The sequence below is a fragment of the Suncus etruscus genome, chromosome 13 (assembly GCF_024139225.1).
Source record: "Suncus etruscus isolate mSunEtr1 chromosome 13, mSunEtr1.pri.cur, whole genome shotgun sequence".
Lineage (NCBI taxonomy): Eukaryota > Metazoa > Chordata > Mammalia > Eulipotyphla > Soricidae > Suncus > Suncus etruscus.
Genome location: NC_064860.1, coordinates 33,557,079 through 33,629,167, shown reverse-complemented (window position 1 = coordinate 33,629,167; position 72,089 = coordinate 33,557,079).

The window sequence follows — 72,089 nt, the reverse complement described above, 5'->3', positions numbered from 1 at the left end:
AAATTCTTCTTATTAATACAGTATACAGGCAAAAATATTTGGTGATTTCTCCCTTTTCCAATAGGCAATCATCATATTTATATAGTTCATTATATACAAAGGATTTTTAACTTTTTTCTTCTTACACATAGTAGCTGAATAAAAGCATAAAAATATATTTTAATGGTATTAAATATTAAAAGCAGATAAAATATTCAGATGCACAAACAGGAAAATGAGTTGCTTTGCACTAATAAAATAAATAACATTCAGAATTAGTCTCAAAATTTTAGTACCAAATGATAAATTTTACCAAAAAGAGTATTGAGTTCAGTTAGAGAAATTACTACACTAACAATTTCATGACAATGGTAGTGAGTGAGAGAAATAGAATGCTTTTCTTGAATACAGGAATGGGGTAAGGGAGGAGGGAGATGAGGAACATTGGTTGTGGGAATGTTGTACTGGGGGGCGGTTTTTTTTTATAACTGAAACCCAGCTACAAACTTGTTTGTAATCATGGTGCTTCAATAAAGATATGGAAAAATGATAAAAATATATAAAATGAAAATGCTAGAAATAAAATTATGGGATTCTTAATACAACTATTTGTTTTGCTAGACAATATTATAAAATTATTGCAATATATTAAGCTGAAATTATTTAATGGAGAGGAATTTCACAGTACTTTAGGGCCTGAGAGTCATTCTGATCATTAGTTGACTGGAATGGGATTTTAGTATGGGTCCCATACATGTGAGTACCATTTAGGATTATAGAACATGGGATTTACCAGGTTTATACTCTATGGGATTCAGAGGGCATTGGAATGGACAAGATCAAACTAGCATATCCCTGAATTGGAATATTTAATTGTTTAATGTTTTTTATTTATGCTAAATAGTATAGTTTATTAGTAGTTTATTTTTAAGGTGTACAATATTTCAAAACCTATTCCAACTGATTTTAGACTTTCCTTTCAAGACTAAAAATAATGTTCATCATTCTTTTTATCAAGCAAAAGACATGAGTATGAACTTATGCTGAAGGAGATATAGTAAGTGCATTAGGAATATGACAAGGTTTCATCAACCACTATGGACTTGTAGTATCAGAAAAATCCAAATCAATACAACAATGAGATATAGTCTCATACCATTGAATATTGCACATATCAAAAAATACTGTAACAAGTTGTGTTGGGAGAGATGTAGTAATGAAGGAAACTTTGCTGATGGGAATGCTGTCTGGTTCAATCCCTATAGAAAACACTATGAAGCTTTCTCAGAAAAGTAGGGAATGAAGATTTCATAGAACCTAGCAATTCAGTTCTTAAGATAAAAACCGAAAGACACAAAAACACTGTTCAAAAAGAAAATAATGCACACAATTTTGTAATTGCAACACTTAGCACAATAACTAGGGATATGAATCATTCTAAATGACCATCAAGAGATAAATGCATAATGGTGCAATCTATATACATAATAGGATATTATGTCATCTCAAGGAATGATAAAATCATGCAATTTGTTGCAACTTGTACAGAAATTGAGAATGTCAGTTTAAGTGAATTAATTCAAGAAGGTAGTCAAATACTATGTGATTTTACTAATCTTTAGTACATAAAATAATATGAATTCAAGGTGCCAAATAGGACCACGTGTTGACCCTATATTATACCAATAAAGGAAAGAAGTAATGGAAATTTAGAAAAGACAGGCATGAGATAATAAGTACAAAATTCAGGGTCTTTGAGCATACTAGTGGTGTAGAAGTGAATTAATGTACAATATTGGGGTTAAATCTGGGTTCCCTGTGTTTAAGGCAGATCTCCAACCTACTGTACTATCTTGATTGAGTCATCTTGGTTCAACATTAGGCTTCTTTATTATTAAAATTAAAATTTACACTTGAAACAGTCCCTCCTTACACTGAAACCCTCCATGCTTCAGCAAACCTAAGGACACCCATTCTCTATCATGTGCCATTGAATCCCACTGCTAGGCCAGACATTGACTCATTTCTGAGTCCATCTATTTTCCAACAAAGTCTCCAAGGGGAAGAAATCATTAATACATACAGCTCTTTTATTGGAACAGGTTAAATGTTGAGACTCTCATTTCTAGACAGGTATAGTCTTAAATCTCAGTTAACCCAACATATTAGCTAGTTGATGATTTTCTGGGAACAACTCAAATAGCACTCAAACACTCAAATAGTAAGGAAATTGAATAACACAACATGTATTATTCCCTAGTTCTGTGAAAGAAATAATTCTAACAAATCAGTTCACAAGCAACTGAGAAAATCCAACCTTTCACCATTACCCCTCCACAAAAACTAGAGGATATAATGGAAAAAACTAAGGAACTCAGCTGCAGTTACAGATAGGGAGAGAAATCTAGGAAAATTAAAAAGCTTATCAAAAACACTTGGTTCTGGATTTATGGGACCTAAGTTTTAAACATTAACTGCACTAGCAACAAAAAAAGGAGTACTTTCAAGCAAAATCAAGCAATCAATTAAAGAGAAATTCCAACAACTTAAAAGCAAAACTTCTTCAATGGATGAGAGAGGGTCCATACAAATTGAATCAAGAGGAACTAAAGACCCACACTAGCAAGCTATAGTAGCAGAATCTTATAGAAGTAGAAACAATATAGATTAAAGTGAAGACAAAATACAAGACAAGCATTAAATAAATCAAAAAAGAAAAGAAAGAAAGGATAGGTGGAAAATGTAAGGTATTTAATGAACAAAGGCAATAAGAATAATAATGAATACAGGACTACCCGAAAGATGAAGAAAAATGGGAAGGGGGATGGAGTCATGGTGCCAGCAGTAGGGGCATTTGCCTGGCACATGGCTGACCCAGGATGGACCGGCGGTTCGATCTTCTTGGCATCCCATATGGTCCCCAAGCCAGCAGGCTATTTCTGAGAGCATAGCGAAAAGAGTAACCCTGAGTGTCAAAATAAAAATAAAAAAAACAGAAACAAAAAGGGAATGGGGAATAATATAACGAGTAGTCAGTGAGATAATGGCTGAGAGCTTGTCGTCTCTGGTGGAGCATTTTCACCAAATTCAAGAGGGTCAGAAAGGGTACTAAATAAAAATATACTTAAACAGAACATCGAAACACATAGTAACTCAAAATGGAAAAACAAGCAAACCAACCAAAAAACAACCAAACAGATTAAGTGAACTCTCTTAAAGCAAAAAAAAGAGAAGAAAACCCTTAAGTAAAAAAGAAAATAAAAGGAGAAACATAAATTTATTCTCACCATGAAGCAATACAGACAAGAAAAGACTAGAATGACCCTACTTAAATTAATGAATGGAAAGAAACTTTCAACCTTCGAGTTCTCCACCTTGCAAAGCTTTAGATGAGAGGGGAGGAGACACAAGTACTGGGTAAATATTGTGACAGCCAAACTGACACTGGAATGAACCTATGAGGGGTCAAGAGTGGTTAGCCCCGGCAGGGTAGCACAGCAGTAGGGTGTTAACTGACCTGACCCAGGGACTAGACCCCGGAATTGATTACCAGCATCTCATATGGTCCAGTAGAGATTTCTGAGTGCCATAATCTCAGTGAGTAATCTCTGAGTGCTAGCCGGGTGTGGACCAAAAAACTATAAAAAAAAAGGGGGGGAGACTTATATAGGTCGAATATCTGACTGTAAGAAGCAAAAACCCTTACACAGAAAAACAGCAATATAGCCCTTTATATCAACAATATCCCTGAATGTCAATGGGATTTACATTCCCCCATCAAAAGTTACAGAGGGTGGGATGGATCACCATCCATTTTGCTGCTAACCCAGGTAATACATCTAAAATCACAGGATTGACACAGGCTTAAAAGTAAAAGAATGAAAACAATTGTACATGCCAATGGAAAACAAACAAAATGTTGGGGCATACTATATTAATATCAGATCAAGTTGTATTTAATTCAAGGAATGTATCTAGAAATTGGTATGGCACTGCTTATTGGTTAAGGGAATAAAGTAGTACTAGCTCTTAATAACATAATAAATTATATCGTAAAATAAAATATAAAATCACATGATGATCACATGATTATCTCAATAAGGAAAAAGTTTTGATAAATCAACACCCATTCATGATAAAAAAAAGTAAACTTAGTAAAATAGGGGATGAATAAAACCATTCCTCAAGAAATCAATTAGTATCAATTTAAGATACCTATAGTCTATATGATTTTGAATTTAGAAAAGCTAAAAGGAATTTCCCACTGAGATCAACCACAAAGCACAGTGACCACTGCATCTATTCTAATTCAACAATTGTATTAGAGGTACTAGTAATAGTTATTAGAATAAGAAAAGGAAATAAAAGGGGATACAAGGGTGGATAGGATAAAGTAAAATGATCTCTAGTTTGCAAATGAGATGATGATATACAATGATAACCCTAAAACTTTACAAAAAGCTTCTAGAAACTATAACCAATACAGCAAAATGGATGGCTATAAATTCAATACACAAAAATCAGTTTGCATTTCTGTCTAACAAAAAAATCAACCATAATATAAAGAATCTTTTAACTTTTAAAATAGTGGTCATAATCAAACTAGATGTTTCACAACATGAGTGTATCATGAAGATGTTGTTATATACACAAAATGGCATAATACACCAGTTGTAAAGAATGATGATTTTTCATGGAACTGGAAGGTATTATAAAAAATAAGTAAGCCAGAAAAAGGTTAAACACAGAATCATATCACTTACATGTGGATTTTAGAAAAAACTGGAGGAAAAAAATCGCAACGGTATAAAAGAGGATACATAACATTGCCCTTTGGCCCACTGTATATGGAGAAAAGGAAAGAATAAAATGGAAGAAAGATAAAGAAAGATGAGAAATAGAGGCCTAGAAATCAAGAGAACCACAGGTACACTTAATGGTGCTAAGAATGATAAAACAAAATATTCAAAAACTATATGGTCAAGAACACTGAAAATCTATGAGACCATTTAAACAACTTTAACAACAAAAGTTCAAAAGGTTCCTGTAAAGATGGAAGGCTTGGGAGTATAAGGAATAGAGAGGAAGAAATGGGAAGGAACATCGGAACATTGCTGGAAGGAAGTTGACACAGCAGGTGGTATTGTTCCTAGAACCACTGTATGTCTAAAATTCAACTATGAATAACTTGGTAAACCACATGACTTAATTAAAAATTAATTAAAAATAAAAATTCCAAAATTTAAAGAAAGAAACTTTACAAACAATTGCAAATAATATTAAAAATTGAAAGAGGGTATGATCTACTAATAAAATAGCCAAAATAAATTTGAAATAAAAAACCAATCAATCAAAAAACTAAAACAGAGGAGCAAAAGAAATGTGAAATAGATGTAAAGCAGGCAAACATGACTAATAAAATCAGTATTGGGCCTTCTAGGAAAACAGCTTGAGCTAAAAATTGAAATTTTATTCTAAGGAATTGATTAAAAGATTGGATTATGTTATAGAAAGATTACAGGATCCACTAGGTGAAAACTAAACCTAATTAAAATGTCACATTCTCCAAGAAGAACTGATAACTTCCTTCTGGAAAGCAATATTATAGGGATGACTAAACATCCCATAATGCCACACAATTTGATGTATTTCTATGAGATGTTCTATGCAGTAACTTTGAAAGGGATGAGACTACCTCAGTGAAGGCATATTAAACCTGAAATAGATAGCTCTGGAGGCATGTAGTAGATGTATACACAAACCCTTCATTTCAATGACCTTATTTATAGTCACTCTTCATGAAAATCAAACCAGATTAGCAAGACATGAACATTTTATTACAGTGCCAGACCAAATTAAACTTCAGTGAGTACAAGAGATATAGTATGCCATGTTAAGTATTGCCTTCATTGTATGTGGCTGACCTGGGTTCAATCCCTGTTACCACCAGGAGTAGTCCCTGAGTCATAGCTAGAGGTAAGCTCTGGGCACAGTAACGTGTGGCCAATAAAATAACATAAAATAAAATAAAATAAAATAAATCAAGCTTTAATTTTCAAAATTAAAAAATAAACTTTAGTTAATATCTTGTATTATCTTGACCATTCTGGCAACACATTATAAGATAGCATATTAATGTCATTTTCTAACAGTGCAACTATATTGTATGCATTTATTGGAAAAGGCCCAAATTGTTCTAATTGCATGATACATATTCCAGACATATATAATATTTAATAGATAATAATTACTAGAACATAATTAGTAATTACAAAATAAACTTCAATTTACAATATCAAACTCTGACAGATTTGAGAATGATTGCTAAAAAACAGAAAACAAAATTATGGCATAATTTGTCGCCCTCCATAGGGTTTCATTCCATCACAAACAGAAAAAGGATTTATCAATCAAATTTAAGACTTTAGCAACTTTGCTACACATTCTCTTTGGTTATAGAAAAACGCCCAAAATTCTTCAATAAAACGTTATATCCCTAGGAACCCTCTAAAATTCCATCTCTTGTCTGAACTAAAATATGTTATAAGATTTATGTTCACCATAGGAAGACTGTAATGAGGGTATCACCTAATTGGTGATGAAGCCATAAGCTGGCATCAGCATTTTATAAAATTATAAAATTAATTTTCTATGAAGAAATGACAGGATAGGTAGCAAAACACCAGAGCTCCTTTCTGCTTTAGCAAAGCTCTACATTCTTTCCCTTTGTATAGTATTATCAATTAAATGGGAAATTATGACACAGACTGCCTAATTGTAGTTGGAGGGTCATTCAGAATAAATTTCCTTCAGAAGTGTAATGTTACCCAAAGGGGACATAGTAACCAATGCTTTGTCAGGTTGAATATTCAGATCAATTTTTTTAAAAGTTCATTAGTGTTCAGTAATAGCCTAAAATATTGCAGACTGTTAGATACATTGAACTCTATTCAAGTAAGAAGTTAAAGTGAGAATATATATATATATATATTGAGATACATACAATAGATCTCAACATGTAGAAAGCCAGGCTTTACAAAAGAAAGAAAGAAGAAATACTGTCTCAATCCCCATAGGGAATTAGCAGCTCTGGATAAGGGGAACTATCTTATTTTATCACTGTACTGGTACACAAACAGAACAGTAATTATCAAACAGGAAATAGGTGGTGAGCGTCAGCCCACTGCTCAAGAACAGGGAAACAGATGACAAAAAAAGAACACAACAGAATTGAGGTCTACTTAAAATGCATTGCAAATGCAAAATATAGAAGTAATAATAGAAATAAAATAGTTCTAAAGGATGTTTCCTTAAGAAGTATATTTTGCATGATCCATTCAGAAAATGTTTCAGATCACTAGCTATCTTAAGTCCACCAAGGGGAAATCTCAATATTAAGATGTATTTTATGATGATGGCTTGTCTTTTGATTTTGAGAAATGGTCATATAAATCTACCTCAGTTTTTTGAATAATTCTGCGAGATCAATTTGGTACATAAAAAGGTAGAAACTAGAAGAGGTGAGTTTAGTTTTATATGCATTTTTATATCCTCATACAATTATCTGCATAAAAATAGAATATAAGGGGCCGGGCGGTGGCGCTGGAGGTAAGGTGCCTGCCTTACCTGCGCTAGCCTAGGAGACGGACCGCGGTTCGATCCCCCGGCGTCCCATATGGTCCCCCAAGCCAGGAGCGACTTCTGAACGCATAGCCAGGAGTAACCCCTGAGCGTTACCGGGTGTGGCCCAAAAACCAAAAAAAAAAAAAAAAATAGAATATAAGATGTCATTTTTGTTAGAAATATTAGAAGTCTTAGTTCTCCATGAAGATTTTTTAAGAAAAGTGGAAATTATAAAAGCATGTTTAGTAAAATTTCTTCTTTACTGAAAATCCTTTAGAGGTCTGAAAACTTTTTGTCAAAATCTTAAATAACATTATATTTTCTGGAGAGGAAGTATAGGTGTTAAAGTAGCTGCTTTGCATGCAGTCAGGCCCAGTTTAATTCCAGTCACCAGAGTCCAACAGCACCACTGACTGCAACCATGGGATATTGCAAAATATGCCACTGTATCCCACACTGAAAAAAAGAGTATCTTTTTTCATTTATCCAAAATACTCTTAAGATACTCTAATAAATTAATTATTAAAATACTCTAATAAATAAAATTTTATTTTATGCATAAAACATATATAAAGATTAACACCACTTTCAAGAGCCTTAATATAGAAAGATAAATACAAGAAATTAATTCATATCTGCTCTGGTAGTTTCATAATATTCTTATAACCACAGAAGAAAGATTGACACTCATAGAAGGTTACTTAAGATATCTGTAAAATTAGTGAGTTAATAAGGGTGCATCTAAAAGATTGGAATAAAGATGATCAAAAGGAGTAAACTTAAATTATCTTCCAAGTTATAGTATTTGGAAAATTTATTCTAGAAATAATCCATGTAGTAAAGAGAACCAGCATCAAAAAGAATCCTTGACTCAGATTGTGAAAGACTTTGAACGACAGTTTGAATTGTATTCTATAAATACTGTAAATAAGATGAAAGATATTTTTAAGAAAAACAATTTTGATTTAATCATATTTAATTAGGTGGCTGAAGAGTGTATAGTTCATTGTGAGGCTTAAGAAATTTAGGGTCACGGAGAAGAAATCAGCTGATAAAAATGAAAATAGAAAAGAAATTTTGAGACACAAGACAAAGACATTATAACTATAAGGATTACATGCCAAGTAATAGGAACCATGTTGCCATTATTAATAATAATTAGAGTAAAGAAAAATTAATTTGCCTTCTCTGTCTTTCCTGAACTCTGGAAGCTCTCCTCAGAGCCCTGGGAAGTGAACCCCAAAGAAACTACATTCGGAAGCTACCCAGCGAGCCAGTGAGTGAGTGAGAAATGGCTGCATGTGGGGGTTTCCAGGCAGAGTGCTGATTGCTCTACCTGCAGACTCTACACCGGGCTGTGCTTCTTCTGAGGAAACTGAGCACCGGAAGGGAGCCCTGTCCTACTCTTCTCTGTCTTTCCTGAACTCTGGAAGCTCTCCTCAGAGCCCTGGGAAGCTAACTCCAAAGAAACTACATTCGGGAGCTACCCAGCGAGCCAGTGAGTGAGTGAGAAATGGCTGCAGGTGGGGGTTTCCAGACAGAGTGCTGATTGCTCTACCTGCAGAGTCTCCACCAGGCTGTGCTTCTTCTGAGGAACTGAGCACCAGAAGGGAACCCTGTCCTACCCTTCTCTGTCTTTCCTGAACTCTGGAAGCTCTCCTCAGAGCCCTGGGAAGCAAACCCCAAAGAAACTACATTTGGAAGCTACCCAGCAAACCAGAAACTGAGCACCTGAAGGGAGCCCTGTCCTACTCTTCTCTGTATTTCCTGAACTCTGGAAGCTCTCCTCAGAGCCCTGGGAAGCGAACCCCAAAGAAACTACATTTGGGAGCTACCCAGCGAGCCAGTGAGTGAGTAAGAAATGGCTAGATGTGGGGGTCTCCAGGCAGAGTGCTGATTGCTCTACCTGCAGAGTCTCCACCCGGCTGTGCTTCTTCTGAGGAAACTGAGCACCGGAAGGGAGCCCTGTCCTACCCTTCTCTGTCTTTCCTGAACTCTGGAAGCTCTCCTCAGAGCCCTGGGAAGCGAACCCCAAAGAAACTACATTCGGAAGCTACCCAGCGAGCCAGTGACTCTCCTCAGAGTCCTGGGAAGTGAACCCCAAAAATACAGCATTCTGAAGCTGCCCAGCGAGCGAGTGAAAACTACGCCTGACCAGTGGGGCCCGACTGTGAAAAACTGTGAGTGCTGCCTGTGTGTGTCTCTCTGCTATCCTGTTGCGTAAACCTCCTGAGAGTGGGCTAAAAAGAGGCTCCAGAAGGCACTTAGCTCCACTTCGCTACGCAGCCGTGCACTCTTTCTAAAAAAAGAACACCATCACAAGAAGAAAAAAACCACACTAAGAACTGTACTGGATCACAGAAGCAAGAATTTCTCTCCAGACTGTCTTCTCTGCTGCGTGCTTGGGCCTAAGATTTGATCCTGTGTGAGGCTTCATCCACGGAGGACTCCCCTACCTTGGAGGCAAGTCGGCCCATCCCGAAAGGGCGGAGCGAGAGAAGTGTGTTGCCTGCATCATAAACCAATGAATACCACCACAACACGTAGAAAAACCCACAATACAAGTGTGACAATGGGGAAACAACGCAGGCCAGCATCAGACATAGAGAATGAAGATGAGAATTCTGATGACCAGTTAACGACCAACCAACTAATCAATCTCTCAGATAAGGACTTTAGAGTAGCAATATGGAATATACTCAAAGAACTCAAAGAAACCATGAATAGAATAGAACAGAACACTAATAAAAATCAAGAAAATATGAAGACAGAAATCACAAAACTCCAAACTGAAATAACATGTCAAATAACAGGCCTGAAAAAATCAGTAAACGAAGTGAATGACAAAATGGATAAGCTCTGGGACAGGGTATCAGAAGCTGAGAACAGACTTGGTGCTGTGGAAGATGAGATACATAACAATTCCATACAACAGGAGAGATTGGAAAAAAAACTTAAAACAAATGAACAGACAATGGAAAAATTAGTCAAAGAATGGGAACAGATGAAAATAGAGGTCTATGATAAGATCAACAGAAACAACTTAAGAATCATTGGAGTCCCAGAGACACAGGAAGAAAATTTCCAGGAAGAATCAACGATCAAGAACATCATTAAAGAGAAACTCCCAGAGCTAAAGAATATATGTGATCAAATCCTGCATGCTCGAAGAGTACCAACCAAAAGAGACCCAAGAAAAACCACCCCAAGACACATCCTAGTCACAATGACAAATCCCACAGATAGAGACAGAATTCTGAAAACAGCAAGATCAAAAGGGGAAATTACATTCAAGCAAGCATCCTTGAGATTTACAGCAGACCTGTCACCAGAAAAACTAAATGCCAGAAAGCAGTGGTGGGATATTGTGACAAGACTGAATGAAATGAATGCTTCACCTAGAATACTGTACCCAGCAAAACTCACTTTCCGGTTTGACGGAAGAATACATGGTTTCACAGACAAAAAACAGCTCAGAAACTTTACAGACTCAAAAACCAGTCTTAAGAGAAAAACTGAAAGACCTAATCTAAGTCAAGACTACCCAAAAGACACACCAAATTTCGATATCAAGATGGCATTAAATCCCAGGACAATTCTTTCTCTCAACGTCAATGGACTAAATGCACCAGTTAAGAGACACAGAGTGGCTAAATGGATCAAAAAACTCAATCCAACCTTCTGCTGCCTACAAGAAACGCACCTGAATAGTCAGAACAAACATAGACTCAAAATAAAAGGCTGGAGAAAAGTTATCCAAGCAAACAACACCCATAAAAAAGCTGGAGTGGCCATACTAATATCAGATAATGCAAACTTTATACTCAGGAAGGTTGTAAGGGACAAAGATGGATATTTTATATTAATCAAGGGGTATGTAGAGCAGGAAGAAATAACTCTCCTAAACATATATGCACCAAATGAGGGGCCAGCAAAATATTTAAAACAACTGTTGACAAATCTGAAAAACAATATCAATAACAACACAATAATTGTGGGGGACCTCAACACTGCTTTGTCAACACTGGATAGGTCAACCAGACTGAAACCCAACAAGAATATACTAGACCTGAGGAGAGAAATGGAAGAAAGAGGCCTAGTGGATATATATAGGACACTCCATCTCCAGAAACCTGGATACACATTCTTCTCCAATGTACATGGGACATTCTCCAGGATAGACTACATGCTGGCACATAAAAACATACCTCCATAAGATCAAGAGGATAGAAATTTTGCAGACTACCTTCGCTGACCACAAGGCTCTGAAATTATTTGTGAATTCCAAAGGGACTCAGAAGAAAAACTTTAACACCTGGAAGTTAAACAGCCTCATACTCAATAACCAGTGGGTCCGAGATGAAATCAAGAAGGAAATCAAAAGGTTCCTGGAAACAAATGACAATAAAGACACAAACTATCAGAACTTATGGGACACAGCAAAAGCAGTACTGAGAGGAAAATTTATAGCTTTGCAAGCACACATCAGGAAGGAAGAAGGAGCTTACCTGAGTAGCTTAATGACACAGCTAATAGAACTAGAAAGTACTCAACAAATGGACCCAAAAATAGGAAGACAGAAGGAAATAACAAAGCTGAGAGCAAAAATCAACGAAGTGGAAACCCAAAAAACATTCCGAAAGATCAACGAAAGCAGAAGTTGGTTCTTCGAAAAAATAAACAAGATTGATAGACCACTGGCAAACCTAACAAAGAAAGAGAGAGAGAGAAACTTGATAACTCGTATTAGGAATGAAAAAGGAGAGATCACTACTGATATGACAGAGATTCAAAGGGTAATCAGAAACTACTTTGAAAAACTCTATGCCACTAAAAATGAGAACCTGGAAGAAATGGATAAATTCTTGGACTCTTATAATCTTCCACGGTTTAAAGAAGAGGATGTAGCATATCTAAACACCCCCATCACCATTGATGAAATAAAAATGGTAATCAAAAGTCTGCCCAAAAACAAAAGCCCAGGCCCAGATGGATTCACTAATGAATTCTATCAAACTTTCCAAGAGGAACTACTACCAATCCTGGCAAGACTCTTTCATGAAATTGAACAAGTGGAAACACTCCCAAATAGCTTTTATGAAGCCAACATCACCTTGATACCTAAACCAGACAGAGATGCTACGAAAAAGAAAATTACAGACCAATATCACTGATGAATGCAGATGCAAAGATCCTCAACAAAATCCTGGCAAATAGGATTCAATACCTCATTAAGAAGATCATCCACTACGATCAAGTAGGTTTCATCCCAGGAATGCAAGGCTGGTTTAACATCCGTAAATCTATCAACATAATACACAACATCAACAACAAGAAAATAAAAACCACATGATTATATCAATAGATGCAGAGAAAGCATTTGACAAGATCCAACACCCATTCTTGATCAAAACTCTCAGCAAGATGGGAATGGAAGGAACCTTTCTCAATATAGTTAAGGCCATCTACCACAAGCCAGTGGCAAATATTATCCTCAATGGAGAAAAACTAAAAGCCTTCCCTCTAAATTCTGGCACAAGACAAGGCTGTCCTCTCTCACCACTCCTATTCAACATAGCACTGGAAGTACTTGCTATAGCGATTAGGCAAGAAAAAGATATCAAGGGAATCCAGATAGGAAAGGAAGAAGTCAAGCTCTCACTGTTTTCAGATGACATGATGCTCTACTTAGAAAACCCTAAAGACTCTACCAAAAAGCTTCTAGAAACAATAGACTCATATAGCAAGGTGTCAGGCTACAAAATTAACACACAAAAATCAATGGCCTTTCTATACACCAATAGTAATAAGGAAGAAATAGACATTAAGAAAACAACCCCATTCACAATAGTGCCACACAAACTCAAATATCTTGGAATCAACTTGACTAAAAATGTGAAAGACCTATACAAAGAAAACTATAAAACTCTGCTCCAAGAAATAAGAGAGGACACGCGGAAATGGAAACACATACCCTGCTCATGGATTGGCAGGATTAACATCATCAAAATGGCAATACTCCCCAAGGCGTTATACAGATTCAACGCTATCCCTCTAAAGATACCTATGACATTCTTCAAAGAGGTAGATCAGGCACTTTTGAAATTTGTTTGGAAAAATAAACACCCTAGAATAGCTAAAGCAATCATTGGGAAAAAGAATATGGGAGGAATTACTTTCCCCAACTTTAAACTTTACTACAAAGCAATAGTTATCAAAACAGCATGGTATTGGAATAAGGACAGACCCTCAGATCAGTGGAATAGGCTTGAATACTCAGAAAATGTTCCCCAGACATACAATCACCTAATTTTTGATAAAGGAGCAGGAAATCCTAAATGGAGCAAGGAAAGCCTCTTCAACAAGTGGTGTTGGCACAACTGGCTAGCCACTTTCAAAAAATTGAACTTAGACCCCCAGCTAACATCATGTATGAAGGTAAAATCCAAATGGATTAAAGACCTCGATATCCGACCCCAAACCATAAGATATATAGAACAACACATAGGCAAAACTCTCCAGGACATTGAGACTTCAGGCATCTTCAAGGAGGAAACTGCACTCTCCAAGCAAGTGAAAACAGAGATTAACAGATGGGAATATATTAAGTTGAGAAGCTTCTGCACCTCAAAGGAAATAGTGCCCAGGATTCAAGAGCCACCCACTGAGTGGGAGAACCTATTCACCCAATACCCATCAGACAAAGGGCTAATCTCCAAAATATACAAGGCACTGACAGAAATTTACAAGAAAAAAACATCTAATCCCATCAAAAAATGGGGAGAAGAAATGAACAGACACTTTGACAAAGAAGAAATACAAATGGCCAAAAGACACATGAAGAAATGCTCCACATCACTAATCATCAGAGAGATGCAAATCAAAACAACAATGAGATACCACCTCACACCACAGAGAATGGCACACATCACAAAGAATGAGAACAAACAGTGCTGGCGGGGATGTGGAGAGAAAGGAACCCTTATCCACTGCTGGTGGGAATGCCGTCTAGTTCAACCTTTATGGAAAGCAATATGGAGATTCCTCCAAAAACTGGAAATCGAGCTCCCATACGATCCAGCTATACCACTCCTAGGAATATACCCTAAGAACACAAAAATACAATACAAAAATCCCTTCCTTACACCTATATTCATTGCAGCACTATTTACCATAGCAAGACTCTGGAAACAACCAAGATGCCCTTCAACAGACAAATGGCTAAAGAAACTGTGGTACATATACACAATGGAATATTATGCAGCTGTCAGGAGGGATGAAGTCATGAAATTTTCCTATACATGGATGTACACAGAATCTATTATGCTGAGTGAAATAAGTCAGAGAGAGAGAGAAAAACGCAGAATGGTCTCACTCATCTATGGGTTTTAAGAAAAATGAAAGACATTCTTGCAATAATAAATTTCAGACACAAAAGAGAAAAGAGCTGGAAGTTCCAGCTCACCTCAGGAAGCTCACCACAAAGAGTGATGAGTTTAGGTAGAGAAATAACTACATTTTGAACTGTCCTAATATTGAGAATGTATGAGGGAAATGTAGAGCCTGTTTAGGGTACAGGCGGGGGGTTGGGTGGGGAGGAGGGAGATTTGGGACTTGGGTGATGGGAATGTTGCACTGGTGATGGGTGGTGTTCCTTTTATGACTGAAACCCAAACACAATCAGGTATGTAATCAAGGTGTTTAAATAAAAAAAAAAAAGAAAAAAAAAGAAAAATTAATTTTTGGAAGATTACTTGAGTAAATGAAATTTTAAAATCCATGAAGATTATCAGGTGAAATATGTTTTTTAATTATTCCAACTGCTTTCCTCTTAATGAATTATCCAACTTTTCACTTATTTACCTATTTCTCAGCAACTTAACTGCTCTCAAGACTTCACTGTTCAAAACCAGCTGGTTCTTCAAAGATTTTATTATCACTTTTTCTGAGTACATTTATCTGAATATTCAAAACTAGCTCACAAAATTAAGTTAACATTTTCATCTAAGTCTACCTTTTTAATAGGTAAAATTTCTCTACAGTATAATTGGCTACCATCTATAAGTTAAAATTTAAGTTATCCTTGACTTCTTATATTTCCTAAGCACCACTCACTACTTGTTCCTTTATCATTAAATACATTTTTAAAATCTTATACTTATTTAAAAGATTCTTTAAATTATTTTAAATCATGTTAATCCCCACCATTGTGCTTCTCTAATAGCTTCTCCTAGCACTTTCCTGAGATGATTGATTTAATCTTAATATTTTAATCTGCATTTATTTCAACCTCTTTTTCCAAAGTTGTTTCTTTACAATACTACCACACTGTGAAGTCATATAAAATTTTTTCCTTTAAAACTGCTGGAGAATCCATATGGCTTATACTAATTTGCTGAAGGTTGACTCCATGCTATTTTGGCACAAACTTTAGAAACAGCATTATGGTCTGACTAAATAGACTCCTTCACTAACTTTTTATACACTAGGTCTTATATCCATGCTATTCTCTGGACACAAAGGCTTCCCTTCCATCTGATTTTATATCTTGAACTCCTTATTTATCAATATATGGATCAAAGTTTATATTTTATGGGTATTAAGGTAATAGTGCAGCAAGTAGGGCACTTGTCTTGAAAGCATTCAACCCTGGTTAGTTCTCTAGCATCCCTGATGGTCTCCCAAACCTGCTAGAGTGATGCCTCAGTGATATCTCAGTGATACCTGAGCCAGGTGTAAGCCATGAGTACTGTAGTGTGAGGCCCCAAAACAAAAGCAAATATTAAAAAACACATATTCTTCTAAGGTTTCTCTTTGATCCAGTATAAATTTTAAATTTTTAAGGATTTATAGCAATAATTTTGGAATGTATAACTGTATATTGTGACTATTTGTATAAGTAATTTATTTTATCAATAAAATTCATAAGAATGGGTACCAGTTTTTTTTTTATTTTAAGTGCCAACACAATATGATGAGGACTTTACTCTCATAAAGTAAATTCAATTGAATTAAACTGATGAAAATGCAGGATATCTATGGACTGTAAAGAATACTGAAATTCAGAGATGAACATGAAAAGGAAGATACTACTTAAAGACACTAGATACAAATATTTTTCAAATTTCTGTTAAGTAATAAACTCATAAGGAATAAAAGCCAAGGATAAGTGGGAAGAGAAAGAAAAAAGTATGCGCCATAAAGAATGTGAAAAAAAAAAATGATGTGAAAAAAGAGCACAGCCACTATAAAAGATTTAGAATGGGTTGTTGTTGTTTTTGTGTTTTGTTGTTGTTATTTGTTGTTGTACATTGTGTAACCCATATAATCCAATTCTGGAGAATAATTTTCTTCACTGTCCTAAAAATGTATGCCCCTTTGATTTTTTTTTTAATTTTTATTTATTTTATTTATTTTTTTATCTTTATTTAAACACCGTAATTACAAACATGATTATAGTTGTATGGTTACAGTCATGTAAAGAACACCCCCCTTCACCGGTGCAACATTCCCACCACCAATTTCCCAGATCTCCCTCCTCCCCACCCCCTACACCTGTACTCGAGACAGACTTTCTACTTCCCTCATTCATCCACATTGTTATGATAGTTTTCAGTGTAATCATCTCTGCAATGCACTCATCACTCTATGTGATGAGCTGCATGTCCTGAGCTGCACCTACCAGCCCTCATCTCTCTTGTCTCTGAGATACTGTTAAAAATGTCCTTCATTTTTCTTAAAGCCCATAGATGAGTGTTTTTTATTTTTTATCATATTTTTAGTTATTCCTTTAATGTAACCTTTGGTAGATTGTAAATGACATATATTTACTTTCCATTTTGGTTATTCAGTCACTGCACAAAAATGATAGATGCAATGCATTTAAATCATATTTGCTTGCTGATGGTTTTTAAATGTATTTATTTGTTAATAGATTGGTATTTTTATTAAGTCCCTAGTATTAGTACTCTTCCATTAAAATCCCATTGGTTTCAATTATCTATCTAATTAAGTCTGGGTCAGAATATAAAACTTCCTAACTGAGTTTATAGACTTTATTTTTATTATCTATAGAATGTTCATATAAATAAACAGAAGTAAAATACAAATAGAAAAATGCCCCCAAAAGTTTCCTACAAAATCTCCTCTCCATACTGCTAAATTCATGTGATCTCTCTTTAACATTAATAGATCTGTTTGTTATTATGTAGTAGTGTCAAAACTTACATTTTATAATATCTGTAGAGTATTTTCTAACTTTGATTCTGATATAGTCTTACTATTTCATCTTAAAGCCTTATAAAGAAGGTTCTATGTCTCTTACTTCTATAATAATTTAATTTTTCCTATAGCTTACAATTTCTTGAAATTATCCTGAGGAGATCCTAAATGGGATCCTAAATGTTTTCTTTTTCTTTTTTCAGCTCATTTGTGGGGTTTTTTCAGCTCTTAGATGAGTTTCATTGTCTCAAAAAATCAAATGGTATATTATGTAATCTTCCCAAACCCAATGATCCACTGTGAACAATAAAAAGACTACTCTAAATTCTTTGATGAGATGTGCCAACCAATTTTTCAATGATCTAATTGAGAAATTCCTAAATACAACCTGCCCCAGTCTCCTATCCGTCTGCTTAAAAAGATCTTTCTATTTTATTTTAACTTCACATCTGTAAAGTAGTGCTACTGTTCATTCTATTGTTTTTATTTGTTTGTTTTCAAAGTAAAAACAGGTTTTATTCAGTGATACTGAGGAAGAGGAGAGAGAGGATAAAAAAGAGAGAGAGAATAAAACATTCAAAAGAGAATGCAGGTTTCTCCAAAGAAAAGAGCACAGGTTCCAGAGTTAAAGTATGAAAGTACACATCTCAAGAGGGGAGATGGAAACAACATGTATGTGCAGAAACCATGTGCACAGAACCAACACATGGGTCCAGGAAGCACATGTGCTCATTTACTTGTAATTTTAAGAAAAAATAGGTGTAAAACAATGGAAATTTAAAAATTAATATCACACATGGCTGAAACAGAACCCCTAGAGTTAGATGTAAAAATATTTTATAACTTCAGTTTTAGCTATTTACTTATTTAATTCTTTGGATCCTGCATAATTTTAGCATTCAGTGAAAAAGTTGTTCTGATACCGGTATCATGATAAGGAGACCATGTTTCATATAAGTAGTTTGAAATATTACTATATAATCTAAAATATCTAAAAATAAAGCAATCTCAGGATAATAATAAATGTATTATTTTCTTAAATATTTTCAATGTTTCATTGACTACTAACTACCCAATTTCTGAATATTTTAATAGATTCTATTGATCAAAGGAGACGCACTTTATCAATTGGTTTGAATCCTGGCATCCCATATGGTCCCCCGAGCCTGCAATGAGCACTTTCTGAGCATAGAGTCAGGAGTAAACCTTGAAAGGTGCTGGATGTGACCCAAAAATTAAAAAAAAAAAGAATTATATTGTAGATGATTCCACTGGAGTATATGTTAAATCATCCTTGCATCTTTGGGATGAATCCCACTTGGTCATAGTGTCTAACCTTTTAGATTCTATTTGCTAGTACTTGAATGAGAATCTGTGTGCCTTTGTTCATCAAGGATTATTGGCATAAAATGATCTTATTTTGTGTTTCTCTGTCTCCTTTTGGTATCAAGGTATTGTTAGTTTTATTGAAACTGTTTGGAAACATTTCTGTTTCTTCAACTTCCTGGGAGAGCCTGAAAAAGATAGGTCCTCTTTAAAGGTTTGAAATAATTTACTCGTAAATCCATCTGGACTTGAGCTTTTGTTTTGGGGAAGCCTTTTAATTTCCATTTCAATTTCCTCAAGTATGATATGTCTGTTCAGGTATTTGGATCATCCTGGTTCAGTCTTTGGAGTAGTAGGAGTCCAACATTTATTCATTTATTCCAAGTCCTCTTTATTTGTGGCATAATATTCTCAAAGTAATTGCTGATCACCTTTTGTATTTCTGTAGTATCTATTGTAATATCTCCCTTTTCGCTTATGAGTTTATTAGGTATTTTCTCTCCCTGTGGTATATGACCAATTAATCTTTGATAAAGGAGCAAGAAATAGAAAGTGAAGCAGATAGAAAATCTTCAACAATTGGTGTTGGCAAAACTGTTCAATCAAAAGCAAACTCAGATCTCTAATGCCACATACAAAATTTGAATCAAAATGGATTAAAGACCTTGATAGTATGCCTGAACCATAAGGGTACATAGAGGAAAATGTAAGCAGAACACTCCATGACACTGATGCTAAAAGCATCTTCAAAGAAGAAATAGAAAAGAAAGTGAAAGTGAAGATAAATAACTGGGATTACATTAAACTGAAAAGCTTCTGAACTTCAAAGGAAATGGGGACTAGAATATAAAGACTACTCACAGAATGAGAGAAGCTATTCACCCAATAACCATTTGAATAGGGGTTATATCTAAGATATAAAAGGCAGTGGTAGGACTCAGTAAGAAAAAATATCTCTATCCAAAGGTCAAGAACAACTAGTGCTGGCATGTATGCAGTGAAAAAACTCTTTTACTGTTGGTGGGAATACCAACTTGTCCAGTCTTTTTGGGAAAAAATATGGATATTTCTCAAAACACGGGAAATTTAGCTCCCATAAGATCCAGCGATGCCATTCATAGGGATATAAACTCAGAACACAAAACAATATTAAAATGCCAACTGTACTCCTATTTTCATTTCACACTATTTACAATTACTGATTACAATTTACTTGTAATCAACCCAACTGCCCAACAGCAAATGTGTGGCTAAACAACGTGGTACATCTACATAATGGAATACTATACAGCTGTTAGGGAAAAAATGTTGTGATGACATTTGCTTATGCATGGATGGATATGGAGAGTATTATGCTGAGTAAAATAAGTTGGAGGGAGAGGGATAGACATAAAATAATATCACTTATTTATGGGATATTAGAAAAATGTAAGTAGTGTGTTAATATCCTGATATAATATAGAGAAGAAATAGGAGGATCAGACCATGGTAGGAAGCTTTTCACAAATATTGGAGCAATATAGTTAAGACAGAGAAGGGGCTACTATAAAATTATAATTGAAATTGATCATTCATGTCAATAACTAGATGTTGGATAGAGATAATTTTATATGTACAATATATCTTAATTAAAAATAATGTAAACTACTGTGTCTAAAAGGAAAAAGAAAAAAGAGAGAGAAAGAAAAATAAAGAAGAAAACTGCCTGCCCCAATAATTGGAAGGAGGGAGTGTGGGAGAGAAACCGAAGTCACTGGTAGTGGAAAATATTCATGGATGAAGGGTGGTGTACATTGTAAGACTGAACTCAATAATGTACAATTTTGTAATTAGTGTTTAAATTTTAAAAAGGCAAAAATATAAAGACATACAATAAATAATGTAAGGCATTAGTTTTTAATTCTTCATTGAACCCTAGTGATAGAGTGAAGGCTAAAGTCTTTGATAGAAATATTCTTTAATAAATTAATTAATTTGTTTGTTTATATTTTGGGGCCACAAGCAGCAGCACTCAGGGATTACTCCTAGCTCTACACTCAGAAATCACTCCTGGCAGGCTTGGGGGATCATGTGGGGTGCTGGAAATTAAAACTCGGGTCTGTCCTGGGTTGGCAACATGCAAGGCAAATGCCCTACCCACTGTGCTATTGCTTCATCCCCTAATAAAAAAAAGTTTATTGTGAGAAAATTATATGTTCATGAGCAAAATATATGGGCATGCATCAGAATAACTGTAGTATGATTATCAAGCTTATGAAAGTGATCAACATGGATATATTTATAAAATAATGAAGAATGAAACCTAATGAGAAATGAAATTTACTAAAGAATATAATTTTAGAATAATGAAGAAAAGTAAAATAAAACACTGAAGAATGAGTAACCTGCAGAGAGATAAAAGCTCAAGCAATGTAGAAAGATGTACAACACTTCAACTATGGATATAATATGAGTTGTGTAAATAAAAATTACAAGCAAGGAAATAATTAGCATTTTCAGAATGAGAAAGAATCAGGTTCAGGAGATGTTCATAAACATTTCATGTTATATCTTATCTCCTACAAATAAAATGTTCACATGTTAAACATTATTGGTATAATTTGAAGGCAAAAATAAGTTGTAGGTACCCATTTTAAAGGTTTTAATAGCCTACAAATTATCTTTAATAAATATGGATTTGAAAATTATTTCTAACTATATGTGGTAATTGTTACTCTCCTAATGTTTCATTTAAATAATACTAATTAATTTTATTATGTATAACATATCAGTTTATTTATGGACTGTGTCAATACATTTACTTAACTTAAGGTCAGAAATATTATGACCCATTTTTTTTTAAGTTTTATAAATTTAGATTTTGTTTGTTGCAAATAGTTTGAGTTAATTTTTTTCTATACAATAAAATATGGACATAGGTCATCATTCTTTATTAATATAGCCAATTGTTTCAGCATCATTTTCTGAAAAGAACACACATTTCTCTATTTAATTTGCCATATACATTTTTCTCTACTTCTTTGAATTTGCTTTATACCTTTATTAAAAATTTTGTCACTATATAAATATGCATTCTTTTCCTTAGACTCAATTTTGATTTATGAATCTATTTGTCTAACATCTTTTTTTTTTTTTTGATGTTTGGGCCACAGCCGGTGGTGCTCAGGGGCTACTCCTGGCTATGTGCTCAGATTGCTCCTGGCTTGGGGAACCATATGGGACACCGGGGGATCAAACCTCGGTCCGTTCTAGGCTAGCACGCACAAGGCAGACGTCTTACACCCTGTGCTACCACTCTGATCCCTGTCTAACATCTTTTCTACAGTCTATTCTCAGTTTTTAAAGTCATAGATCATTGAAAAACCTTCAGCTTCTGTTATACAAATTTTGTCTCTATTTTAAATATTTCATTTCCATATCCATTTTATAATTTTATAAATTACCATTTTATAATTACCATGACTACTAGGATTACATTGAATTGACAGACCAACTTGGAAAATTAGTAGCTTCATTATAATAATTTTATTAAGAGTACAGTATGTTTTTCATTTATTTATGTATTCATTTCCTTCGATAATGTTTTAAAGTTTTTAACAGATTCTGTAGGATATGAAGACATCTAAGAAACAGACAAGTTTAGCTAGATAGCTGATAGTATGAGGAGAGGTACAGAAAAAGGTGACCTATGGACTCTTAATTTTTAAAGTATGAGAATAAATGGTGGCACTCCCAGGGAATGCCCCATGATATGGAGGTCTTGTATTCACTCCTTTACCTTGCTACTGTCAACAGAGAAAGATAATCTACAAATTTTACATTAGATTTCTCTTCCATACAGACTCCTCTTTTATTGTTTGTTTTTGTTTTTGTTTTTTTGTGGGGGTCACACCCGGCAGTACTCAGGGGTTACTCCTGGCTCCTGGCTCCATGGTCAGAAATCGCTCCTGGCAGGCTCTGGGGACCATATGAGATGCCGGAATTTGAGCCAATGACCTTCTGCATGAAAGACAAATGCCTTACCTCTATGATATCTCTCTGGCCCCAGACTCCTCTTTTAAATGTAAAAACCTATTAACACTTGATTAGCATTAAATAGAAATTTTTCTGTTATCTGTCCTTCCCCCTATGTTGCTTATTCCTGAACAATAAATGTCTTATACCAGCTTTTCATTCCAGGAGGCTGGGATTTCCCTTACTCCATGCTTTATTCTGTTATGTCTGCCTTGTTTTCTTAATCCTCCTGGAGTTCCTGATTTAGACCAATTTACTTAGGGATGGAATCCAGAAAGGTTACACATAGCTCTCACCAAATTTATCAATTTTTGGTAGCAATCAAAAAGATGCTCAAAATTTTTGATCCTATTATTTAAAAAGTGAAGATGTGATGGTATAAGGCTGTACTCAAGGTGTTCAGGCTTTACTCGTGGCTCTATATTTGAAAATAACTCCCGATAGGGTTTAGGGGACTTAAATAACTAAAATCATACTTAATAATAATATCAGAAAATTTCCAAAACCTTAAAAAAACAACAAATCGGAAAATACATTGCCATTTTTTAAATGAAAGCAATAAAATACAGACACTATATTCAGAACAAGGGTTTCTTTTCATAAGAATTTAAGAGAATGAACCATATTTAGCTTCATATGAAAAAGATAAAAAGCTAATAAAATGTTTTACAAGACAATTATATAGGGATCAGAACAGTGGCGCAGGGCTTAAGGCATCAGCCTTGCACGTGCTAACCTAGGACGGAATGTAGTTCGATCCCCCTGCATCCCATATGAGCCTCCAAGCTCGAACGATTTCTGACTGCATAGCCAACAGTAACCCCTGAGCATCACCAAGTGTGACCAAAAAACAAAAGCAAACAAAATAAACAAAAAGAAAAAAGACAATGTGCATAGAAAATAAGCCATTTTATGACTTGGCCTTTTTACTCAATTTGAACAAAGTGAAAAGAAAAATAATCTGTTTCTTTCAAAGAATGAGAAAAATTTCATAACAACTTTGTGTATGAGAGTCAAAATTGTCTAAAAACAAAAAGGTGAATCAGTGCTACTATTTTTTATATATATTTTATTTAAACACCTTGATTACATACATGATTGTGTTTGGATTTTAGTCATGTAAAGAACACCACCCATCACCAGTACAACATTCCCATCACCATGTCCCACATCTCCCTCCTCCCCACCCAACCCCCGACTGTACTCTAGACAGGCTTTCTATTTCCCTCATACATTCTTATAATTAGGCTAGTTAAAAATGTAGTTATGTCTCTAACTAAACTCATCCCTGTTTGTGGTGAGCTTCATGAGGTGAACTGTAACTTCCAGCACTTCTCTCTTTTGTGTCTAAAAATTATTATTGCAAGAATGTCTTTTATTTTTCTTAAAACCCATAGATGAGTAAGACCTATCGAGTGTTGACAATGCTGTGTTGAAGTCTCCCACAATTATTTTGTTCTTATTGATATTATTTTTCAGATTTGTCAAAAATTGTATTAAATATTTTGCTGGCCCCTCATTTGGTGCATATATGTTTAGGAGAGTGATTTCTTCCTGCTGTACATATCCCTTGATTAATACAAAATGTCCATCTTTGTCCCTTATAACTTTCCTGAGTATAAAGTTTGCATCATCTGATATTAGTATGGCCACTCCAGCTTTTATATGGGTGTTGTTTGCTTGGATGATTTTCCTCCAGCCTTTTATTTTGAGTCCATGTTTGTTCCGACTATTCAGGTGCGTTTATTGTAGGCAGCAGAATTTCGATTGAGTTTTTTGATCCATTTAGCCACTCTGTGTCTCTTAACTGGTGCATTTAATCCATTGACATTGAGAGAAATAATTGTCCTGGGAGTTAGTGCCATCTTTCTATCGAAGTTTGGTGTGTCTGTTGGTCAGACTTGTCTTAAAGTAGGTCTTTCAGTTTTTCTTTTAAGACTGGTTTGAGTCTGTAAAGTTTCTGAGCTGTTGCTTGTCTGTGAAACCATGTATTCTTCCTTCAAACCTGAAAGTGAGTTTTGCTGGGTACAGTATTCTAGGCGAAGCATTTATTTCATTGAGTTTTGTCACTATGTCCCACCACTGCCTTCTGGCCTTGAGTGTTTGTGGTGACAGGTCTGCTGTAAATCTCAAGGTTGTTCCCTTGAATGTAATCTCTCTTTTTGATCTTGCTGCTTTCAGAATTCTGTCTCTATCTGTGGGATTCATCATTGTGACTAGGATGTTTTTCTGGGGTCTCTTTTGGTTGGTACTTTTCAGGCATGCAGGATTTGATCGCATGTATTCTTTAGCTCTGGTAGTTTCTCTTTAATGATCTTCTTGACCATTGATTCTTCCTGGAGATTTTCTTTCTGGGTCTCTGGGACGCCAATGATTCTTAAGTTGTTTCTGTTGAGCTTATCATTGACTTCTATTTTCATCTGTTCCCATTCTTTGAGTAATTTTCCATTGTTTGATCATTTGCTTTAAGGCTTTTTTCCAATCTCTTCTGCTATATGGAGTTGTTATTCATCTCATCTTCCAGTGTACTAATTCTATCCTCAGCTGCTGTTAACCTGTGTGAAAACTCAACCATGTTTTTCTTCCATTCATCTACTGAGTTTTTCAGACCTGTTCTTTGACCTGAAATTTCAGTTTGGAGTTTTCTGATTTCTATCTTCATATTCTCTTGATTCTTATTAGTATTCTCTTCTATACTTTCTTTGAGTTCTGTGAACATCTTCCATATTGCGACTCTAAACTCCTTATCTGAGAGACTGACTAGTTGGTTGGCTGTGTTCTGGTCATCAGAGTTGCCATCTTCATTCTCAATGTCTGGCGTTGGCCTGCGTTGTTTCCCAATCATCACACTTGTATTGTGGGTTTTTCTACGTGTGGTGGTTGTATTTATTGGCTAAATGATGTGCACAGCCACTAGCTCCTCTGGCTCCTCTCTTTCTGGACGTATCAACTTATCTCCAGGGAAGGCTAGCCATCTGCAGATGAAGTCACACACAGGATGAAATCAGGCTGAGAATGCCGCACAGCAAAGGAGACAGAGAGAGGTGCTGGCATCAGAGTTCCAGCTGAGTTCAGTGGCTTCCCCTTTCTGGGCATATCAACTCATCTCCAGGGAAGACTAGCCATCCGCAGGTGAAGCCACACACAGGATGAAATCAGGCCGAGAATGCAGCACAGCACAGGAGATAGGAAGAGGTGCTGGCATCAGAATTCCAGCAGAGTTCAGTACTACTATTGTTTAACCCCATAGCTCTGAACAGTTTGCCAAACCATGTAATATTAAAATAAAAAATCCATGTGAAGTATGAAGGAGTTCATGAATTGAGGAGACAGATGTTTACCAAAGAGATCCTGGATACAAAACTTTTCAGGATAGAACAGTAAGAAAAGAGTAGCAAAAATAAAAACAGAAGACTCCTGGAAGGAGATGAATGGTGGATCCTTTTTGTAGGCTGACAGGCAGTGCTCAAGAATTAAACTGGGAGGGAAATCAAAGAAACCATATGCAATGTCAGGGATGGAACCTGGGTCAGCCTTGTGCTAGGTGAATGAAGAGGCAAGCCTTGAAAAAGGCCATGAAGTTCTGTCAGGCCCACTTAGGAGCTGCTGCACAGTCATTCCACAGGGGACTTTGCCTACCACCCTGAAGCACCCCAACAACAGCAGAGAGAACTTCCCTGTAGCAGCCCTCATGATCCCTACTTCTGCCACCACAGACGCTGTCCAGCATCCCAATGACCATGACGCCAAGTCCTGCCCTGCACCAGCCTCTACCACCTCATCCGTCACCCCCTGTACCCCCTTCAGGTCCACCTCAAAATTAAAAATACAAAAAAAGAAAAATAAATAAAAACAATTCAGAGATTACAGAATGAATCAAATATTAAACAAATAGAAATTAATGGATTCACTGTTGTTAGGATATCTATTTTTGGACCAGAGAGATATTATCGAGGTTAATTTTCTTGCTTTGCACAAGGTCAATCGGTTCAATTCTTAGCATTGCATGGTCCCTGCACACACCATCAGGAGTAATTGCTGACTACAGAGTTATGAGTAAGTCATAATTAACTATATCAAAACTATATAAAAATACAGCCATAAAAAAGTTTTAAAAAATGGTACTTAAATTTAAACACTTCAAGAGTTAGAAAGATAGCTTAATAGGTGAAATTTCATACTTGAATGCAGTATGGCCTGTTTCAATCTATGGCACCAATACAATACCCTAAACATCATTAGGTATGAGCCCTGAGCAAGGAAAATCTCCTAAGCAAGGGCCGGAGAGATAGCACAGCGGTGTTTGCCTTGCAAGCAGCTGATTCAGGACCAAAGGTGGTTGGTTTGAATCCCGGTGTCCCATATGGACCCCTGTGCCTGCCAGAAGCTATTTCTGAGCAGATAGCCAGGAATAACCCCTGAGCACCGCAGGGTGTGACCCAAAAACCAAAAAAAAAAAAAAGAAAAGAAAATCTCCTAAGCAATACCAGCTATGGCCAAAAATCCCTCTTCAAATGAATAGATAAGAGAAATATGAGCAACCAAAAGGGAGAAATTACTTATAAATAAAATATCTAAAATGATTTATATAAAATGAAACTGTCCATACTTACTTTTATGAACAAAATATTTTAATTAAAAATTCACCTGACATAAATACAAGCACATAAAGATTATGAATAACCATTAAAAAATTTCAATTAAATCTAAATTTGCTACCACTATAATTATAAGAACAAGTGAAAACTAAAAAAGACTAATTATAGCAAGTGTTGGCATGTATGTGATGAAAGTACAATTTCCATTAATGTTAAATGATCAAATCCTTTGAAAATAAGTTCACTAGTTATTTAAAAATTAAATAATTTATTATTCACACTTCTACTTCCAGACACTAATCTAAGTGAAATGAAAACATTCTCAGTGCTTGCTTTTTAAGTCAATCTATATTTTAGTTTTTATACTACCCCAAATAAATTATATCATATAAATTAACAAAGACACTGTTATAATTAATTTACACATGCTTTTAAATACATAAATTTAAATGGTAGAGATAGTACAGGAGTTAAAATTCTTGCCTTGCATATAACAAATTACAAACCCCAGTTTCATTTCCCAACACAGCCTGGATCTTTCGACAATTCAAGGTGTGTTCGGAGCACAGAGCTTGAAGTAGCCTGACCACCAGAAAATTTAAATTTTAACCTATAAACAGTAGGGATCAGAGAGATAGTACAAAAGCACTTGCTTTGCCACCAATAACCACGGTTTGATCTTTGGAATGCCATATCATTCCCGGAGCCTGCTAGGATTAATTCTCAAACCGGATGTGACTAAAAATTAAAACCAAACTAACCAGCAAAAATTGCCAATTCATAGTAAAACTCTATAAACAAAAAAATTTATCAAGATGGCTGGACAAATATTGTTTTCTTCATATATTACCTAAAACACAATATTTTCATAGTATCACCCATCAAACAACAAATTTATTAATATGTCTAATAAAATATATAAAATAGAACTATTGAATACAATTGAGAGAAATGATTATCTACATAAGGAAAAATACAAAAAAATTCACTCAGTTTAGAATTTCTGTGAACTCTTAAGTTGATTTTCACAAAGAATCAGAAGTACAGAAGAAATAGTACTGTGGTAGGGCACTTGCCTTACTTTTCAGCCAATCCAGGTTCAATTTCTGGTACTACTTATCTTCACTATAAGCACCACTAAGAGTGATCCTTGAGCAGTGCCAGCTGTAAACCCTAACTACAGGTATTTGTGGCATCAAACCCTTCTTTGCAAAAGATAAGAGGAAAAAGAAACTGAAAGCACTATTCTAAGAGACTGTGTCTTATTCTAAAGATCTGATATATAATTTTATGTATTTGTCAGCGTCTTTAAATAATTGTTAGTCTATAAAAATTTTTCAGGAATACTGTCAAATACACGTTAAAGTGTAATTTTGTGGAGGAATTTCATCATTTTTATTGATTATTATTAATGGAAAATTTTAGCTATTTGAACTAATTGTTCTTTTGTAGAAGTAAAATTTGGGTTGTATTAATCATTTATGAGGAAAGCTTAATGTAGCACTTATGCCACCAACACACACACACACACACACACACACACACACGCACACACACACACACACACCCTTCAATGAGAAAATAAATCTTAGTAGAGGGGAAAATAATGTAAGTCCAAGAATGCTACTTTGTTTTTGTTTGTTTGTTTGTTTGTTTTTGCTTTTTGGGGGCCGCACCGGTTACTTCTGGCTATGTGCTCAGAAATTACTCCTGGCTTGTGGGGACCATATGGGATGCGTGGGGGGTTTTGAACCGTGGTTCATCCGATTCTAGCACAGGCAAGGCAGACACCTTACCCCTTGCTCCACCACTCTGGCCCCAGAATGCTACTTTGAACCTGAAAAAAAAAAAAGAAACACAAAAATCTCTGTGATTAAATTCTTATCTAAAGTATCAAAAAGTCAATATTTATGTTGACTTCAAGATTAGAACTTTGGGGCCATAGCGATAATACAGAGGCAGAGCCTTTTTTTTTTTTTTTTTTTTAAACTTTTTTTTTTGTGTTTTTTTTTTTTTGTTTTTTGTTTTTTGTTTTTTTGGGCCACACCCGGCGGTGCTCATGGGTTACTCCTGGCTGTCTGCTCAGAAATAGCTCCTGGCAGGCACGGGGGACCATATGGGACACCGGGATTCGAACCAACCACCTTTGGTCCTGGATCGGCTGCTTGCAAGGCAAACGCCGCTGTGCTATCTCCGGGCCCAGAGGCAGAGCCTTTGCCTTGCACTCAACCGACCATGCCGCCGACCCTGGACAGACATGGGTTCAATCCCTGGCACCCCACATGGTCCCTTGAGCCTGCCAGGAGTGGTTTCTGAGTGCAGAGCCAAGAGTCAAAAACCAAAACAAACAAACAAAAAATAAAGTACAGCTTAATCACAAACCAGGCATCATGAAGTTTGTTCATATTAGTTAACTCCAGGACCACACTTGCTCAGGTTTCAAGATGGAGCAACATGCTCAGAGGGTCCAAGCACCAGAAAAATGTTCATCTATGCTGGAAAATCTAATTTGTCTTTCAACTTTCACAGTCAGCAAAAATAAAGGCACATTATCTGTCTCATATTTAGTTTATTTACCCCCATGAATAGCAGCTTGAAGAAGCCAAATCACATGTAGAATTGAGCCAGAAAAGTGTTTGATAAATGTAATCTTAGGATTTCATCTTCACTTAACAAATGAAATCATGCTACAAAGTTTGGAATAACATTTAAAAAGCTGCTATTTGCCATTTTGTTTAAATTGCATCTCATTCACATGTTTAAATATTTGTGATATTTTGTACATAATAGAACACATGACCCCAATAACTCTTTGATTTATAGTCCTTATATCATTTAATCTTTATATTATGGTATCAGAGTTTCCAGAAAATGTGACCATAATAAAAATATTATAATGTAAAAACATAAAGTAATTTCTTGATAACAACTTTTGGTGTTCTTTTTATGTTATGAATATTTAATTCTATTCTATATTTAATGAGTTGGATTTTATGTACGTTTTAAAATAGTAAAACTACTAAATTTTATATAATAATTTATGATATAGGAAACAGAAACTCAGATTTTTATCTATAATTTATCAGTTCAGAAAATTTCAGAAATAATTTTATAAAGGTGAACAATGATTGTATATTTATATATTATATATTTGTGATACACCTTTCCTTTTTTTGCTATACTTGCTGCTCTTCTGTTACCTCATGTCCTCATTATCTTTCATCCATATTACCAAAATTCTGTTCTAATTAAATTTTCTATTATATATGATTTAATTTTTTGATGAAAGTTTCACATTTAAATGAGAATTATTTTTGTCATTGGGTAATCGCATTTTGTCCCTTAAATTCCTTTAATGCCTCTCCATAACATAACCTAAAAAGAATACTAAAATTAGATTTTAACTGTTTCAATGTACTTTTACAACAATATTTATTATTAAAATAATAAATTATGAATTAATTATTACAAGCTATGGCATTAATAGTAGAGAGACTACAAAATATTCCATATGCATTTTATTTATATCTCCAAGTCTTCCATTTAGGTCAGTTGTTCCTAAAGTGCACACTAGAGAAAATTAAATATTTTCAGAAACAGTAGTTTTGAAATTAAAAAATTATTAAAGTGGGAATGGAGTGGTACTGCAAGCAGTAAAGGTGTTTGCCTCACACGCACTAGCCTAGGCTGGACTGACGTTCGATCCCCTTGTATCCCATATGATTCCCCTAGTCAGGAGTGATTTCTGAGCACATAGCCAGGAGTAACCCCTGAGCATCACCAGGTGTGGCCCAAAGAAAAGCAAAAAAACATTTTATTAAAATTAATTATCAAGTCACTCAAAGTCCCTTAGAGATCCCTAAAGCAAAACATTCCTTTCTGTTAAAACCTAGTGTTTATGCTTAGTTTTCTAGGTAAAGAGAACTTTAATCAAGGCTATATTTGCCTGTATAAATGTTTATATTTGGAAGTAAAGGTTCAAATATATACACACGTAATACAGCAGAAGGGAGATTCATATTTAGGCCACATAAATGTTTGTAACTAAGCATGAGAAATATCACCCTCACTATCAGAAGTCTTAGTCAGCTGAGGTGATGCTTTTCAGCAGGCCTGCTGACGGGGCTTATTAGATTGCAGTGGTGATACATTAATCCATATTTGTCTTTCAAAATTTTCTCTATAAATTTATCTAAATAGCACTCTCCACAAATTGTAATTAATTCTCTAAACCTCCTTAGCATATGTGTAGAGATCACTCCTGGCAGTGCCAAGTATCAAACCAGGGTATGTCACATGCAAGGGAAATGCTTTATTTCCATGTACTATTTCTGAGGCCCTCTATTTTTCTTTTAATTGTGCACCGCTTTACCTTTACTTTAGATAAATTTGGTTCCTGAAGCAAATGGTTATACATGTCTGTATTCCATAAAAGTAAAATTTTATGTATATATGTTTAAAAGAATGTATTGTAACCCAATTTTTCCCATTCTAAAGATATGGACATTTTATATTTATGTACAAAATTATATTACATATGGTTAGAGGTCAAAGTATATATTAGACATAACTTCATCTCTGAAGTATAGTATTTTTGAGTATGCAGATATTTACAGGGGAGTGTAAAATATATCAATAATTCCAACATAAATTAACTTATGGTATATATATTTTTAATACATCAAAGTTAGAGAAAAAAAAGACTTCAAATTGGAATAAGCAGAACAAGCTGTGTAAAAATTAGGAACTTTGACTGTCAGGACAGAAGTCTGAGAAAAATAGATTATCAGTACCATGGAAAAAACTCAGACATAGTGTGACTCCCATATCTATATCATGCTAGTCCTTATTAGAATCTACCTAGATCCATATCCCAAGTACTCTAACCAACTCATGCTCTCTGTTTCAACTACTTCACACTAACTAGTCAACACGTTAACCAAGAATGTGGTTTAATGAGAGAATAGTGAAGATTTTCAAAAATAGACCTTTTTCTGTTTTAATTTTTAAGTACTATGGTTTTTAAACCTGTTGCTGGTTGGATTTCACAGATACTATTTTCCAAAACCACACTCTCCAAGAGAATGTACTTTTCCCCACCACGGCTGTTCTATTCCCCACCACAGTCAACTGATTTCTTAAGGCAAGTTCTGGGGCCTATTGTCTTTGGGCAGTCGTTATTTTCTTATTATGCCTCTTTATATCCTACATAAGTTCATATCTCTTTTTCTCCATCTAGCTAAATTGACTCAACATGGCTCTCTCCAGACCCCTCAGATGGCAGCAAATTTTATGACTTAACATCTACTTTGAGGAAATTTCTGTTTATCTCACCTTCCCATTTTGTGATGTAGTTAATTATATTTCTTGTTATTGTATAAATATATATAAATTTGTGTATCTTATATATCTTGTATATTAACATTTTTCAGATGAGTAGTAGGAAAATATTTTTTCATAGTAGGTGAGATATCTATTCTGGCCACTGTTTGCTATTGTTTGCTTCTCCAGCTGAACTGAATCACTGAAGATACCTACAGATTCAAAGTCTCAGCTCCATTTGTAAAATAGATCTACTTTATCAGCTTTGTTCCTTTGTCAAAGGTTATCTTCAAAGTCTCAATTCTAAGCCATTGGTCTGAGAGTCTGTCTTTAGTCCATTATCACACTGTCTTGATTATATAGCTTTATAGTATAATTTAATGTTGGAGAACATTAAATTATAGTATAGTTTAAAATCCTAAGAACTCATTTCATATACTAGGATTTATTTAGCCTATTTTAGATCAATTAGATGATCTTACTACAATATATAAAGGCTACTTAAATTTTTATGAATTAAAATTTGAGTTTATTATGCAACCTAAGTAACGAGAACTTAATTAGCTCTGTAACACACATATTTTGTGTGATTGTGGTAAATAAGTCTGAGGGAGTAAAAAGACTTTTTTGAAACTTGACCTTCCTGAATTGAAACTCGGATAACCTGCACAAAAACAAGGGTCATTTCAAGAATCAGAGTGTAAATATATATCCCAGACTACAAGAAAAGTTCGGATAGCAGTTTATATGATATGTACACATAGATAGTAGGCAAGACAAAAATGGAAAAAATATCAGAAATGGTCAAACTTTATATTTTAATTCTTCAGGAATATTTTGCAGAAAATTTCTATTTTCCCAGAGCAAAATATAAGAACAATGTCAAATTACCTAGGACATAACAAAATGATAAAACTCAAAGAATATTATGGATAATTAAAAATGTTTCAGTATAACCTGGTATATGACATTACCAAGAAATTTGGACTATTTCTTTTATTACTAATTATTTCTGCAAATATTCCAGTCTTTATTCTCTCTCCTCACACCCTTTAAATTGCACATTGTGTTGCTCTGGCTGCTATTATTCAAAAAATAACACGAGAAGAAGGAAGAATGTGGGTTCACCTTTTTGTCTTTATCATTTATTCATTTTACCATTTGTCTGTCTTCTCATATTACAGATATCTGATCTTTTGGGAAATTGGCACATATTTACCTATATGACATATTTTATAAAAGTACTATTTATAAAGATACATTTTAATAAGCCATACAGGACAGTGAGGAGTATTTCAGACAGAAAAATATTGCATATACAATGACTTACCAATGAGACAAAGTATATTATGTTTGGAAAGCTAAGAATCTATTTGACTGAACTGAGGCTTCAAAGCTCATTTCACAGTAGAAAGAAGTGGCCAACTTATGTTGATATTTTGTAAACATGATAAAGTGTGTACTTGATCCTGAAAGTAGTAGAAAGTATTTCCACTCTAAACATTAGTTTTCTTCATCTTTTACATAGAGATAAACATTCGATTAATCTTCTTCAAAGGGTCTGAGAAAGGAAATAAGAACAAAAGAATAAATATTTAATGTATAAAGGTTTTGCATTGTTTGTTACTGTTATTAAACATATTTAAAGGAATACATAGATGCAGTAATTATTTTTAGCATCTTATATATTTAAAGCAGCATCATTAATTTTGAAGCATAAAAATGTGTTAGGCCTAATTGGTTTGTTCATAAACTATTCATGGTTTATATGCAACATTTTAAAGTATAGTTTATTCAATTACAAATTTACTGGAAATCTTTAAAATGTGTTAAATTAAACTGTAAGCTACCAAACTGCAAGAAATAGATTTTCTTACTTGTTTTAATAGGCAAATTTTGAGAACTCAAGCATCAATATTATTGCATTACAAAGTTTTAATATTTGAGTATAATGAAAAGCATACCTAGAAAGCAAGTGTATTACAAAAAAATAATTTTGGGGGGCCATACCCATTTGATGCTCAAGGGTTACTCCTGGCTAAGCGCTCAGAAATTGCCCTTGGCTTGGGGGGACCATATGGGACTCTGGGGGGTCCAACTGCAGTCCTTCCGCAGTCCTATCGCTTGCAAGGCAAGCACCTTACCTCTAGTGCCACCTCACCGGCCCCACAAAACTTTTTTAATAAAATAAACAATGTTCATTTAGTATTTTTGCCATGCCAGACAGTGTTATTATTATAGATCTCTAAGCTACATCTCACAGTAGTTTTGCTTCATCTGCCACTTTATTTTGAAACTGAAGTTTTGAAACTTAGTTTTGAAAACTGAAGTATTTTCTTCAGTAGAAAAATGAATCTTTGTGCCAGATATCTGGCTTGTAGAACATTCTGACATGAAAAAAGTCACTTTTTTTCTCTCTCTCAGAATGCAACACTGTAAGATGATGTGAAGTGGAACCATAAAAGGCTTGACACAAGACCACATATGTCAACATGGGAAAGGTGGAATAGGGAGCAGAAACCACTGGATGAGATGAACCAAAATAAAAACACTTTTTACAAAGCTGGATTTTATACTTGCTTTTCAGAAATGGGGCTAGAATAAGTAAAAGAGGACAGAAAAGTAGATAATCACAAGAGAAAAGAACTCAATTTTTTTCTTTCTCAGAAAACCTATAGGCATTCTTTGATCATTTCATCTGAGTTAGAGTTTTACCCAGTTCTACTAAATCAGAATTAGAGTGTAAGAACAATATAATGTGAGAATGATCAAACTCAAGTCAAAAGAAAGAAAGAAATCAGTAGGAAAAATGAAGAATTTTATAACTCTTTATATTAACTTCCAAATCAATGTTGGTCATTTAATTCCATTTTGGTGCACTAATAACTATTTCTAAAATCAATAAATCCACATATCTATCCCCAACCCCTGAGAACCCAAATACAGGAGACCGATTAAAAGCCAGAATAAAATGAGACAACATAAAAACAAGAGAGAGTGGTATATTAGGATAACAGGTATGGTGTTTTCATCGCATGAGGCTAACCTTGGTTCAATCTCATGCACTCTATATGGTCCCCACATCTCCATTAGAAGTGATTTATGGGTGAAGAGCCAGGAGTAAACTCTGAGCACAGCTGGGTATGGGCCCCAAATAAAAACAAATAACCAAGCAAAAAAAAAAAAAACAGAAAAATAAGAGGATATGGCACAAGCACCAGTAATCCTTACATATGTGGTAAAAATTAATCCTTTCTTAAGGTTGGTTTGTTTGTTTTTTTCCTTTCATCTGATTGCAATTGTAACCTCTACATAGGAGGTGACTTTCTTCATTAAATTTTCTTCCAAGTGGCCCTTTGTTTTTATCTAAATTACATCATATAACTGAGAATCACATTCAAATGTTACGTTTAGCAGGAGATAGCATGCAATGACAGAACTCCAGCATTCCTGAAATAGCACCCCCTAATTTGCAAGAGAGCCAAGTCATTAATATATCTTATATAACACCTCAAGCCTTATTTTCTTGTTTTTTTCCCTCTACCTAACATGTTTAATATTTTTCTCTGAATGTACATTTAAAGCCCAGACATTACTATGAGATCATACCCAATCACTCAGTCACTTGTCATATTTTAGTGCCTACTTAGTAGGACCTGAAAGGATGCCACAAATTCTTCATGCATCTCTTCACCAATGCCATCTTGGCTATTTCTGATAATCTCCACAGGGGTGATGTATTGGATGCCCTCTGTGACACTGTTCCTGAACCACCTGATCAGAGATAAAATGGACAGCACAAAGAGTGGTGCCACTCCTACACCACCCCAAGATTCCTAACTGGGCTTGACCTTGGACAGTCCCTCCCTTCACACAGAGAGCTCTGCTAAGAATAAATAAAACCTAGCAATTCTGTTGTTCCAGATCACTCTTAAGCTCAACTGTCTTTGATGATCTTCTGCCCAGGGCCTCATCTGTCCAAGGAGTCTATGTCTTGTGACTCTACAGATATCCCATTCCCTCCCTCTTTTGGTTGTATATAAGCAAGGCTCAAAGAAATAAACTCTCTTGAGTCATCAGTTTCTGCCCCTTTCTTTCCTGGTCTTCAGCTGGGAAAACATTCCCTGTCCTCAACACACTCAGTGAACAGAAGTAAGTAGACTCTTGCTGGCCATCAGAGTTGGCATAGAAGGTGTTAATTAATATGTACGTGCCTGGGAAAAACCAACTAACCTTAGTTTGCCTCTTCTATCCTTCTCTGCTTTGGTTTAAACCAGCTCAAAAGAAAAGCCTGCAAAGCAATTCAAATTAAAATTGCTAACCTATACAATTTCAGTCTGATTCTAGGTCAAGTTGCCTGAGGCAACTCCTGCTTCCAAATCAATGAACCTTGGGGCTTCAACAGTGCTACGTTTTAGGCAGAGGTTAGAGAAATATTAACATATAACTTTAATTTTCATTTAGCTGTGAATATCCAACATTAAGCAGTATCTAGTTTACCTAAGCCAACACCAAGAATTGCAGTAGAATTTACTTCTAGGTCCTTTTTTTTACTACCATTTCAATGGAGATCACCTGGGATACTGCTTTGAAGCATTTCCACTTCTTAAAACAAAGATTACTTTAACTTTTGTTGCTGGTAGTGAGGCTTTTTTGTTGTTATTGTCACTTTTTGGTTTTGTCTTTGGGATACACCTAGTGGTCGTAATGGCTTACCCCTGGCTCTGCACTCAGGATCACTCCTGGTAGGTTCAGGGACCAGATGGAATGCTGGGGATGAACCCCAACAGCTAGAAATCTGCTGCATGCAGGCAAATCTACCCATTGTACTATTGCTTTTGCCCTAGGCTCTAGCTTCTTTGCATGCCCTTGACTCTTACAAATTTAATATTCTCTAACTTTGATTTTCTTCTTTGGGTTATATGTTATGCACTAATTTAAGTTACTTAGTATAATCAACCATAATGTTATATAGTATAAGAAAACATCATATACATATTCGTTGGACTTAGAAAGGGTAAAAGTTTGATAAGAGAAATACCCCTAAAAAATTATAAGCAATCATCTGATGGCTGTGTTAACCCCTCAGAGACCCTTGGATAAATCTCTAACAGACCTTGGAATTTACCACTACCTGTGGTAAGTGATGGGAAAAAGCATGCCCAGATCCTAAGCTATGTAAACAGACAATTTGCTCCTGCATAAGTTATCACTATAACTGATGCATGTCTATTTACTGTTTTAAACATAAGTCAAAATTAGTGTACTTATGATTTTAATTAACCTTTTGAAATATTTCTAGTTTGAATTGTAATTTTTTTTTATCATTTGTCAAATGGGTTAGAGGCCCAGAGCCTTTGCAATTGCTGGGCCCATCATGAGGCCATAAACTTACCTCCTACTTCCCCTTCTGTGTCTCAGCTATCTTATTGAGTTATGATAAAGTCAGCTATAACTTATTGACTAGCAATTTTTTCACAGTATAATGTTCATACTTTTTATTTAGTTTTTAAATGTTTATGTACTTAGGTCAGTGTCACATTGAGTAATTGCCCATAAAATGAATAAAAGCTGTCTGCTACACCCTTCCTCTCACTCAGATTCTGTATAATTTATATATTATCAGTTTGATGTATCAGACATTACTCACTGACGTGCTGTTTAAGATGATACATTTTTATGGGGAATTTTGTGGGGAATTTAGGTCTTACCTAGTAATACTCTCAGACTTGTGCTTTAAGTTCAATCTTGGCATCCTCAGAGACCATATAAACTTTTAGGTATCAAACTGGGGTCAGCCACATGCAAAGCAAACAAGTTAACCTTTTTCTCTTTCTGCTGGTATGACTGTTAGGATCTAAAGTCTGATTTAGAATTAACTCAGAGCTTTGCTCTGAGAATGTTGAATGCTAGAATATGGTGTACCTATTGAACATTGGAATACAAGTATGGACTTAACTGCTGTTTTGCTTCTGTAAATGTATCTTTTGGCTTTGTTATGAACCTAAGTATAGTCATGACAGGATCAAGTAACAAGGCACAAAGACCAGGTCCATAAGAACAGCCAGTTCCTGGAACCAGACCACAGGGGTACATACTAGGAAATACAGCAATAGACAGATGGCTAGGAAACCACACCCTGGGTCTGACTGATGCACCCTGGATATGGAAGCACATGATTTCCCTTCATTAAACCTATCCTAGCCATTTTTCTGATAAAACTTCATACTAAGGACCAATAATTTTAAAGGTCAACAACACAGAGGCGGAAATCCCCTAAAGTCCCTATAAAATGGCATGCCAGCCATTCTCCGGGTCTCCATTTCTTAGGAGGTGGTGGTAGAACTCAGTATGCTGGAAAAACTCTCTTGCTTTTACATTGCTCAACTGTCTCCCTGGTGCTCTTTTCGGGTAGCAGATTCTGCATTCCAGATTTAACAATAACAGGATACTTCTCTTACCCTACTCCCAATGCATGTGTACCCAGAAACACATTTTCTTTCATTCAGAGAATGATTTTGGATGTTTGGATTTTATTTTATTGAGCACAGTAATTTTTCTTATTGCAGCTGAAGCAGATTACCATAAACTAGTGCCATAAATTAACATGAATTCATTACCTTGCATTCTGTAGGTCACAATTCAAAAATAATCTCTTTGGGTAAAGTCAAGGTCTGATCAGAGCTGGTTACTCCCTGAAGATCCAGAAAAGCTTATGTGTCCTTTAGTAGTCTAGCTTCAAGAGATACCAACTTCCCCCACTCCTTCCATTCTCCACACTAGCAGATCATCCTCTAAACCAGACCTCTCCTGAGTCTGCTGAAAATCTTCATGATCTTCACTTTTTCTCTCTTACAGAGGCCTATAATTATATTGGACTCTGCATTTGGTCAACTCACAGTCTTTTATGTTTTGCAGGGAAGGCCTGTGAGCCACACTGTGCTGTGCTCAGGACTTACTCCTGACTCTTCATGCAGAATCACTTCTGATGAGGCTCAAGGGCCCCTTTTTTGTCCTAGGGATTGGATATGGGTAAGCAGAGTGCAAGGCAGGTGCTGTCACTGTTCTGCTATCTTTCTGATGCCTATTTCAGTATTAACTTCACAACAGCAAGTCAATTTAGTATGAATGTTAACATAATCACAGAATCCAGAGATTAGGATGTGGATATCCTGGTGGAACAACTCTAGGATGATGCAAATATTTCTCATATATGCTTAGCATACTATAGATTACACTTTTAATTGTTATCTAATTTATATTGGTGTTGATTATTTGTTGTCTGATACAGTTTTCTTTTTTTTTTTTTTTTTGTTTTTGGTTTTTGGGCCACACCCGGCAGTGCTCAGGGGCTACTCCTGGCTGTCTGCTCAGAAATAGCTCCTGGCAGGCACGGGGGACCATATGGGACACCGGGATTTGAACCAACTTCCTTAGGTCCTGGATCAGCTGCTTGCAAGGCAAATGCCGCTGTGCTATCTCTCCAGGCCCCTGATACATTTTTCTATGTACTTACATTTATCTTTCCTATTTCTACATTAGAATAATGAATCTTCTATATAGAAAACATACTGCAAAAACCTAGTAAAAACTGGAAAAATCTATTGGGTCCTCCTTGACAATTGATTTTATGTATCAATTTGACATGTCCTGGATATTCAACCATTGGGCCCAAAATTACCTGCATTTCCTTTTATGATCCACATCATAAATGTGTTAGAATGATTGAGAAGGAAATGATTCTATAGGATGAAGAAACTGTTTTTGCTTATTTGCCCTATTAACAGTTTTTTAGGAGGAACTGGGATTTTTTTTTTCCTAAGAAGGGAGTGGAGGAGCTGGCGTGTGGCGCTAGAGGTAAGGTGCCTGTCTTGCCTGCGCTAGCCTAGGATGGAACGCGGTTTGATCCCCCTGGTTCGATTCCCCGGGATCCCATATGGTCCCCCAAGCCAGGAACAACTTCTGAGCGCATAGCCAGGAGTAACCCCTGAGTGTCACCGGGTGTGGCCCAAAAATCAAAAAAAAAAAAGAAGGGAGTGGTAGGCCCAATAAGTTTGAGAACCTCCATTCTAGGTATTTTTGTGAATATTAGTACTGTTTTGATTAAAGATTGCCCTTCCTAATGAGTGCAGGTAGACTTCAATTAACTGAATTAATTGAAAACCTTAGTAGAAAATACTGACCTTCCATGAAGACCTAGGAATTATCCCATCAGCCTAATTTTAGATATGAATTATACATTTTCCTGAGTCTCCTATCTAATACCCCATACTGCAGTTAGGGTTGCTTCAAGTCTTTAAGGCCCAGTGCCTTAAAACTACAAGTTCTTCCTCACTTTCTCTCCTTCTCTTCCATTTTCATACACATATATACATCTTTCTATTCAAGTTTTGATAAGATGGATATTAATCACACTCAGTAATACTTAGGGTCTACTTCTGGTTCTGTGCTTAGATGACCTTATGTGGTAAAGTACATTACATTATACATACTTGGGGTTACAATTATGGTTAGCAGGATAAAAATCCTTAATCACTGAATCTCACTATCTCTAACCAAGCAACAATTACAATTTTTATTTCTTTTTTAATTAATTTACAATTCTAATGAGTCTCTCGTGCATTAAAGGAAAATACATGGAAATAATTGTTAAGAAGAAAATGATACAGTTCAGAAAATATTACTTTAAGAACATTTATATTCTCCACCAGTAGGTGCATCAAACATTAAAATGGGGCACAATATTTAAAAAACACGACAGTATCTTTTCTTTTTTTTTTTTTTTTGTTTTTTGTTTTTGGGTCACACCCAGCGGTGCTCAGGGGTTACTCCTAGCTGTCTGCTCAGAAATAGCTCCTGGCAGGCACGGGGGACCATATGGGACACCGGGATTTGAACCAACCACCTTTGGTCCTGGATTGGCTGCTTGCAAGGCAAACGCCGCTGTGCTCTCTCCAGGCCCATAACAGTGTCTATCAAGAGAATGCCAATAACTTAAAACTTTTGCCCTATTCTGTGACACCTTTTAAGAGAAGAAGAATTGAGTCATATGTAACAGACTTGAGGATACACAGAATTTCCTTGAGGAAAAGAAAAAAGATCTTAAGCTGAAAATGAGTAGAATTTAGGGATATGAAAAAAAAAGTAAATGAAGTGTTGAGGTATTTTGAAAAGCTGGAGCACAAGCTTTGCACATGACAGGCCCTAAATTTAATTAACAGTACTACAAATTCTTCTAATTCCAGCATTATCATTTGTAGCCATTTTGAGTCCCCCTCATTCAGTATTGAGACAACAGGTCCAAATGATTGCCAAATATCAACAAAAAGAGATGTCAGAGTCCCTGGGAGCCTCTGAAGGGCCACTTGCCCACATAAAAAGAAGTAAAAAAGAGAAGGAAAAAAAAAACAAATTAAAGAGAAGGTAGGAAAAGCACCCTAGAAGGAATGACAAGTACAAATGGCCCATCTTCCATTTGACAGAATGTGAATCCTCTTTAGGGTCTTTTGTTCTCAAACCCATGATTCAGAAACAATTGCTGGCACATACATTAGGGTGAATCTATATACCAAGTATAATGGTCAGGATGCTGTCACGTATGACTCTAGGTAGATTTTGTGTCATACTCAAAAGGGCTAGTTCATCAATTAAATAATCAGGTACATAGAGTGCCAATAAAACTCAAGATTTGGGTGATTTTATTACTTAAATAGTAGATAACTCATTGCCAACAAATTCTAATTTTACCAATATAAAAGACCAGGAGTACTTCCCCCAAACTTAAACCAGTATGTTCCTCTATATGGCTGACATTAATCATATCCTCTTCTTTTCTATTTTCTTTTTTCCTTTTATTTTCCTTTCTTGTTCTGCTATTTTTCTCCTTTTATTCTCTCTTCCCTTCACTCCCTCTCTCCCTCCTCCTTACTTCCACCCTCCCTTTCTCCTTTTCTTGCTTCCTTCCTTCATCCTTCCTTTCTTTCCTTTTCCTTCCTTCTTCCCTCCCTTCCTTCCTCCCTTCCTCCCTCTCCTTTCCTCCCTCCTTCCTTCCTGCTACTTCCCTCCCTCCCACCTTCCTCTTATCCTCCCTCTCCCTGCCTCCCTCCTTCCTTCCTTCCCTCACTTCCTCCTTCCTTTCTTCCTACCTCAGTCCCTTTTTTTCTTCCTTCCTCCCTTCTTCCTTTCTTTCTTCCTTCCTTCTTTCCTTCCTTCCTCCTTCCTTCTTTTCTTCATTTCATCCTTTCTTCTTTCCTCTCTCCCTGCCTTCCATCCTTCCTTCTTTTCTACCTCCCTCCCTTTTTTCTTTATTTCTTCTTTCCTTCCTTCCTACTTTTCTTCCTCTCTTCATTTTTTCTTCCCTCCCTCCCTCACTCCTTTCTTCCTTTCTTCCCCCCTCACTCTTCCTTCTTTCCTTCCTTCCTGCCTTCCTTTCCTCCCTCCTTCCTTTCTTTTCTTCCCTCCTTCCCTTCTTCCTTCCCTCTTTACCGTCTTCCTTCCTTGCTCACACACAATAAGCATAGTGATAACAGCTTTCATTAAAATTTGTAAAAACTAGTCATTTGCTAGATTCGAGAGTAATTGGGGAGCCCTAGAATTCGTAGCCGTGTTCGCAGGCCTTATCAGAACTGTGTTTCATCTAAGTTCGCAGGAAAATGCTCAATTAATGCAGCATTTTAATTTCTTTTTCTTTTAGCATCTTCAGGGACACATGCCATAAAATTAATTCACTTAGAGTGTACAATTAAATGCATATTTAGTTGTGAAATCATCACCATATTGTTTGTTCAGAATACTTTTATCAGCAACCTCCCATTCATACTAACTCCATTTATATTAACATTCATTTCACAACCTCCATTCACACTTCATTCACAAAATTCCATTCATACTAACCCTCACTTCATGTTCCCCATCTCAGATTCAAGCAATGATTAAATATGTTCTTTGTATGTAGATTTTCCTGTTCTGGTTATTTAATATTCACGGGAGTTTTATAATATAAAATCATTAGTAGCTGGTTTATTTAGCAGCATTCTATTTTTGAGTTTATTTTGTGTTGTAGTATGTATCAGTATCAGCAATAATTTTACTTCATAAAATATATAACAAAATTATTTAATTTTATGTTTATGTGTGTGTGTGTTTGGGCCATACCTTGTGATATTTAGGGTTTACTTCTGGTTCTGCACCCAGGAATCACTCCAAGAGTTTCTTGGTGAACTATATGGGATGCTAGGAAAATGCTATATGGAAACCAAAACCTTACATACTATTTCATCTCTTCAGATCTTTTTTTTTTTTCAAATTGAATGTGTAGTATTGATTGCTCAAGTCTATTATTCTGAATTCTAATGAGGAGGCATTTAATATTTAGTTAGTGATATGGTCTTTTGTTTGGTCGTTTCTTTATATGTATCTCTGATGGAGGATATTGCCTTATAATATAATTTTGTTGAATTTTTGCGCTCAAAAATAGTTTTTGGCTTGGGGGACTATATGGGATGCCTGGGATCAAACCCAGGTCTATCCTGAGTCTTCTGCATGCAAGGCAAATGTCCTACCACTGTGCTTTCTCTACAGTCCCACAATAAGCTTTCCTTGATGAAATCAAGCAATTTGGTACTATGTGGATGAGTCAAGAGAATATCATGCTGAACAGCAAAAGGAGCAGACAAAATGATCTCACATATGAAGTATTAAAAAATGCAGCTAAGTATAAGTATAACAAACAAACAAATGCATCAGAAACTGAGAACTGGTCTTCAGTAGGAAAGATTTTCCCTTATCATGGAAAGGGACAATGATGTGACTAGAAATGTGGGAACATTTGAAAAATTGTTAAAGAAATTGGACATTGTAGGAGAAATAGTGGTATGAATTGCATTATGCATGAAACCCTATCATTAACAGTTATGTAAACTAGAGAAACTAAAATTTAAATTTACCGTATTTTCCGGTGTATAAGACAACCCCCTACTTTTCCTGTTATAATATAGGGTTTGGATTATATTTGCCTTGTAAGACTACTTCTCTCTTCTCTTTCTCTCTCTCACTCTCTTTGCTTTTTGGGTTTTTGGGCCACACCTAGTGACACTCTGGGGCTACTCCTGGTTATGTGCTCAGAAATTGCTCCTGGCTTGGGGGACCATATGGGACACTGGGGGATTGAACTGTGGTATGTCCTAGGTAAGTGCATGAAAGGCAAAAGCCCTACCACTTGCACCACCGCTCTAGCCCCAAGACTACCTCTCTTTTAATGCACACCAAATGGAAATTTAATAAGTAAGAGAAAAAGAGTGGAACCTCAAAGGTTAACAGTATATGTTTAATAAAGCTAGACTTTGGAGTGCCAGAAATCATTTTACATTTGTCATTTGTAGTGAGAGACTGTGATTTTTTAATTGTGATCTACATTGAGAGCAGGGAGAGGGGGCTCCTCCAAGAGCAGCTGGCTAGGGTACAGTGATTAATAGGACAGCTAGAGGGAGATAGAAAGCGCATAAAAGCTGAACAGAGAATGGAGCAACAGCTGGATGAGATGCAGCACTCAGTAACTCAGCTCCTCTGTGTGCCCTGAAAGATGAATCAGGACAAGCAGAGGACTGAGTGATTGTGCCTGGCAGCTGGATAGGATGCAGCGGTAATGGGGGGGGGGCAGATTACTTGTCCCTGAAGCTGGAGTAAGTTTCAGCATGCCGTATACTGGCGTATAAGACAATCCCCGACATTTTTTAAATTAATTTATTTAAAAAAAATGCTTTACATATTTGACATAACTGATAATAATACATTTTAACCCCACCCCTTTTCTTTTTTTAATAATAATACATTTATAGAAAGGCCAAAAGCAATATGTTTTTTTAATAGAAAATTGAAAGAAAAACTGAAGAGATGGAAGAGAGGAAAGAATAATTTTGAAAATTGACTCACAATGAATTCATTGAAGCACCAACAGAAAGTTTAATAAGGCTCTTTTTTTAAAAAAAAGGATGAGTTAAAAAAATACAGTAATAATGGTGTGAGAGTGGCAATTGTTTGCATTGGTCCAGCAAAAAATGGGTGATATGAAAAAAAAAAAAACCAGCCTAAACACAAACAGACCTTATCCCTCAAGTTCTCTGGCATAAGACTGACTCTGGGTTCCAGGGATACTAGGTTGTCCAACCCCTGAGTCACTTTCTGTGGTCACGCGAATTTTTTTCACTTATTAGCTGTTGTTGGTGTCCGTTTCTGTAGTTAAAAAGATTCTGGTTTCTGTGCCAGAAAGATTCTGGTTTCTGTGTGGTTTCTGTGTTTCATCGAAGTCAGTATGTGGAGTGTCATTTAGTTTCACCTCACCATTAGATGCGGAGCGTCCTGCTCTGCAAGCATGTCCTCTATCTATTGAATGATGTCACTTGTCTTGTCACCTTACTTTCCTTTTAATTGTATGTCACTGTCCTGTCCATACCATTCCCTGTTCTGTTCCCTGTATTTTGTTGATGGTGCTCCACCATCAGCCTCTCAAGTTCTTCCTCAACTGCCACCATATGCTAAAAGGTATGATCTATAATCTCGCATTGAGAATTTTTTATGTGCACCTGTAAGGCATCCATATTTGTTTCTTTGGGGATGGGAGTTCCTGTATAGATCTATTAAGTCAATCTCATAAATTAGTTAATTGAATTCACTTTATTAAAATGCATTTAAACACTTAATTCTCTGAATCATCTGTTCATAGCTTTAAGTGGTCTGTTGAGATGTCCTATTATTGCTCTTTAAATATTGAGATGTCAGACTGTTATTGATATCCATATATTATATTATCTATATTATAAATAGATATTTTCTATATTCTAGATATCTATATCAAATATAGGTAATATATAATTATATTATAATTATACAAATAATAATTTGTGGATAATATCATCTATATTATATAATATTCCTAGTATATAGTCTATATGAATCAATTTATCTCACATATTTATATGAGAAAAAAGAGGGATTAGAACCTCTGGATATGTCAACATATCTTCTTTTTTTTAATAATACTTTTTATTTAAACACCTTAGTTACAAACATGATTGTGGTTGTGTTTTTAAGAGAACACCCCCCCAATCACCAGTGCTACATTCCCACAACCAATGTCCCAAATACCCCTCCTCCCCACCCTGCCCCACCTGTACTCTAGACAGGCTTTCTATTTCCCTCATACATTCTCATTGTTAGGATAGTTCGCAATGTAGTTATTTTTCTAAATAAACTCATCCCTCTTTGTGGTGAGGTTCATGAAGTGGGCTGTAACATCCAGTCCTCCTCTCTTTTGTCTCTGAAAATTATTGCAAGAATGTCTTTCATTTTTCTTAAAACCCATAATGAGTGAGCTCATTCTGCATCTTTCTCTCTCTCTGACTTATTTCACTCAGCATAATAGATTCCATGTACATCCATGTATAGAAAAATTTCATGACTTCATCTCTTCTGACAGCTGCATAATATTCCATTGTGTATATGTACCACAGTTTATTTAGCCATTCATCTGTTGAAGGGCATCTTGGTTGTTTCCAGATTCTTGCTATGGTAAAAAGTGCTGCAATAAATATAGGTGTAAGAAAGGGATTTTTGTATTATATTTTTGTGTTCCTAGGGTATATTCCTAGGAGTGTTATAGCTGGATCATATGGGAGCTCAATTTCCAGTTTTTGGAGGAATCTCCAAATTTCCAGAAAGGTTGAACTAGAGGGCATTCCCACCAGCAGTGAAAAAGAGTTCCTTTCTCTCCACATCCCCACCAGCACTGCTTGTTTTCCTTCTTTGTGATGTGTGCCAATCTCAGTAGCCTGATGTGGTACCTCATAGTAGTTTTGATTTGCATCTCCATGATGATTAGTGATGTGGAGCATTTCTTCATGTGCCTTTTGGTCATTCGTATTTCTTCTTTATCAAAGTGTCTGTCCATTTCTTCTCCCCATTTTTTATGGGATTAGATGTTTTTTCTTGGAGTCAACTTGACTAAAGATATGAAGGACCTAAACAAAGAAAACTATAAAACTCTACTCCAAGAAATAAGAAAGGACAAACGGAAATGGAAACACATACCCTGCTCATGGATTGGCAGGATTAACATCATTAAAATGGCAATACTCTCCAAAGCATTGTACAGATTTAATGCGATCCCTCTAGAGATACCCATGACATTCTTCAAAGAAGTGGACCAAGCACTTTTAAAATTCATTTGGAACAATAAACACCCTAGAATAGCTAAAGCAATCATTGGGAAAAAGAATATGGGAGGCATTACTTTCCCCAACTTTAAACAAAGCAATAGTTATAAAAAAAATCATGGTATTGGAATAAAGACAGACCCTCAGATCAGTGGAAATAGCTTGAGTACTCAGAGAATGTTCCCCAGACATACAATCACCTATTCTTTGATAAAGGTGCAAGAAATCCTAAGTGGAGCAAAGAAAGCCTCTTCAACAAGTGGTGTTGGCACAACTGGATAGCCACTTGCAAAAAAGCAAACTTAGACCCCAGCTAACATCATGTACAAAGGTTTTAAAATCTAAATGGATTAAAGACCTCGATATCAGACCTGATACCATAAGGTATATAGAACAACACGTAGGTAATATACTCCATGACATTGAAACTAAAGGCATCTTCAAAGAGGAAACTGAACTCTCCAAACAAGTGAAAGCAGAGATTAACAGATGGGAATATATTAAGCTGAGAAGCTTCTGCAACTCGAAGGAAATAGTGCCCAGGATACAAGAGCCATCCACTGAGTGGGAGTAACTACTCACCCAATACCCATCAGATAATGGGCTAATCTCCAAAATATACAAGGCACTAACATATCTTCTTAATAGATTTAACCCTTTGTCTCCTTATTTCTTTTGGTTGAATGTCTATTTCATTAAATAATGGAATATCAGTTTTAGTCATTTTCTCGGCATTACTGAATAGTAGGTTTTGCTTCAGTCTTTAAGCTTATATAAGTTTGTCTATATGTCTGATATGAGACTCATTTATGCAAGTATATTTTGATTCTGCTTCCTTTTTTGTTTGTTTGTTTGTCTGTTTTGGTCACACATGGTGACTCTAAGGGGTTCTGGCTATGAGCTCAGAAATCGTCCCTGGCTTGAGGGAACATATGGACATATGGGACCCTGGGAGATCCAATTGTGGTCCATCCTGGGCTAGGGCCAGCAAGGCAGATGCCTTACCACTCTGGCCCTGATTCTGCTTGTTAATTCAGTCATCCACTGCATCTTTTAACTCTGAAATCAGGATATTTATGTTTAGATGAATATATATGGCTCTTCTAGTGATCTTTTAATTTATGAGTGTTTCTTATATTCGTTTTTAGTACTTTTTTCTGACTTTTATTTTAATGATTTCCCCTGGTGGTTCTATACATTTCTATCATCATCAAATGCTTTCATCAAATGAAATAGTTCTAATTTTTGTTTTTGTTCATCTTTGAGAGTTATACCAAAGTTACTAACAGTCTTTTTCTGCTGGTCATAACTTATCATCATTCAGCAATAGCGATTCTTTCCATTCTTTCTTCCCCTTCTATGTTTGTATAATTTTTAAATAAATTGCCTTTATCACTGTTATTTCTACTTTAGTACTATTTATCTCTGGTTGAAGATCTGTGTTCTTTTGTTTCTACTCTTTATGTAAAAACTCCTTTCGACATTTCTTGTTGAGTAGATCTGATGGAAGTAAAGTATGAGCATTTGGACATGGTGTGGGTAAAAGTTTATTTTCCCCATCTACATAAAGTTTATTTTCTCATCTACTAAAATAGCATTTGCTTTTCTTTAAAATATTACTTGGCCCGGCCTAGGGTAGGGGGGCCCGGACCTGGGTCACCCGACCCCCCTCTCCCCCTTTCCTCCGGATCTCCAGGTGGGTTTCTGGGAGGACCTGATGGGGCACCCTGGGTTTTCCCCACTCCCAGGCCAGCTGCGGAGATTGGCCTAGGGTGGGGCTTGAGCTCCTGAGATTGGCTTGGGGGGTGGTGTTTGATCTGTGGGGTGGCAGATAGCTGGTCAGTTATACTCAGGCTGTCACTGGCAATTTCATACTAGTCTACATGATGCAAACCGCGCGGGGGCGTATACCCCTCCCAATCATCAGTACCCCCGATTTACCCTTCTTAACTTCAATAATACACAGTTCTAATCTCAGACCAAAGACATACAGTGGATCTAATAATCCCAGAACTATTTAGAAGGACATAAATTGAACACATATATCTTTTGAATATTTTATGTATATTTTCTTTAACGGCTGTAACTCTCTCTATATTCTTCTACCATGATGTTTCTATCCACTTTTCATCTTGTCTTTTCTTTGTAAGCTTTTCAATAAGGATTGTTGGTGGAACTGTCCCTCAGTTTAATGCCTATGATTGAACTATGTCATGGAAATTGCTGGTCTTGTTCCTATTGCCTCCAGATGCACCAATAACGCTTCATGGCATTGATCCTTCTTTGCATAGACACATTAAAATAGGGAAACACTATACCTACAGATAAGTTCTTATCTAATAAATCTCAGTACAATGTACCTTACACCCTGAACATTGATATAATGACCTGGCACAGGCCTCAGAAGAATGGGCATCCTCCATTCACGCCAGAACCAGGCAAGCTATCTACGAAACATCCAAGGTCTTTTATAGCAACAGCTGGAAGCAGTCCTCTACCAGGAAAGACACTACCAAGGGTCTGACATCGACCTCCTACAAAGAGACTTCCGTTTACACTGAAAAGACTTGACAACAACAATGACCTGCTCTACAGGACATGGTTCTCTCTAGTGCCCCTTAAGTGTGAGGTGAAACGAGAGGATGCTCTGCACCATCCTGACTGCATATGGGATATGCAGACTCCAGGACCTTTAATCCAGAAGCATGATACCAACAACAGAGACTAGGTGAGGAATGGAGGTGTATTGCCACTACAGACGATGACTTGAATTGGACAAATTAGTTTGCCTGGAGCCTAGAGTCAGTCCTGTGCCAGGAAACTTCAGGGGTAGGGTCTCCTTGTATTTAGACCATAATTTTTCTTTCCATGTCCCTTATATTTTGGTGGGCCTATGCAAACAAATGCCACTCTAACACCATTTTTTACTATTTTCCCTTGACTCCAATCCTTAAGAAAAACAACCCACTAAAACTTTTGAGGTTAACTTAAACTAGTAAGCATGTGCATGGAACTAGATAAATGTACTTTGCCCTCAATGTTTAAGGAGTTACATAAGTCTAATCTCTTTGGATTATATTGTGTGCTGCTAAGAAATAGTATGTAATACAACTGGGGATTTGAGGGACAAATTAATTGTATTGTACATGGGTTCAGTTTTGTTTTTCTTAATTTTCTTTGGTTGAAAGTTCAAGGCTGGGATATCATCGATGGGACTACCGAGAATTCTGCTTATGGGTGATTGGGCTTCCTCTGTAACTTTACCCTGTCCTCTTTCTTTGCATCTTTGTTGTCATAATTAAAAAAAAAGAAAAAAAATATTACTTCTCCATCACGTTTGAGTGATAATGCCAAAAATACTCAACTTTTTTTTAATAATATGATTATATAAATATGTCATTTTTCAATATTCTACATATAGGATTTCTACTGGCATATCTGAGTCAAGGCTGATAAATGTGTTTGTATGTCAATTTTTCTGTCTTTTCTCTAGCAGTATTCTGAATAGTTTTTCTTTATCATTGATTTTTAGAATTCAACAAAATCGTGTCTGAAGTAAACCTATTTAGATTCAGAAATAGAAGCATGATTCTACCTTGCTGAACTTATGTAGGTACTTATTACCAAAAGTTTGGTAAGTATTGTTATTATTTATTTTGATAGAATTGCTGCTTCCTTCCCCTTCCTTCACATTCTAATACTATTACCTTTGATATCTACTATTTAAAATTTAGATGATATTCATCACAGGTTTTATTTATTTTACTAAATCTTATCACCTGCTCTTCAAATTAAATAAAAAAGATACAATTGCTATAATTTATCTTCAATTTTTGTACTGCATTTTGTCTACTTGTTTTGTTTTTCATGTTTAATTGAATTTTATTCAATGTAATCTTCAAATTTAGCATCTCTGTTTAGAATTATTAGGGGCCGGGCGGTGGCGCTAAAGGTAAGGTGCCTGCCTTGCCTGCGCTAACCTTGGACGGACCGCGGTTCGATCCCCCGGTGTCCCATATGGTCCCCCAAGCCAGGAGCAACTTCTGAGCACATAGCCAGGAGTAACCCCTGAGCGTTACTGGGTGTGGCCCAAAAACCAAAAAAAAAAAAAGAATTATTAATTAATTGTATTTAGTCATCGTAAAATCAGTTTTTCATGATTGGGTTTTAGATATGCAATGCTTTAACACAGATCCTTCCACAGTGTCAACTTCCCTCCAGCAATACTCCACACTTGCATTTTCTTTCCATCCATAAGTCAACTTCTTCAAGAAGCATTTATTTTTTAATATCTTTATTTAAGCACCATGTATTTAAACAAATATAAACATGCTTGTATTTGAATTTCTGTTATTAAAAAGAATAACCCCCCTTCACCAGTACAACATTCCTACCAACAATGCCCCTATATTCCTCTTCCTCCACCCCATCTACTTTTGGGACAGGTATACTACTTCTCTCACTCATTAATATTGTCATGATAGTTGTTATTGTATTTATTTTTCTAACTGTGGTAAGTTTCATATCGTGGTAGGTTTCATATCGTGCTCAGTCTTGAGCCAATATCTCTATTGTCTCTGGGTATTATTACAATAATATCTTTTATTTTTCTTAAATTCCATATATGAGTGAGACTATTCTCTGTCTATCTCTCTCCCTCTGACTTATTTCACTCAGCATAATAGTTTCTATGTCCATCTATATGTAGGAAAATTTCATAACTTCATTTCTCCTGATGGTTGCATTGTATTTCATTGTGTATATGTAACAGTTTCTTTAGCCACTCATCCATTTGGCATCTGGGTTGTTTCCAGATTTTTGCTATTTTAAATAGTGCTGCAATGATTATAGTTGTACAGAAGGCATTTTTGTATTGTGTTTTTGTGTTCGTAGGTAATATCCCTACCAATGGTGTGGGATCATATGGAAGTTCGATTTCCAGCTTTTTGAGGAATCTCCATATTGTTTTCCATAAAGGCTCGACTAGATGGCATTCCCAGCAACAGTGAAGTAGAGTTCCTTTCTCCCTACGTCCCTGATAGCACTGATCATTCATTAATTTTTTAATTAAATAAATTAAATGCCAGTCTCTGTGGCATAAAATGGTACCCAATTATTGTTTTGATTTGCATCTCCCTGATGATTAGTAATGTGGAACATTTTTTTTTCAGGCATCTTTTGACCATTTGTATTTCTTCTTTGAGGAATTGTCTGTTCATTTCTTCTTCCCAATTTTTTGATGGGGTTAAATATTTTTTCTTATTAAGTTCTGTCTGTATTTTGTATATCTTAGATATTAGTCCTTTATCTAATGGGTTAGGGTGAATAGTTTCCCCCATTCTGTAGATGGCCAGAAGCACTTATTTTTATTGTTAGTTTTTTCACTGTGATTTACAGTACTCCATAGACAACCCTTTAGAACCTTTTAGCATTTTCTCCTCCTCCTGGTTGAATGCTTCACTCCACCATAGTTGTTGTCCCCTCCCTTAACTTTCCTCAAACTTCTCAAGTGGCATGTTTCCTAACAGAAACTGCTTCTCATGTTCTTTGTTTTCATCGACCGTGGGCATTTATCATTCCATCATATGCCCTTATATCCTGCTATGAGAGATCATTCTGTGTGTGTCTCTTTCCATCTGACTTACTAGGAACACAGAAATACTTTTTTAAATATCTTGAGGGGTTTGTTTGTTTTTTGGTGAATTCTTCGTAAAGTTTTCATAGCCTTTTTCTTGATTCTTTGAATTTGTTTCTTTGTTTAAGTTAAGAGAATCTAACTTCATTGAGTTTTGTTATGATGGTTAATATTTTTGTTAATTCTGTTACTTCTTCCAGTTCTGTGTATGTAAATTTGACTTTTAGAGATCTTAAAGAATTACATAATATTTTTATTTTAGAAGAGAGATGGTTGCCACTCCTAATGGTGTTTGTGAGCTATTTCTGATTCTGTGCTTAGGGTCTGCATGCTGTTCTGTTCAGGGATTGCAATAGGACTGGATGCAATGCAATTACTTTAACCCTTATAATATTTCTCCAGATGTCATATTTTAATTTTATAATAATAGCTTGAGGTTTTTCCACTTACACATCAGGAATATAATTATTTTTGTTTCCTTACAGGTGGCACTGTTTTAGTCTAGAAATGTTCTTTTATTTTCACTGACTTTAGGTGGGACTTATATTGTAGTTCACATATTTGAGTCTTGCTAGAGGAGAGAGGAGTGGTGTAAAGAGAATAGGCAAGAGCCCTATGATGTTCATCTGTCTCCATGATCTCTACCAATTTAATTAATGCCTAAAGTCTATGCTACAGTTCTTTGTATCTGCACCCCAGTGGGATAATTGGACTCTTCCAAGAAAGGAAAAGTACAAACAGACTCATCTGTGACAATTGCCACTAATACAGCATAGCAGTATATTCTTTCATTCCATTCAGAAAGTCAATAATTGTATGTGGTACTGTACTGATTGTCATACAGAAAATTTTTATTTTGATGTAGTTCTATTTTTTTTGTTTAGATTACGAGTCTTTGCTGATGCCATGGCATCATTTAAATCTCCATTGATGTCAGCCAATGTTTTGGAGCATTTACCTATATTTTTCTCACTATGCCTTATTGATTCTTTTTAATAATCAAGGTATATGTTCAAATTTATACATTTGTATAAGGTATAAGATATTGATGTAGATTTAGTTTTTTTATATTTGGTTATCCATATATTCCTATACCATTTGTTGGAGTTTCTCTTTATTCTATTACTTAATCTTAATTCTTTGTCAAAATATGTATATATGGGGGATTGGCATTGGATATGATATTGTGATAGATTGGTTTAGATTGTCTTTATTTTAATATCATTTCTGATCACTATGGTTTTGTACTAAAACTTCAAGTTAGGTAATGAGATTCACCCAGGTTCTTATGTTATTCATCTTAAGGTTGAACTCTATTTTGTATAAAGTTCTGATTTTTTTAATATTTGGAAAATGTTTAGGGAACTTAGTTGAAAATTATTACTTACATTAATGCTATATTATGAAAGTAAATGCGATTTCTTTTTAATTTTTTTAGTTTAAAGCATTATGATTTGCAAAGTTATTCATAGTTGAGTTTTAGATATATAATGTTTAAGCACCAATCCCACCACATGTCAACTTTCTCCATCAATCATCTAGAATTTATTTCTTGTCACCATCCTATTGTCCCAACCTGTCAGCATAATAGGTACCTTTTTATGTTTGATTTCTAAAGTTTGTGTCTTATAATTTGATTTTTGTTGACTCTGTGGCTTGGATATTTATTTCCATCCATTTGTAATTTTCTTTAGTGTACAATTAGCATTTATGAGTTGGAAAATAGAGGAAAAGACTTCTGGAGAAAACTATAATGCAACATAAAAAACAAAGAATAAATTTTGTAATATAGGGAGGATTAATAAATAAGTCCAAAGGATTAATGCAGAAGAAAATAAGTGAAAGAATTTGACTTTAATTTGATACATTTAAATGAATTAAACTTTTATTTTGTAGCCATTAATTGTTTGATAGAACTTAGAAAGTTTATTGCATCTAAACTTACATGTGATTAAGTAAACATCATATGTGATAATAAATCTGTAGTAGCATACTATGCACACATTGTACCTTTTGTCTCTTTCTCAATAACGGGGATCAAATCCCAGGCCTCCAAATGCAAAACGTGTGCTCTGTAACAATGAGTTATATTGGGAACAAGTCTTACTGTCTATATCTCTATCTCTGTCTTTCTCTGTCTCTGTCTCTGTTTCTGTCTCAGTCTCTGTTTCTGTCTCTGTCTGTCTCTGTTTCTCTGTCTCTGTCTCAGTCTGTTTCTCTGTCTCTGTCTCTCGGTCTCTCTGTCTGTCTCTATCTCTCTCGGTCTCTCTGTCTCTCTCTCTCTCTGTCTCTGTCTTTCTCTCTCATTGAGTTGCCATACCTGGCTATGCTCAGGGTTTTATTTTACTTTAATTTTCTTTCTTTTTAAAAAAATTTCTTTATTTGAGCACCATGGTTACAAACATGTTTGAAGTTGGGTTTCTGTCAAAAAATATACAGCCCCCTTCACCAGTGCAATTTTGCCACCACCAATGTCCTCCATTTCCCTCTTCCCCCACCTCCTTGCATAGCTTTGAGACAGGCATTCTATTTATCTCTCTCACTATGATTGTCATGGTCATTGTAAGTGTTATTATTTCTTTAACTGCACTCACCACTCTTTGTGGTAAGCTGCATATCATGGGCTGGTTCACCTGGCCCTCATCTCTATTGTCACTGGGTATTATTACCATATTATCTTTAATATTTCATAAATTCCTGTGTTAAAATTTTATATATAATATATATAAATATATGTAACGTATATATATATATATATTGGGGGAGTTTGTTTTAGGGCCACACCTGCCAGTGTTCAAGGTTTTCTCCTGGCTCTGCACTCAGGATTTACTCCTGGAGATACTCTGGGAACCTTATGGAATGCTGGGGATCAAAGTCACATTGGCTATATGTAAGGTGAATGTCATCCCCACTGTACTATCATTCTGCCCTATTTTCATATTCTAATTTTAATTTATAATTTAGAGATCTTTTCTCTGAAATAAATATGTAGTTATTTAATCTCATGAAATACCATTATTTCACTTTAAGGTACACTATCTCTGTCTAAACTTCTGATGCCACTGCTTTCAGATGCCAAACTACATATATATGTGTTTTTGTTACTGACTTTGTTTCACTGGGCAAATTATTTTTTTTTCAGTAATATACTGTGCTAGTCACAACAGCATGACAGTATTGGATTGCCAAGTGCCTTTAACCTATACAGAGTGTGAAGAAAACCCTCTTACATGGATCTTTTTGAATAATTGTTGAAAGTTGAAAAAAAATTAAAGAAAAGAAAACTAAAGCTGACTAGAGTCTTAATTAGAATATTTAGTTTAACCTTTGTTCTGTTGAAGTATGCATTCCAGTGTATCATTTGTTGTTTCAAATTTTTAAGTCTATTATTATTTTTGTCTTAAAGTCCATATTTTCAAAATTTCAATAATTCTGGAATACATTAGTTATCTTCAAATCCAAGGACTGTGGGTAAAAAATGGCTCTGTGAATGAGATATTGTAGAAAGTCAGTTTACCAGAAACTTTCAGAGAACTCTACTCTATTAAATAAATCTCAAAATAAAGTATTACTATTTACCTATAAAAAGAATTGACACAGAGGCATTACTTCCTAAATGAAAATTTATCAGATCTTGTATAACGGAATAGGTGAGAACATGATTGATTTTAGTTTATTTTTTTTTCTTCACCAGCTTTTGCAAACATCAGTGCTTCTCTTACTATTGTATTTGAACAACATTACTCATATGTCTAAATGTCCTGGGTCATCATAGAGATGTTTTATTCCAGGATATTGACAAGAAATTTAAAACCTAATATTAATATAACTAACATAGCCTTCCCCAAAAAAGATGAGATTATCACTCATCAAATCAATATATCCACTTCCCCCCAACCACATCACCAATTCAAGTAAATTCCAAACATATAAGGCTGCTATGTATCTTATTTTCTTTGGAGAGTTTTTATATTTGTTCTTCATGCATTATATATAAATTTCACATTTTTGTCATTCTTCCAAAATTGTATGGTGGTGTCATCAAAGTCATTGTTCAAGAAACACCATCTTCAATCCACTGCTTTCAGTTGGTATTTGTTTTCTTCTTTAACACCTGAAATTCATGAATGATAAATATATGAGATGAACTTTTAAATTACAAATTATTTTCATTAGAAAAACTTATATGGTAATTTCTTATTTTTATTATGTTTATTTTCATGTGCCAAATCCAAAGGAAATATATTTAACATGTTTCCTGGATCTAACATACTGTGAAGTAATACCCAAGCTTTCTTCAGGCTACACATGGGCAACCTCTTCTGCATCTTTAATACTTATACTTAAAAAATAAAATTCTTAAAAGTGATACCTAAAAATATTTTACCTACTTCTGTCCCTAATTCATTCTTGTACTGATTCTTTCAATGATATTCTGATTTTACATGTTTCATTTGTTTCAATATTTCAAAGATGTATAATGGAATAAGAAATATTTAAAATGTTACTCTTCGGGGCCGGGCGGTGGCGCTAGAGGTAAGGTGCCTGCCTTGCCTGCACTAGCCTTGGACGTACCGCGGTTCAATCCCCCGTGTCCCATATGGTCTCCCAAGCCAGGAGCGACTTCTGAGCGCATAGCCAGGAGTAACCCCTGAGCGGTACCGGGTGTGGCCCAAAAAAAAACAAAAAAAAATGTTACTCTTCTAATTTTCATTGTTCATCATTTATTTTGATGAGAGTCATGTTTACTTCAGTGGTCATGGTAAGCAGTAGTATTACACAATTAGAACAACAAAAATTGAGAAAATTGTATAGACAAAAGAGCACTGGCATACTTATAGTAAGAATGTAAATGTGTGTTGGGGCCAGAGAGATAGCACAGAGGTAGCGCATTTGCCTTGCAAGCACTGACCCAGCACCAATCAATGGTGGTTCAAATTCCGGCATCCCATATGGTCCCCCATGCCTGCCAGGAGTGATTTCTGAGCAGAGAGTTGGGAGTAACCCCTGAACACTGCAGGGTGTAGCCCAAAAACCAAAAACAAAAAAAAAAAAATGTAAATGTGTGCAATGCCTATGTGGATTTTAAACCTTAATAAGTTTTTAGAATTTAACTTAATTAAATAATAATTCTAAAAATATAAATTTCTTATGATCTAATGACACCACCTCCAGGGAATTTACTTAGGATATAAAAATGCTAATTTTATTATTTTTTTAACTTTTTGGTATGGGACCACACCAAAGGTGCTTGGAATTTATTTCTAATTCTGTACTCAGAAATTACTCCTGTCGGTGTGCCAGGGACCATATGGGATGCTAGGGATCCAGCCATTGTCTGCTGCCTGTAAAATAAAGGTCTTATCCAATTGTACTATTGCTTCAGCTTCCCTGAAATACTACTTTTAATAGCTATTTGCTGCACACATATACATAGCTGTATTATTCATGGTAGCTCAAATTTATAATCAATCTTAAAAAGATGAATGGATAAACTGTGATATATACATTTGATGGAATACTAATCTGTCACCAACAAAAATAGTTATGCCCTTAGTATAAAAGTTGATGGAATGTGAGTGATTTTGCTAATTAAATTATTAAAATTTAAATTAACGCCACGTGGTATTGCTCATATGTGAAATAGAAATAAGTAAAATAAGACAGAAAAAATAACTATTATATTCTGTGTAAATACTGATTAAAAGAGGGAAAGAATATCAAGAGAGAAGAATAAATTGTTAGATTCTATTTTTTATGTGGAAGATACTGGAAATTTATGTCCTACTTGATATATTAATTGTTTTCATGATCTTTAGATTTTTTATAGGCATGAATGAAACCATCAAGACTGATTGTATGTGGCTCCTTTTAACATTTTTCAAAAGGATAAATGGGTAACATATATGGTTGTTGCTAATTGTAGTATATCAACTGCAGTAGCTAAAATTTCTTAAGTCAAATTTAACGAAAACTAACAATTTCATCAGTAAGATCCTGTTTGACACAAGTAAGAATTTTAAGTGACTAGGAAACTTATCTTACATACAAGTATACATTTGGTCATTCTAGGAGCAGTTGGAAATGCATATTTCATTTGACAGCACTTGAAAAACTCCTTTTATCACCTCAAAATAACTCATTGAATTTACAAACTTTCAAGTGTTAAAGTTAGATTCATAGTTTTTTACATAAAATTACAACTTGGCTAATAGATAAAAATCTTTAGTCAGCATTGATTTAATGGTTGTAGCTTCCACAAAGTCACTATAAATTTTTTTGTTCAGATATTGTTTTCGCTTACCTTTTGTGGTAATAATAGAATTTTGTCATTAAAGAATTTAATTATTATATAATACTATTGCCAATACTATTAATTTATTTTAATATTATTTTGCTAAGATACTACTGGCACATTTTCCAGTTATATTTATTGAAGTAATGCAGTTTACAAGTTTACATATTATTGGTTTATAGAGCTTCTATGCAACCCATACCCTACAAAGAACCAATAATCCTTTAGTATTATATCAAGATCTTTTATTTTAGATTCATTGTATAGACTGTCTTTATTCTGGTACCATGATGTTTTGATCACTGTTATAAGCACTATAGCTTTGAAGTGGTATAGCTTCAAGTTAGGTGAGGATATGCCTCCCAGTTTCTTATTATTGTCATCTAAAAGTTAAACTATATCTTATGCTCAGATTTTTTAAATATTTTGAAAATATGTTGAGAAACCTTTAATTGAAAAATCATTGTTGCTATCTATGTATTATATGAAACCAAACATGCTTCTCTTTTGAGTACAATTGGGATTTCTGAGTTAGAAAATGGAAAAACAAATCCCTAGAGAAAACTGTAATACAATGAAAAGACAAATAGAGAATGTTGCAATGTAAGACATATGAGAAAACGAGGCCAGGGAATTTGGCAGAAGCATATAATTAAAAGATATACATCATATATCACCTATATCTATATCATGTAATTTCATTATTCACTCCTCTGTAATTGAGGCACTTGGGCTGTTTCCAGTCTGCGCTATTGTGAATAATTTTGTAATTAACAAAAGTGATTAATATGCCATTGTGCATAATTGTTTTTACGTTTCTGGGATGAACACACACGTAGGGGAATTCATTGGGTCATATGGAAGTTTTGTTTTAATTATTTAAATGTCTCACTTTCCCCCCGAAAGGTTGAACTAAATAGCCAACGGCCACAAGTAACAATGAATGAAAATCAAATTTTCACAGCATTCTTTCTAAAACTGTTAGTTCCATTCTTTATGATATGTCATTCTCAGTGGTCTGAGATGTATCTCATTGCTTTAAATAGCATTTCAATGATATTCAGTGATGATGAACATTTTTTAATCTGAACATTCTTTGTTGTCTCTTGTATCATGTTTATATCTTCTTTGACAATATGACTACAAGTCTATTTTTAATGATATGATTTGTTTTGATAATATTAAATACTCTGTTTGCTTTATGTACCTTAGATTTTGCCCTTTATTCAATGTAAGTTATCAAATATTTCATCGTAATTTGCAAATTATCTGTATTTTATGCATTAATTTTCTCATTTCTGGCACAGTGTTATGGACTTGTTTTCTTATTGGCATTCTAAATTCAATATATTTATTTACCTACATAGAAAAATATTTTATATAAATAATGCTGCAAATAAAGTTTATTTGATTAAGTCTGCTTTTACTTGATTTATTTAATCATCAAGCTACCCAAGTCATTGTGAAAATATATGAATATATAATTTAGACAAATGTCAACCTATTATTCGGATCCTTACTAATCTCTCTCAAATTTATACTCCTAACATTAAAAGATCTAATTATCATATAATTTAAGACTATTGAATAAATTTCTTGGACTAAGGTGATAGCACAGCAGTTGGACCTTTGCTTTGCAAGCAGCCAACACAGGATGGACCTCAGTTTGATTCCCAGCATCCATATGGTCCCCCACGCCTACTTCCTGGCTATGTGCTCAGAAATGGCCCTTGGCTTGAGGGGACCATATGGGAGGCCAGAAAATCGAACCCAGGTCCGTCCTAGGCTAGTGCTTGCAAGGCAGACAGCTTACCTCTAGCACAACTTCTTCAGCCCCTATAAATTATCAAGAGCAACTTGAGTGCAGAGCCAGGAGTAACCCCTGAGCGCGACCTGGTGTGACCCATAAACCAAAAAAATTTTTTTCTTCTCTCATTTTTAATATTTATTGATCTAAAACTAAATTAAATTTATTGCTATATGAAGGATATAATGAAGGATCACTAATAAAATGATTTAATTCCAAGATCATTAAGATTATACAAAAACTTGATAAGAATTAACCAATATCTTAATTAGAAAAAACACAGAGATAAAATTTTTTTGTTTTTTTGAAAATGTAATTTAGCACTTTAATGATTCCTACTCTCTAGCAAATGTATATTACACTAAAGACTTACAATATTGATTTTCATATGTAATAAAAAGAATACTGTTACACAAAATATTACAAAATCATCATAATTTTGTTGTAAATAAATCATATAGTCAGAAAAATAAAACCATGATTATCTGAGTTATATTACCACATATAATTCAAACAAATTCTTATTTCAAACTAAAAGTAGCAATATATTTTACAGAAAAATTGACAGCAAGTTAGCAAGCACGTGCCAAATATAAAAAGTAAAATAGAGGGTCCAGAGAGATAGCATGGAGGTAAGGCGTTTGCCTTGCATGCAGAAGGATGGTGGTTCGAATTCCGGCATCCCATATGATCCCCCAAACCTGCCAGGAGCGATTTCTGAGCATAGAACCAGGAGTAACCCCTGAGCGCTGCCGGGTGTGACTCAAAAAAAAAAAAAAAGTAAAATAGAATATGGGTTGTGAGGCTGGAGAGATGGCACAAAGAGTAGGACATTTACGTTGCATGTGGCCAACCTGGGTTCTATCCCTGGCATTCCAGATAGTCCCCTAAGCCTGCTAGGAGTGATTTCTGAGCACAGAGCCATGAGTGATCGCTGAGCACAACTAGGTGTAGCCAAAACAAAAATTAAATAAAAACAAACAAACAAACAAAACCAGAAAAAAATAATATGGGTTGTTTTGAGGAAACGTAAATAACTAGAAGTAGCAAGAAATTGAAATACCTTCAATGCTGGAAAACACACATGAATTACTTCAAGACAAAAATTATAAAATAAATCTGATAAAATATTTTAGACTATGAATTCATAATTCTTTTAAAACTACTAAAATTTAACTTTTTTTTTCCAAAGGAAGACTTATTCTTTAGTCTCTAGAGTTATTTTATGCAATTCTTGACTACGGATATCTTGAACATTTGAGGTCCACAGATATAGATGTTTTAAAGAAGTACAAATACATTACAATATTAACAACATTTTATTAAAGTCTGGTTTCAGTAAATAGCTAAAGATAGTCTAACAGTTTCTTTAAAAAGAGTAGTAAATAACGGGGCAGGTGAGGTGGGCTATAAAGTAAGGTGTCTGCCTTGCAAGCACTAGCCAAGGAAAGACCGCGGTTCGATCACCCGGCGGGCGTCTTATATGGTCCCCCCCAAGCCAGGGGCAATTTCTGAGCGCTTAGCCAGGAGTAACCCCTGAGCATCAAACGGATGTGCCCCCCCAAAAAGTATTAAATAACATAAAAATGAGTTAAATATTAAAATTGTTAGTGAAAGATCATCACATTGTAAGTGAAACAGTACTTGAACATAGGTCAAAACTAAAGTTATGTGTTCTAAAAAACAACTAAATAAGGCATAGAATCAAGTAGATAAAGCTAAAAATTGTAAAAAAAAAAAAAAAAGAAAAAGAAAAGAAAAAAAAGAAAAAGAAAAAAGAAAAACTGTGTAATATGTGTGTATAACTATCACAAATAATGGGATTATATATAAAAGATCTTTACTAGAAACCTATAACTCTATTGAAAGAGACAAAAAAATAAGTATTCTAAACTGTATAGTGCTTATAATCTCTCCAAATATTTTCAGTAAATGCTTTCTTTAGTACAAATGCAGTTACAGATATGTATACCAGTGGCTATACTAGATTTTAATAACATTTTCTACAAAAAATAATATTCTGCTCAGATGAAATCATCTTTAAAAATAAAGTTTTCACTATGGTGAAAGTAAACAATAAAGTAACACAATGTATATGCTGGATGCATTTGTTATATGAGAATGTTAGATAAAGTTTTCTTAACTGGAATATTATGATAACATTTATAAAGTATTGCAGGAGGATGAAGGAATTCTTTAACCAGGAAAATATAATATTGCGTATATGCTTCTAAAACAACATAGTTTGAAATTTCTAAAATAAAACCTAGTAGACCTTGAAAGAGACATAAAGGCCTAAAAGTAGCATGAAAAATTATAATGCACATTCTAATATTTTAGGACAAGTACACAAAAGAAAATTTAAATGTAATACAATTTAAACAATACTGTCAGCGAACTGAAGTATATTTGTAAACACTAGCCAACTACAGAAGACCACTTTTTTAGTTACATACAAAAATTTAACCAAGAAAAAAATATTTGGACATAAAATAAAAAATAAGTTAAAGAAGACAGAAACAATGAAATTAACTAGAAATCAATGAATCAATTTAGTTCTATAAGAAGTTTTGAAATAACAAGTTTATTGTTAACCTTTACTGTTAAGTTTTTCTCCTTTAACAAAATTATTTTAGGTGTGGGTTTCTTAGAAATTCTATATAAATTTTAAATCGAGTATTTTAATTACATAAGAGCAAAAATTATTATTTGATAAACATTATGTGAGACTGTGATTTTATAATCATTATTATTTGAGAGTGTGCAGTGTTTGGGTAGTTTTTACTCATAACAATATTAAATATTATTCTTGTGGGGGGCACAGTTTTTAGTACGCAGGGCTTATTTCTAACTCTGTACTCAAGGATCTCTCATGTGAGTTTAGGGGGTGGTATGAAGAACCAATGAGGGAACCCAGATGAATCACATGTAAGTTAAGTGCACTATTCATTTATACTGTTTCTTCAGTCCTCAATATTAAATCTTATGAAATATCTATTTTTATGTATTTCCTTAGTTATATTTAATAAATCCAATAATATTTATTAAAGATTGAATCAAATGCATAAAAATTAATATCAAATGTAATTAAAATAAATATTTTAAGTTTTTCATTTACAACTTTTTCATGCTCCTGTTTAAGCTAAGTAGCTGTGTTTTTTGTTTGTTTTCTTTCTGTTTTGTGGACACAACAGGATGTGCTCAGGGGTTTACTCCTGGCTCTATGCTCAAAAATACGCTCCTGGCAGGATTGGGGACCATATGGGATGCCAGAGATCAAATCCTGGTCCATCCTGGGCCAGCCACATGCAAGACAAACACCCTACCACTGTTGCTATCAATCCAGCCCCTCATTACTAAGTATTTATATATTTTTATTCCTAGTGTATATGAATTATTTTGTTAAGGTATTCACTTTTGTATAGAAGAGCAATGTTATTTGCTTGTTTGCAATATTGCTGAGTTTGTTATATATAGTATATTTGTGAAATCTTCACTTTTATGTATTTAATAACATATCATTAATGAGAAAAAATAATATTGCTTTTATTAAAAATAGTTTTACTTTTATATCTCCTTCTAAACTCTTCTAACTACAACTTTCAGATTATGACCAGAAGCAGAAAAAATAGATACCTATGTAGGTCAATTTAAAAGAATATGAAAAACAGAAATAAAATGTCACACATAGGGTCAATTTATTTAAAAAATAAAAGTGTTCCAAAACTATTTAATGAAGAACAGAGAAAAAATGAATAATCAGCATGTTAAAGAATGATGTTGAACCCTTGACTTAATTTCAATTAAAATTAGACTTTATACTTTATGCAAATCAGCATTGTCAAGATATAAACATAAACACTAAAATAAAAAATTATTAGAGAAAAATATAGGGCAAAAGTTTCTCTTTAGTTTGACTATTGTTAAGTATAGTCAACAAAAACAAATTTGACAAATTTACTTAATCAAGAACTTGAATTGATGGTTTCCCAAAGATATATTAAGAACTAATAAATACACTACAAGATTCTTGACATCACTAGTCATTTGAGAAATGCAAAGAAAAATTACAATATACACTACCTCATATACATTAGACTGACTACACAGAAATTTCTGACAGGATTGTTGGAAGTAATTTTGTTGTAGTGTGAAATGGTGCAACTGCTATAGAAAACATCATTACAATTCCTTTAAAAATTAAAATATAATTTCTCTCTGCTTCAGGGATTCTACTTCTCGTTACATAGCCTAAAGAGCAGAAAAGCTTCTCAAAGGGATTAATTGTATTCCTGCTCTTCAAACTCATGTTCCTTCTTAAACATATATCTCACTTGCTTGTCTCTGTATCTCTTTGCAGATTTTTTCCACAGTGTAGAAAATATGTCTTCTTGAAAACATATTTTCTCTCTTTCTGTCCCCTTATTAGTATTTTATTTCACCATAAAGTGATATTTGTATTATGTTTTAGCAACAATATCTGCAGTAGATTAAATGCTGAAGCAAATCTCTGATGATGAATACATTGATAAGTAGAATGTAATACTGTATCTTAAAAAAACATAAGATAAAATTACTCAGTATTAGGAGAAAAGAAATGCTAATATAAAGTATAGCATACAAATTCTTGAAAATAAGATGCTTACTTAGGTCAATAGGGAGATTTTGGGGGCCATACCCAGTATTTCTCAGGGGTTGATCCTGGTGGTGCTTAAGGTGATATGGGATGACAAGGATCAAACTAGGTCAGATGTGTGTAAAGTAAACACCCTAAGAGCTGTGCTGTCACTCACTCCAACTCCTCTTTAGAAATTAACTTTGAGAACTATGCATGGTTTTAGTTGGAAGCCATGCCTTACTGAATTCAGGATTAACTCCTGGCTCTGTGCTCAGGGACGACTCTTGAAAGGAGATGCTAAGGGTTGATCCAGAAATAACTGATCAGGGAAAATTCCTTAAAATATCTCCCAAAATAAACTACTTAGTTCTTGAGAGGCAAATGATAGTGCAGTGGGCAGGGCACCTACTTTGCGTGTGGCTAACTCACATTGAATCTTCACAACTCTATATGGTCCCCAGAGCTTGTCAGATGTGATCCCAGAGCACAGAGCCAAGAGTGATCCCTAAACATCACTGGGCATGACCCCAAAATAAAAATAAATAAAAAACTAACCGAGTGATTTTCTATGTTTATGTAAATGCAAAGAAAATAATATGTTCAAAATACTTTGAAAATAAATGACAACAGAGATGGATGTATCATAATATCCAATATCAACACTCTCAGTACAGCTTAAGTAAAATGGCTTGGCACAACATGAGTATCTATATCAAATGAACTGAATTAGATTAGAAATAAATCCATATAAATGTTGTCAATTGAATTGTGACAAAGACAAATTCTGACCAAGATACATTCTTTTTTTTTTTTTTTGGTTTTTCGGGCCACACCCGTTTGATGCTCAGGGGTTACTCCTGGCTAAGTGCTCAGAAATTGCCACTGGTGGGGGACCATATGGAATGCCGGGGGATCAAACCCCGGTTCTTCCTTGGCTAGGACTTGAAAGGCAGGCACCTTACCTCTAGCGCCACCTTGCCAGCCCCCTGACCAAGATACATTTGAAGAAGAAACATTATTTTCAGCAAATAGAAATAATTGTACATGCATAAGCCTAAAACTAAACTTCAAGAATTATCCAAATGTTTTTATTGCTATTTGTTTAGGGGTAATACCCAATGGTATTCAATGGTGATGTTTGAGGGACCACACATGATGCCAGGAATAAATCCAATTGGCTGCATATAAGGCAATATATATACTATCTCTGTGGTTCACTCCTTCACATGTTTTACTCAAAATAGATGAAAATAAGTTCAAACTGGGGCTGGAGTGATGGCACAGCAGTAGGGTGTTTTCCTTGCACACGGCTGACCCAAGATGGACCTGGGTTTTATCCCCAGCATCCCATATGCTCCCCCAAGCCAGGAGCAATTTCTGAGCGCATAGTCTCAGAGTGTCACTGGGTGTGGCCCCAAAACAAAACAAAACAAAAATAAATAAATAAATTCTAAACCTAATCTAAGACAAGACTACCCAAAAAAACACACCAAATTTCAAAAAAAGATGGCGTTAAATCCCAGGACAATTCTTTCTCTCAACGTCAATGGACTAAATGCACCAGTCAGGAGACACAGAGTGGCTAAATGGATCAAAAACTCAATCCAACCTTCTGCTGCCTACAAGAAACGCACCTGAATAGTCAGAACAAATATAGACTCAAAATAAAAGGCTGGAGAAAAATTATCCAAGCAAACAACACCCATAAAAAAGCTGGAGTGGCCATACTAATATCAGATAATGCAAACTTTATACTCAGGAAGGTTGTAAGGGACAAAGATGGACATTTTATATTAATCAAGGGGTACGTAGAGCAGGAAGAATACACTCTCCTAAACATATATGCACCGAATGAGGGGCCAGCAAAATATTTAATACAACTGTTGACAAATCTAAAAAATAATATCAACAACACAATAATTGTGGGGGACCTTAACATGGCTTTGTCAACACTGGATAGGTCAACCAGACTGAAACCCAACAAGAATATACTAGACCTGAGGAGAGAAATGGAAGAAAGAGGCCTAGTGGATATATATAGGACACTCCATCCCCAGAAACCTGGATACACATTCTTCTCCAATGTACATGGGACATTCTCCAGGATAGACTACATGCTGGCACATAAAACATACCTCCATAAGATCAAGAGGATAGAAATTTTGCAGACTACCTTCGCTGACCACAAGGCTCTGAAATTATTTGTGAACTCCAAAGGGACTCAGAAGAAACACTTTAACATCTGGAAGATGCCCTTCAACAGACGAATGGCTAAAGAAACTGTGGTACATATACACAATGGAATATTATGCAGCTGTCAGGAGAGATGAAGTCATGAAATTTTCCTATACATGGATGTACACGGAATCTATTATGCTGAGTGAAATAAGTCAGAGAGAGAGAGAAAAACGCAGAATGGTCTCACTCATCTATGGGTTTTAAGAAAAATGAAAGACACCTTTGTAATAATAATTTTCAGACACAAAAGAGAAAAGAGCTGGAAGTTCCAGCTCACCTCAGGAAGCTCACCACAAATAGTGATGAGTTTAGTTAGGGAAATAACTACATTTTGAACTGTGCTAATAACGAGAATGTATGAGGAAAATGGAGAGCCTGTCTAGAGTACAGGCAGGGGTCGGGTGGGGAGGAGGGAGACTTGGGACATTGGTGATGGGAATGTTGCACTGGTGATGGGTGGTGTTCTTTACATGACTGAAACCCAAACACAATCATGTATGTAATTAAGGTGTTTAAATAAATTAAAAAAAAGAAAAACAGTTGATTGCAGAAAATCTAGTGATTTAAAAAGACCATGCTTTAAAAAAGTATGATAAAGATGAAACATGTGTAAAGAACCCAAAAGTTTATGTGAGGAATACTAAGTGATCAAATTAGAAACAAATATTAAGGCTATATATTAAATACTTACAAACAATAAATATCTATGAATCCATAATGACATAAGTAAAGTGTTGATGTCACAAACTAAGGTACAATCAGAACCAGCAATACTTTACAGAAGTTTCTCCATAGAAAGGAAAACAAAACGTTATTATTAGAACTACATGGTGTACTGACAAAAGTTAAAGAATATAAGAGCGAAAAAGAAAATTATGGCTGCTCATATTTCTGAGCAGTTTGGTTTGAGACTGAAATCAAATAATATGAGCAGCTGAATCCTCTTAGGTGAAATCAGACTATAGAGCTGAAAACTCTGGAACTAATACTTCCCAGGTAGTTCAGACCATAGTGATATTTCTGTGGCATTCTCAGAAAGAGGAGAGGGCAGATTTCCCTTCCTCCATTAATTACTTCAGTCCAGTACCACACCTATATCCAACAACAGAAATGCCCCCACTCCATAATTAACCTTATCACGCTGCCAACCTAGCAAATTTGTTTCAGACCTATAAATTATGGACCCTGAAGCCTCACTACACCTCACAATTTTATAGTAGTGCCAGCCCATCGATATCACAGGAGATCTGATGGGAAAGTTACATAGTTCATATATATCATACATATATCATGTATATCATACATATATCATATATATATCATACATATATCATATATATCATATATCATATATATCATACATATATCATATCATATATATCATACATAGTTCTGATGGGAAAGTTACTACCAAACACTGAGCCTAAACAGTAAAACAGAAGATCCAAATCTCAACACCCACAGCCAGTAAATTCTAAGACACATACATTAGTAACACTATGGAGAAATATAACAGTCAATTCAAATAGACCTTTGTAGATCTAAATTTTTATATTTCCATGTTCCTATATTTGCAACAACATGATGTAAATTTGTTTGTGCCTGTATACCTTTATGCAAGCTATAATGGTGGGTGGGAACTGGTGACAATTGTGAAAGGAAAGAAAATGGTGGTGGTACTGGTGGTGAACATTTAATGCCTGAAACCACTTTATTATGAATAATTTGGTAAATCACAGTGTTATAATACAATAAAATAATTTAAAAAGACTTCTTTTGCTGAACATAATACTCTCTATATTCATCCATATATAAGCAAGTTTTATCACTTTATTTTTCCTACCAGCTGCATAGTCTCCATTGTGCCAATGTACCACAGCTTCTTTATTCACTCATCTGTTCTTAGGCACTTGACATTTCCATATTCTAATGATTGTGAATAGTGTTGCAATGAAAATAAGAATGCATTGTGTTTGGGGGCTCCTAGGGCAGATTATTAGGAGTAGTATTGCTGATTCAGATAGAAGCTCAGTTTCTAGGGTTTTTTTTAAATATCTATATTGTTGTCCATAAAGGTTGAACCAGTTTACATTCCTACCAACAGTGAATAGTGTCCATTTCTCCACACATCTACACCAGAACTAGTTATTCTTGTTCTTTTTAATATGTTACAGTTTCTTTGGTGTGAGATGAAATATCAAGTGTCATTTTTATTTGCAATTATCTGATGATTAATGATGTGTAACATTTTTATGTGCCTTTGGCCATCTATACTTCTCTGAGAAAATGTCTATTCATCTGTTACTCCCATTTTGGAAGGAAATAGATATAATCTTTCTTATTAAGCACTATAAGTGTCTTATATAGCTTAACTATTAACCTTTATAAGTTAGGATTGGATGACTTAGGAAAAGTCAGTCATATTAAGTCAAAATTGAATTTATACATTGATGAACATGGATAGTATTACACTGAGCAAAATGAGTCAAAGGGAGAGGCATAAAATAATTGAACGCATTCATGAGATATAAAATATATAATATTAATATCCAGATACAATATATCTGAGGTCCAAAAGGATCAATCTATGGTAGGAAACTTGTCACAAATAGTGGAGGAGTGCAGTTTTTGTAGAGAAGGGACAACAACGACAATAATAGTTGGAAGTGGTCATTCTTAAAAGAACTGAGAGCTGAAAGGAGATAATGTGATATGTATGATATTCCTTCAGTAATAATAATGCAAACCACAGTGTCTGAAAATATAAAAATGGAGGAGAGCTAGAAAAGAAAAATGTCAGACCCAGAGGCAGGCATGGAAAGGGCAGGGCTGTGGATGAAAGGGAATTTTAGCAAATTGGTCATGGAAAATGTGAACTAGTGAAGAGTTTGTATGACAAACTAAATCATGAACAACTTAGCAATCTCATGATGATGTAATTAAAGAATTATATACTAAAAATAAAAATTATTTTAAAAATACAAGATTGGGTCTGTACAGATACTACAATGGATAGGGCAATTGTCTTACATGAAGCTGACTAGATTCAATTTTTGACATCATGGTTTCTTAAATCCTAAATGTCTCAAAGTCGCAACTAAGCCCTGATCTACACTAGGTGCACCCCTCCGAAATGAAAAAAAAATGAGGAAGGAAGGAAGAAAAGAGGGAAGGAAGGAGGAAGGAAGGAAAGAAGAATGGAAG